Here is a 72,089-nt window from a genome sequence, read left to right on the forward strand (position 1 = left end):
CAGTTTAGTAGCTTAGCTTTTCAATTCTGTCCAGTTTTCATTTCTTGTTCTACTTTCCTTGTGTTTGATTCCATTTGACAATATATGGACTTCCATATGAGTCTTGGTTGGTGCTAAGTCTTGGTGAGTTCTTGAATTAGAACATTGATCCAATTCTAAATTAAGGTGCCATTTATGACCAGCTCAAGTTGCTCCTAAGAATGTCAAAGAATCATGTATTCTTGTAGTTACATTCACATCATTAAGTAATTATCATTATCCTTATGCTATCTTGATTTCTAAATTCTTAAACTATTTTGAAGTGAATCTTGAGGATGAAACATCTGAGTTTGTGAAATCAACACAAGAAGTGAACAATGGATCACTAAGCAAGATGGGTTTTACCAAGATCAATGGAAGATGGGTAAGTAAGGATGGTAAACATGGTGGTTCCTCAAGTGGCTTTCATGTTGAACATGGTGAAGAAGATCAAGAAGTTGCTGAAGGTGCTTATATGGATGTTCCAGATGAAGAACAACCTGCTACTGACTTGGGTGCTGGAACAAGTGTTGGACATCAAGGAAATAGGACTCCTTCAATGTCTTCCTTCGAAAGTTACTTGGTGAATAGGCTAAATGGCTTTGCTGAAAACCAAAGGAATCTTCAGGACCTTTGTGTTACAAATTTTTAGAACTTTGATAATAGATTTCAAATCATAGATACACGTTTTCAGACCCTTGATGAATAGATTGAAGTTGTTCAGAATCAGTTGTTTCAGTTGTAGTATGGGAAAGAAGATAAAAGAAAAACAATCGGTTGATATAACGAAACAACCAATTGTGAAGCTTGAAAGACAAGTCTTTGCTGTTCTTTCTATGTTTGTATTGCTTTATTTTGGACTATTTTGTTTTTATCTCTTCCTAAAGTCTATTTGTGAAGAAAAATAGGGGGAGAATATGGTTTTTGTGTTGTCCTACAAACTGTTATAACTCTGCTATATCTTTGTTTTAAGTTTCTGCTGCATTATTGGTTTGTATGGAGCTGTCTTTTAGTTAGTTTTGGTTGGTTTTCTGCTTTTTGATTTATGCAGAAAACTAGTTGATGTATGATCATAACCTGTTATGAGAGATGCTCAGGATTGCGTAGCTTTTTGTTTTGCAGGTGTTGTTTCAGATTCAATCAAGATCAACACAAGCAACCAGGGATTTGTCTTCATCAAATAGGGGGAGATTGTTGATCAAGAGCGATCAAGTGCTTTGAAGAATCCAAATCCAAGATGTTTGATGAAAGGCTGGTGTTGTTGTTGTTTTTGGGTGGGATCTGGGTAGAATAGAATGTGATCCACTCCTTTGTTGAATCTAAAACTGATGTGATTTAAAACCTTTTTGAAATGAAGTGTTTTTCCAACTAAGTGAAAAACAACCTGTTGTTTTGTCGAATCAACTGGTTGTTTTACTCTTAGGAGTTTTGAAAAGCTTGAAAACTATTTTAGTTTGGTTGACTTAACTGTCAAGCCAAACAATCGGTTGTTTCGTGGTTTCAACCGATTGTTTCTTTGAAAATCCTAACAGAATTCAGTTTTGAATGGTGAATATGCTTTAAATTTTTTTCAACTAAATACGGTCCTTCATTAATTGCTTTGACCAATCTTTGAAAAATATAAATGGTTTGTTTATGTTTTCAAACAAGCAAGAGAAAAGATTTTGAGTTTTTCAGTTTTGATAAGTGTGATTATAAGATTTGAACATTCACATCAAGCTTTGGGTTTTCAAAGAATGTGAAATAGGATTGCAATTGTATTGAATTCAGATTGTACTGTGAACAAGTGTATTCCTTCCTAAACCTACTGTATTTCTGGTGTTGTGTTGCCAAGGAGTGTTGTATGTTCTTGAGGTGGTCAAGATCAATACTCTTGGTGTGTTTTTCCAAATGTAGTGTGTCTCTTGAAGGGTTCAAGGTCACTACTTTGGTGGTTTGTGTTTTGTAATTGCCCAGTGGTATTTTGGGGACTGGATGTAGCTTTTGGTTTAAGAGTGAACCAATATAAACTGTTGGTGTATCTCTCTCTTACTCTGAACTCATTTAAATTATGTTTTAAGCTTTGCTGATATAAATAACCAATTGTTTTTCTGTTGCTTTGCTATTTTATTGCTTAAATTCTTGGCAAACTTGATTCATGTTCTGGATTCACACAAAATAATTTGTTAAACCTGAAAAAGTTTTCAAAAACCTCTCTCAAACAATTTACCCCCTCTCGTTTAAGGCCATATATTCTAACAAGATGGTGTTAATCTCACCATGAATGGGCACCTCGTGTCCCTGGTCTCCTCCTGGGGCTGCTAACGCCTGAGCCCCCTGCAACTCTTGGAGGTAGTCCTTCAAGAAGCCGCTCTTTACTAGTTCGTCCAACTGGCACCTAGTGACAAGCAGTTGCGTATGGCATGGCCATAGGCTTGGTGGAATTCGCACCAAGTGTTCTTGCTGGACCCCAACTTTTTGTCAGTCTTTGGGGGTGTCTTCAGCCTTGCCGCTATGTTAGGAATAGCGATCAGCTCCTTGAGCTCTACACGAAAATTGTGCTTGGGGGCGCGTCCCCCCTTGTGCATCCCCTGGTCTGGGATTTCCTGGTCTCGTAGGGCTGCTGCTTTCTCGAGGCCTTCTGCCTCATGCACCCTCATGGGTTGAGGTCTACCTGTTGCTCGAGGTCGGATGGGGCCAACGCTACTGCGTTTCTCTATGACCCGATCTTCCGCAACATGTGCGCCATAGCCCGACGCCTGATCTCGCAGAACGTCTTTAGGCAATACCTAATCAGTGAGTCACTGAAAGGCTCTAGCAGCACTCCTTTGGTGAAGGCATGCACCGTCATGGCTTCATCCTTGGTGTTTAGCCTCACCACTTGGAACCCAAACCTATTCAAGGACTCTCCCTGGTACTGCTTTATGTCAAAGACATCGTAAGAGATCAGAGGGGGAGCCCTGTTGACAAGGAACTATTCTCTGAACAGTGTTGAGAATTGGTCGAAGGTAGTAATGTGTCTATCGGGGAGACTGACGAACCATTCCAACGCCGCGCCTGCCAATGTGCTCATAAACAACTTGCAGTACACAACATCAAATCCTCCTGTAAGCATCATCTGGGTGTGGAACGCTGTGAGGTGAGCCTCTGGGTCCTCTACACCTGTGAAGGTGACTTTTGGGCCCATGGACGTGGCTGGTAACACAACATCCATGATCGCTTGAGAGAACAGCATGGGGCGTGCCCTAGGTGGTATGGGTGGGGCACGCTCATCCACTGCGCGCTCCCTCGCCTTGTCTCGTACTCCTCATATTGCTGGTAAGCTCTTAACACGATTGAGAGTGGGACCTTGTTTTATCGGGCCCCACGGTGGGCGCCAAATGTTCTCGCCGGTTGACTCGCTTGTCGGTTGACTCGAACGACAGTCTTTGGCCCGCCTGTCCTCGCTTGAGAATCAAACTTCCTTGGGTTGAAGAACCTCTCACCTGCAAAGACAAAGGACGCCTTGACGGTCGTTTGCACTCCGCGCTCAAGTTAGTACTGGGCAAAGAAACAATAAGTGTATAAAGTAGTTTCACTCTTAGAAACGGTGTACCTTGCTAGGGTTCTTAGCACCCTTTATATAGGTTGTAACTAGGGTTTACTTCTGTTTTGTTACCCATGTTTAAGGTTCCTTGGAGAATGTCCTTGCGCCACTATTACACAATCTTAGCATAATCTGGCACATAGGACTTCCCTTTAGTGGAGTGCAACGACTAACAGAATGGACGCCAAGGTACCAACTCATGCACCGATGTTGTGGGGTCATCTGTTCTATGGGTGCCCTAAGTATTCACGTGCCATGCATGCAGTCTCCCCCTGGAAACCCTAACCCTAATGGGCCTTAGCGCCTCCAAGGACTGTTTACTTGTGTCGCGCCCGAATGTGATATATACCCACATGCATGGATCCCTCGTGAATTAGGCTTTTCTTAGTATCTAAGTGTTGACTTCATGTCAACTCATACTGTTTGTAGGACCCAGCTTGCGTGACCCACCATTACTATCAGTCCACCAATGTTCGATGTCTGATATCTTTCTCTCAGACCGATGACCGAGGTCTGACCTGTACAAAAAAAATATAAAAAAACACTAAAGAAAATTTTTTGAAATAAAAAATTGCCTTAACCAAAGATAAAATAATATATATTTACATTCACAAAAAGATATTTAGGCTTTAAATATAATGTATATAAATTAATATAAACAAATTCAAATAACATTAAAAAAAATAAAATTTAAAACACATCGATTTGAAACTAATATCACTTAAGTATATATTTTGTTAGCGCCAACATTTTATATTTGTTAATTAATTGAACTTTTAAGACTTTTTATTAAAATTTTATCACTCAAATCATCAATCAAAAATATGAAAATAAGATTAAAAATACTTCTTTACCATCATCCCACGATAAACGTATAAAAGAAAAATCAAAGTTAAATATTTATCAAAAACACACAAGATTATTTTTTTTAACTTAAAAATAATGTTAACAATTTATTGAATTTTGATAAAGAATTAGTCTTAAATTTTTGGTAATTTATTGTTGTATAATGTTAGTTTATACCACGAATAAATATTTTTAATAGTTAAACATTATGAAATAAATGCTTCTATAAATAACGATTGGAGATACTTATTATTTATAATTACAAATATTGTATTGTCATGTAGGTAATAAATGGGGACTCAATTCCTCATCTAACACTATTTACACTTTATTCCCCCATCTATTACCTTTTAGTTTTTATTTTTCTATCAAGCACCATTTCAAAAGTAAAAAACAATTTAAAAAATTGATAATTTTAATTTTGAATAAATTAAAAGAATAAATATTTTTAATTTTTAAAATAGTTAGAAATATAATTAATGAATAAAAAATAATTTTTTACAAAATAAAAAAAAGTAATAAATTAAAAATGTTTAGTTTAATTTTTTTAAGAATGAAGAAAATAAAAAATTAAACCCTACAACAACATAAAAGTTGAATCTATAAAAAAAAAATTAGTATTTATTTATTATTATTGATGTAATCATGTTAATTTCAAGTAAAAAATACAAGATATAATTATAAAAAACTCTCAATTAGTATTAATTAGTAGTGGACACACATATAACATTGAAGTGTCTACCCTAAATGTAAAATAAATAAATAAATAATGCAAATGCTATACTTAATGCTTAAAAATAAGTAAATACTTTAATATTATCTGTGTGTCCACTACTAATTAATACTAATTGACTTTGGTTTTTTTATAATTATGTCCTATATTTTTTACTTTGAAATTAACATGATTACATCATCAATAATAATAAAAATAAATACTAATTTATGTTTATAAATTCAACTTTTATGTTGTTGTGGGGTTTAATTTTTTATTTTCTTCATTTTAAAAAAATTAAACTAAACATTTTTAATTTATTATTTTTTTATTTTGTTTTTGTAAAAACTCATTTCTTTATTCATTAATAACTATTTTAAACATTAAAAATATTTATTTTTTTAATGCATTCAAAATTAAAATTATTAATTTTTATTTTTACTTTTTGAAATGGTGCTAGATAAGAAAATAAAAATAAAATGGTGCTATATAGGAAAATAAAAACAAAAGAGTGTTAAATGGAGAAATAAAAGTATAAATAGTGTTATAAGAGGAATTGAGTCACAAATGGATTCATATTTGTCTAACCTATTTTTAAGAAAGAAAACTAATATAATTAAAGAGACGAAATCATTTGCATTCAAACAAAAATACTACAAAATAAATAAATAATATCTTAATTAAAATCCATAATAAATAAGTATTTATGAGTATCCAATATAGCACTCAATGAATTAACATTCTTAGGTTAATTTGACCTATAGAGTCAGATTAGATTAAAAAGAATTTAAAACTTTGTAACATTTGAAATCGAACTACTAAGAATTTAATGAGGCTTCTTCTTGGTGTGCAACTCAATAGTTTCTTGCAACACTCCACAAGTTTTATAATTCTAAGAAAAACTTCAAAATATTTGAAAGTTTGATTATAGAGTTGTGTTTTATTCCCAATATTTTAGATTGTGTAATATTACACAATCTGAAATATTGAAATATTTATATATTTTAAATTAGTTAATTCAAAATTTATTTTCGAATATAGTAAAATGTTTCATATTAACCAATTCATAATGCAAATTTATATTTTGAATTAGGTAATTCAAAACATGTTTTTCTTTAAATATATATTTTGGATTACGTAATCTGAAAATGTAGAATTTGGAAGTATTTTTTTGAAAAATTACATAATACAGAAATAACTTTTGAATTATATAATTAAGAATGTATTTTTTTTAAAGTGTGTTCCGGATTACATAATCCAAACACCTTTTTGGAATAAAAAATGTTTTCAGATTACATAATCTGAAATGTATTTTTTAAATAAAACACAAAAATATATTTTTTACATAAAATATAGAAGTACTTCAAGAATTTTTTTTTATCAGCAATAAGGATTGAATAATAGGAACACTTAAGGGTGGTTCAACCCTTATACATACCTATATAATATGAATCAAATATCCTCTCAAACCAACAAATTGAGAAAGACAAAAAAATTCTACCACTAAAAAACCCGTACAATACTCAAAACAAACCCGTACAAACTCAAAACAAACCCGTACAAACTCAAAACAAACCTAATACAAACTCACTGCAACCAAAACCAGGGGCAAAAAGAACAACAACCCTTATCCACCAACCCAACAGTCCACAAAAATCAACAACCATCGAAGTAGAGATATCTATAACCCTAAACTAGGTCATGCCAATTAAATCGATTTCAAACACGATAAAGGAGTAAGACACCAGTCAGAAAAGGAGAAGAAACAAGCAGAGGGTATTTTAGAAGTTACCCATGACCAAGTCTTCAAGTCTTCAATTGAGCCAAAGTGAAGATTTCAGAATGATCCATCACACCTCCTTTGAAAATAACTTGTTTATATGACACCAAATTTCTCTAACCATCGAGATCCACACACTTCCCAGTACAGAGTTAAACGGTTTTATAACGTTGCAAAATTGTAAGAAGTGAGCGAAAGGATCAATGGAAGCGGCCGATGACACTCCTAACCACGCAGAACATTGACCCCAAGCGATAGATGCAAAGACATCATGTGAATTTGAGTTCAACCTATGTTGAGTTGGGCTAAATCACTAATAACTTGTTATAAAAAAATAAAAAAAATGCATCAATGCAGTCCAACACAACTTAACACAGTGAAAAAAGATGGGTGTGAGATATCGGGCTCTTCTTGTCCCTCACTTCTTTTCTCTCTAATCACCATATACTTCTTTTTTATTTTCCATCGCCAACCACCACATTTGTCGATTCAAGTTCTATCATGAGCAAAGTCGCACACATCACCACCATTTAAAATTATTATTTAACCATATTAATATGATATTTAAAATGATCATTTATAGATATTTATTTTTATATATATTAACATATGTTACGATTATTTAATACATATTAATATGATGATTATTTTGTCATGTGAAGATTGGATTCAGTTTTTACATTACAAAACAAGTAGATCGAAGAGGAAAAAAAAAGCTAAAAAGCTAAAAAGTTACATTTTTTTTAAATAAAAGGAAACCAGCTTGTTTAATCCACCTACTCCGTGATAGACCAGGTCAGACTCATTTTTTTTAAAGTTAATTAATAAATAAATGAGGTTGAATTAATCCACGGAATAACTAACATGTGATAAATTCCACTGGAGGGACCACCCATTCTGACAACTAAAATATATGATTATATTTAAAATTTATAAGAAATACTTTATAGTTTTAAAAGTATTGGATTAAAAAAATCTTGAAAAACCTTAGCATTGATATAAATTCTTAAAGACATTATGGTTAAATAAATGATAAAAGTTTAAAAAAAAATCATAGTTAGAAAGAGATTGCAATGTGGTTAAATAGAAGTGGTGAAGGATTCCTCTCGTGAGTGACTGTAGAGTTCCTGTGAGTTGGAGAAGTAGCTCGAAATCTGGGTCTTTACTCTCTGGGTATTCATTTTCTTTTGCATGTGTTCGTTACTGTTTTATTCAATCAATCTATCTCTTTCTCTTTCCCATGTCAAAAGTAAAATGATCGGTCATTTTTCTTTTCCTTTTATGAACGTGCATTGGATGGTTTTATCGTGAATTTATTGTACCCCACTCGTTGTTGTTGCATTCTGAATATTCAATTATTGCTCTTGATTCGCTCCTATAAAGATTCATTTTCGTAACATATCTGACACCAAATCAACTCACAACAAGTACATTGAAATACCCCAACTTTATAAACACACCCTAATGTTCCTTTCTTGCTATGTTTCTTCTTTTGTGTTGTTACTACCATGATACAATATTCTGTTATTATACTAATAAGGGAAATACTTGCAATCTCCTTTCTTGGACATACTTTATTGTTGCCTGAAATTTATTGAAAATCATAAATTTTGGTGGTCCTGGATCACAGTTAACGAGTCTCTCCTAATTTTATAGTTTTCAATAAATTTTAACCTGTAATAAAGTGTGTATTTGAGAGTGCGTTGCTAACACTCTTTTGTTAACAAAATATGCTTCTTCTGCAACATTCTGAATCTCTTATAATTTTGTAGTGTTAGCAAGAGAGTGTTATTGATGTGAGAAAAGTATTTTACTGATTCTTTGTTACTTCATTTAAGGTTTGTAGGTATCAGTTGTTCCTTTGGTGCAATGGGAGTGTTTGAGAAGTTCATCCTCTCTGTGTGGTGTCATGGCAATCAGCATTGCTTGCAATTGGCCAAAGAGAATCTGAGCAGTGTTAGGGAGTCAGCATCTTTCTTTCTGGGTTTAATCAGTGTCATTGTTTGGGTTGTTGCTGAGATACCTCAAATAATCACAAACTATAGAACAAAGTCCACTGAGGGCCTCTCTCTCACTTTCTTGGTCACATGGATAATTGGGTAACTTGGCTTTCCATTAAAATTTCCTAAGGGCTACTCGCATTTTTGTTATTTAATTCAACCTATTCATGTTCTTGTTTTTTTGTTTGTTCTGCTGGTCTATTTGAATGTCTGGCATATTTTGGTCGTTACACAATTCATTCAACCTTGAGTTGAGTCTGTAATAAGAGATCTCATTAATAGGTTGATAAGTGTGATCTGTGCAACTAGCTTGTTCACTCCATGTTTGAATTCATTTAGGAATATGGATTGGAGGGAAGATTATGTTGTAAGAATCTTTCTGGTATCCCCTTAAAATTGAAGTGAAAATTTTACGACAAAATTTATACACTTTTTCAAATAAGCTCATTCTCTAAACCCTTTAAGTCTCACTTTTAAGGATATGCTTACTTGATCCTAAGAAGTAAAAACTAGGAAAGCATAGTTTCAGGTTCTAGATTAGTTTGAGTTTGAGTGCATGATTTTGTTGATTAGAAGAATCACAGCGTTGTTTTGAAGGGGAAGGGAAGAAAACATCATTAAATATGTTGATCGACACAACCTCAATATAAATTTCTATTTATTTTGAGGGGTGATTCATAACAGATTTGTACTAGTTATGAGTAGAAAAACGAGTCTACCTAGCCTGGGTAGCCAGGGTACACACATGCATGGGATGAGACTTGGGTACGCCCATACAAGTGAGATTCACTGCTTGTTGTGTCTATCTTGGCTACTTAGCATGTATACTTGATAGAAATTCTTGAACAAAATATCTCAACTATTTTGATACAACATATTTTCCTCTACAGAGATGTATTCAACCTCGTTGGATGCCTGCTGGAACCTGCAACTGTGAGTGTCTATTTTCTTGTTTCTTAAAAGCTTTATGTTGCTTGTACTTTTGTAGCCATCTTTAAAGTTTGCCACTACTTTCTCCCATTTGTAACATTCATGCCATTTTTTCATAAAGAATATTAGAAAATATATATTAAAAAATCACAATACTGTTGAAAAACAGAAGAAAAATGTAAGGGTTGGATAAGGCATTAGCCAACTAAATCATTTTGTGCTCAAATAATTAATTCGCAAAAGAGATTATTTTCACTTTGCTCACTCAGAAGCTTCTAGTTGTGAAGGTCCCTATGTTCTATGAGATGATAGTTTGAACAAATTCAGATTTAATTTTTTTTATCACAAGTTTATTTGTTCATTCTGTTCCTATAGTTACACAAATATTTCCTTTTTGTCCTTATACTTGAAAATATCCCCTTTTAGAATAGACACATCATTTTTAATCCTTTTTGGTCTTTGTTAGAAGGACTAAAATGGATAGAATGATATGCGTAGGGACCAAAAGAGATTGCCAATGGTATCTGTACGGACTAAAAATGTTTGTTTTTGAGCATAGAAACTAAAATGTGAAGTTTTTGTATTTATAGTATTGGGCATTTGAACCTTTTATCATATGACATTTAAATTTAATCCAATGGTATAAATGGGTTTGCTATCCGCATGTTCTGGTTTTAGAGAACAGTGTGTAATACTCCTAGTGTACGTTGGGAGCATCATGAGCATTTGTTTTCCTATTTTCTGTATATTTTTCGTGTTGAACTTGTTATGGATCATATGCCCATTGTTGATACTGAAATCAGTAAGGATACAAAGTAATTTCTTTATTTCTTATTTATGCAGCTTCTTACTCAATTATATATGGCAGTGGTGAGGACTCTAGCCAAAGATTTAGGGGTTTCATTACCTACGAAATCATCCTTTCATCTGACCTTTCTGGCCTCAGCCAGTTGATGTGACATTTTCCTGATGTATTAAAATGCAGCTCTATACCATTATAACTCTTGCTCTTGGTTTACAAACCATGTACTATGGACATTTATATCCTCAACTAAAATACAAGAGACAGCTAAAGGTGCAAGTCCCTATACTTCATTTCTTCCAATTATCATTGCCTTTTCAAAATCAGAATCCTTATATCTCACTCTTCATTCAACTAGAGTCTGATGCTTGAGGAAGGTGAATGTATGTAGAGAGAAAACAGCTGAATAATTCTATAAATATGTACTTTTTCATATGAAATAAAGCTAACCCTCAAATGATAGATGCTTGGAAAATTCTACTTCAGTGTGTATGCTGTATAGCACAGATTCCTGTTCAAATGGGAATGACAAAAGAAAGCTCAAGTTCAATATAAAACAAACCCAAGTTAAATGAACAGGAAGCAAGTGCATGGATCTTTGGGAGTCAGAGTAACTTACTGAGGAATGATAAGCTGTTGAGGAGTAACTTTATTAAATGTGCCTTGTCAACCCTGTTACTATAAGCTAAACCAACTAAACTGTGTGAAAAGATTATAATCATATAACTGTGTCTTTATCCCCAAGGAGAAAAAATTAACTAGCTATTTGTATCTGCAGATAATCCACATCACGTAGATTACAAGATAAAGTTTTATCATTTTCTTAGTACCATCTTAAAATTGAATTTTTTATTAGAAAGATGATCTAATACACTTGCCTAGAGTATTTTTGCATTTGCAGGATTTTTTTCTTGTCTCTTGGGACATATGCTCATAGTAGGTGATAAGGAAAAGACACAAAAGATGTTTATTTTTTCTAATAGTTTTTGAGAAACACTACACGAGTTTATTAAACTCTAGACAACATTTTTTGAGAAACTCTAGACTAGTTTAGATACTTTATCATTTTGGTTTTGTATTGTATTTTAGCATTCTAAACATGAGCAGGTTGAGACATTCGCAAAAACTGGACAAGGGGAAAAAGGCAGTGTTGCTGAACAGAGTATTGAATTTGAAAATTCAAATAGAAACTTCAGTCCGAGTTCTCCTATTCCTCTTCCAGCATGTCCTCGAAGAATTGCTACCGGAAGTGGATTATTCTACCAGTAATTAATCTTTCTCAAAAATCTATTAAAAAATGCACAATGCTCTATTTTCCTAGTCAGCTTCAATCTCCTTATGTGTTGAGTTTAAAGAACATATTGAATTCTCTTAATCTTGGGCTGTGTGACTGAAAAGTGCAAGACATTTTATCTAAGATTTCTTAGTTAGAAATTCAAATATCTGGTTCCAACAGGTTGTTAACCATTATGAACTCTTAATTTCTTTTGATTGAATGCTTTATTATCTTTTCTTTTAAAAATTTCCTGAACAAAATGCTGAAGATTCACTGATATTTGTCTTCTTTCCCTTTGGCTTGCTCTTTATGCATGGTTTCTTTTGTTTTAATGTAAAGTGAATAAGCACAGTATTGCTCAGAATGAGTTTTAGTTGGTTTTTCTTTCTCAAGCAAAGAAATTCATAATCTGTAATTTTTTTAGTGTACTCTTTTCCTTTTGAATTCATAGGTCAGCAAGATATTTGTCTAAGAGTCACACTCCAACAGCGGGATCCATCTTAGCACATAAAATGACATCTACTGCTGCTTTAGATTCTATACAAGAGAGCTTGCTTGGTTCAGCCATTGCAACACAATCTGCACCAGCTCCAAGGATGAAGAATACTCTTTGTATAGTAAGCATTCTAATTCTACTACTATTCTTTTTACATAACTACAAGGGTGCCATGATTGAAATCTAAACGCATCTAGTCTTTGTTCAGGTTTCAACCTTAACTTTTCTTGGTGCTATCAACCTGCTTCAACAATTGAATACAAATATTAACCTGATGGCCTCAAACCCGCGGCAACAATTTGTGATTCATGTTGGAAGAAAGCTTTTTCAGGTATTGCAAATCGCAACCATGGTTACTTTACTATATTAAAAATTAATCATCCTGTTTTGATATCCTTCTAACTGTTTGTAGTATAGTTTGTGTATGTCCTATAAGAGTATGAATAACCTGAACAACAAATAAAATTTAAATTTTTTATTTGTAATTTGAAACCTTTTGGTTATCGCTAGCCAATGTTAGGTGATTGCTGACATATTAGTTGGTAATGGTTGAGGGAGAATAACATTATTTCTCTGGATGACTAAAGATTCAGTTAAAGTAGTTCTTAAGGTATAATTGGTTTCAAATTTTTATGCATGTTAAAAGGAAAAACAAACAAAAAAAAGACGAAATTTACTTTTTCCTACTTGTCATCAATTCTTTGAGCAATTGCAGGTTGGTGATGACCAGTTGCTAAAAACTGATGTTTCTGGGGGCAGTAGCATTGGGACCTTCCTTGGTTGGGCAATGACATTTGTATATTTGGGTGGAAGGCTGCCTCAAATTTGTCTAAATGTGAGTTATATAATTGTATTCCTTAGCATAGGTTGGAATTCATCGGATAAAAATTGTGTTACCTGAGATTAGATTTTTTGTTTGTTTAACTGCTACGGGACAGTAGTCATCATCCTCTCACTTGTATAGGTTGCCTATGGACGGTAAACTTGCATAAGTATGTTATAGAGAATAATTGATGAATACAGAATATTCCACAAATGAATATTATATAGACAGGATGACATAAATTATTATTTTGGTATTTCCATGAGAAACTGCTATATAATATATAGGAAATTTCAAAATTATCTAATTTATTTTATCATACACTTAAAGAAGGATTGATTCGTCTTGTTAATCTGATTGTTTGTATTGATACATAAACTCATCAATTTTGCAGATCAGAAGGGGTCATGTTGAGGTTAGACACTAACTATTAAAGTTGTGATCCTTTATGCATTTTGTCTTGTTTATCATTTAGCACCTGAAAACTTTGGGAGGGAATATGGAAGATAAGTCTCCTCCCTTCACCAAATCACTTTTATGGGAGCAGTAAAACAAATTTGTTTCTAGTTGCATGAAACAGTGTCAGCCAGATTTTATGGTTGCTTCTTACTTTTGCAGGGACTCAATCCTTTGATGTTCATGTTTGCTGTACTTGGGAATTCCACTTATGTAGCCAGGTATCCGGCTAGTTTATATTATCTTCTCTACTTAAAGTATCAGCACCAAAGTGAATTTTGCCAACTGAAAATATTGAGGGTATGAAATTATCAAAATATATTTAATGAACATTTAGCTTTTCTTTTTTATGCCAGTATACTTGTGATCAGCTTGGATTGGTCAAAAATCAAACCAAATTTGCCATGGCTAGTAGATGCAGGAGGGTGTGTCCTTCTCGATTTCTTTGTATCCATTTTTTATTAATTTATCTTTTCCGAATTATTCTTGCTAGAGAGAAGAGGATTCCAGGTGGTGAAAGTTATATATGAAGGACATCAAAGATAACTTTAGAGCTTAGCTCATTAACTTTCAAGTTTTAGTATATTGATTATCCAAGATCGCTTACTGTAAGCATGCAAGAGTTAAGGACCATTTAAATTGGAATATATATACTTATTATACTCTAATATTTAGTTTTAAAAACAATCTAGAGTTAAAATATAAGGCCATATGTGTACACGAGATTCCTTTTGAGCCATGCAGAGGTTGCAGGCAGAAGAAATTTGTCTACCTTAATATCTGCTTTAGATTTTAATGCAGTTTATATATTTCCGCTGTTTGACCTCCCAAGCCATGTAAAATAATTGCAGAATTTTGTGTCCTGAGGAAGAAACAAGGATTTCCAGGTCTCTCTCTCTCTCCCTCTCTTATATGTATCTGAGCAAGCATGTATGTGTGCCATTTTGTAGCTGTTTGTGCAGACCATACATTTGGATTTCAAACATCTATCTATCTACCTTTTGAATCATCATTTATTTAGGAAGTGCAGTAGGATTCTTTCATAAATCTAACATAGATGTTCATTGCAGTCTAGCAATCTCCACCAAGTTGTCCTAGAAATATGAGCATAAAACTGAATTGGTGAATGGTGACTATTGTCAGCTGATTAATTGTACAATCATTGGCGTGGTGATCATAGAAGTAAAAGGAAGTGATTCTGTTTATTTGATCTGCCAGCAATTTTGTTTGAGGTTGATGCTTCCGATTTACATTCCTTTTCATCTTTGATGTTTTTGGTTCCTGAGAATTTCGGATTCTTAGAACGAGTTCAATTTTACTTTAGGCCTTTTATGAAGACATTTTGCACACACTTTGAGTTAGCTGTCAATCTTCAATTCAATCAGAACTTTATGTTTTGTTTACCGAGTCAATAAATAATCAATGAAATTATGAAACATGCTTTTTGATATCTAAATGTTTTTTATTATATTATCAGTATTCATGGTCAATCAGACTTGCTCTGAATCACTATTATATTCTGCTCCAGTCTTCTCAGGCTTTCAAATTAAACAGTTATTTGGTAGTTTTATTTTTTTTATCAGCAATGAATAAATAAAATTAAAGGGATACTTCAGGGGTATCCCAACCCATATACAGTGACCAGAAGTAGACTTCCTATTTCATTCACAAAAGAAACTCTCCTTTATGGTTGGATCATAACAACCTTAAAGTGAGAGAACCATACCCAAAAAATAACCAACAGGTTACCTCATAGCATCATTCAGCTTTACTGAAACACCCAGAACCGAGGTCAGCTACATTCACCTCGCCACACGACGAGTTACCCAAGCACGTTGCATAACTTCGGCGACCACCGACTACACACATATGGAGAACGGCACTTCCTCGATCGGCGATCATGTTGACCAACTTCGACGACCACCGACTACGCACACATGGAGATCGCCGTTTCATCGACCGGCGATCATGTTGATCTTTGCATAACTTCGACGACCACCGACTACGCTTGCATGGAGATCGCTGTTTCATCGACCGGCGATCATGTTGACCTTGTCTAACTTCGGCGACCACCGACTACACATATATGGAGAACGCCGCTTCATCGATCGGCGATCATGTTGACAACGCCGCTTCATCAACCGGCAATCATGTTGACCAACTTCGACGACCACCGACTACACACGCATGGAAATCGCCGTTTCATCGACCGGCGATCATGTTGACCTTTGCATAACTTCGACGACCACCGACTACGCATGCATGGAGATCGCCGTTTCATCGACCGCCGATCAAGTTGACCTTGTCTAACTCCACACATATGGAGAACGCCGCTTCATCGATCGGCGATCATGTTGACATGGAGAACACCGCTTCATCAACCGGCGATCATGTTGACCTTTGGATACCTTCGGCGACCACCGACTACGCACACATTGAGATCGCCGTTTTCACCGACCAGCGATCATGTTGACCTTTGCATAATTTCGGCGACCGACGATCATGTTTCATCCCCAGGTTGTAACAGCTTCTACTCAACTTGGATTCATAATAGCAAGCATGAAACAGGGACCATTTGTCCAGCAAAGCAGAAAAAGATTGGCCCCTCAAAAACAGAACCGATTCTCATGAAGAGCTGTACAAACAGCTTGCACAATCCATCCTTCCCAAACATCACCCAACATACCTATCCAAACATCACCGTGCACACAGCATCGAGGCCCACATATAACACCCAACATGACCAGCGAACCCCCATTCAATTGTGGTTTCTCCCTATCGCAAACCCACTTGGATACCCTGCTTCATTTAGTTTTGGCTTGAACAAACCTTCAACAACCACCTTTTCTGCCATAAATAATCAGCGTACACCCAGCATGCATTGTATGGGATTTAAAAGCCAATCAGAAAAAGCATATGAAAAAGACCCTTCCCTATGTTTCAACCAAAGCCAAGACATAAGTTGAGCTGCTTGAAAGGCTTCCTCATGGTCAGGGACCCCTTGTTTGAAGATCACATTGTTCCTATGCTCCCATATACATCGAAGATTGGCCACCCACACTCCCTTCCAGACCTGGTTCTGCTTCTCGTTCAAATTAAACAGATGAAAATTCAGAAAATGGTTGGATAAGTCCCTGTTGTGTGCACCCATAACACATATCCATGTATAGCAGAGCATCCAAACACGGTAAGCAAAGATACAATCCAAGAACAAATGCTGAGTAGTTTCTACTGACTGATTACATAAAACACACAAAGGAGAGTTCACCATAATCCCTCGTACCACAAGATTCTGGCGAGTTGGGATTCTGTCCAAGAGGATTCTCCAGGCTGTTACTAAAGCTTTTGGGAAAGCTTTGGTCTTCCATAACAGCCTAAAAACATCATAACTTGGTCCGATTCCTTGGTTAGCTAAAAGATCATATGCTGATCTTACCGAGAAAAAACCTTTGGGATCCCCATTCCAAGAGATAAAGTCCTTAGCCTCCTCATGCATAACAACCCTATGTAAAACTTCTAATAACTCATCCTCCAGAATGGATTCCCAATGGAATCTCTCCCTTCTCCAGTTTAAGTTCCATCGCCACCCAAAACTGTCCCAATAACCAGTCTCACCCACCTTCATCCCTTGATTAAGAGAGATAGAGAACAACCTAGGGTATAACTCCTTGAGACTTTTGTTATTAACCCATGGATCCTCCCAAAAGCGCACTAAGTCCCCAGATTTAACATTCCATGTAATAGCTTGTTGGAACCAGGACAGGTAGAAAAGAGGGATAGAGGTGAAGACTGATTTTATTAGGCATATTCTACCTGCCATGGATAGACACCTCCCTTTCCAAGTACTAAGTCTAGCACTGACTTTGTTGACAACCGGTTCCCAGAATTGTACCTTCCTTGGATTACCTCCTACTTCTAACCCCAAGTACTTGAAAGGTATCAATTAAGAGTCTTGGCGTAGGTCTCCAAGGTAAACCTGTCCACATTTATCCCAGCCAATTTGGATTTGTAGAAGTTGATTTTCAAACCAGAAACTAGTTCGAAGCATCTGAGAATCGTCTTTATAGTGAAAACATTAAGGAAAGAATCCTCACACAGGAAGAGAGTGTCATCTGCAAATTGAAGCATGCTGCATTCTATTTCCCTCCTCCCCACCTTCACACCTGTTAGCATGTTTTGCTTAGACGCTTGTCTCACTAAACCAGCTAAACCTTCAGCAACCACAAGAAACAGAAAAGGCGCCATAGGATCACCCTGCCTTAATCCTCTTGATGGTTTAAATTCCTCTGTAGGGCTTCCATTAACGAGCACTGAAATGGAAGACGATTCTAGGCATCCTTTAACCCACCTCACCCATTTGCTATGAAAGCCTAACCTCTGCAACATATCAAATAAGAAGTCCCACCTTACCGAATCGTAAGCTTTCTCGTAGTCCACCTTGAAGCAAAGAGCACTCCTTCTATTCCTCCTTACCTCCTCCACCACCTCATTGGCCACTAGCACGCTGTCTAACAAGCCTCTATTCCTCAAGAAAGCAGATTGGTTTTCGTCGATAATCAAATGAAGAACATCCTTCATACGACCAGCTAAAACCTTAGTCACGATCTTATAGAACATACCTACAAGGGATATAGGCCTGAATTGATCCAGAGACAGGGGGTCACACACTTTAGGTACCAAAGCAATGAAGGAAGCATTACAACCTTTTGGTATAACCCCAGTATCTTGGAACAAGTTTACAGCTTCCATATTTGGTAGTTTTATGATATTTTTAGTTTAAAAGGTTAAATTTTAAGTTGAGGGTCTTGTGAACAAGTACTCTAAAGTGTTGTTTAAGTGATATTAATTATTAGATCCACTTAATTAAATGCTTATAATTACTTCAACAAACGTGTTAAATGACTTACATTCTTGACACGACAAGTACTTTTTTTCTATAAAAATCTGTCATCTGTTTCCTTGATTAATGTACATTAGTCAACCCATGCCTTTGAACAAAATTTAGGTACCATATCATATAATTGAAATTGAAATTTTATCTTAATAATTCAGACAATAAAAGTCGTCATTAAAGGTAATGGAAGGTTATTGAGGTGAAATTTGAATTTTAAGTAAAAATAATAAAGTTACTTACCGAAATACACCTAAATCTTTCCTTTAGTCTTGAAATAAAACATGCAGATAGTGTATGAGTCTTGAGATTTGTAGGAAAAGAAAATTTTCTCAAAAAGGTTAGCTTATATATATATATATATATATATATATATATATATATATATATATTCTACTATGTACACGTTAAAAGAAACATTTTCTTTTAGTTTTATTAAAAGCATATTCCACAGTTTTCTCTTTTTAAAAGAGTGAAATCTAAAAATAAATTGAATTTAATATTTCCTAAATATTTTTATGCCATAATTACTTTTGAAAACTATGCCAGTATGGTGTACTGTAATTTAAATATTTTTAGGTACTTGCAAAGGGGGTATGATGAATTATAAGTAAACAAGTCTCCCCAAAATAATTATAAACTTCTTTCTTCTATCCTTTTCTGGGTTACATCAATACACAAATTTTGAAACCATGGCAAAGGTTTTTGCACACTGTGACTGCTTTTTTTTACTTTAGGGTGCTGTTCTATGATAACTGCACAAGACAACTCTTCCCTCCAACAGAAGGAAATAAATATTTTGCATGTTTGATCTAGGGCAATGTCTTGAAAAGATGTTCACTTGTATTCATAAGCCACTAGATGTTCCATGGTAGCCTTAAGCTTGGGAAGCTTTACCCTTTGGGCTTCAGTGGAGCCTTTAGACCCTTGAGGACAGAACACAATGTACACTGATGCATCACTGCAAAGTTCTAGATCATACACACGCTGCCCTGAAGCATATTCCCCAAGAAGTTGGTAAGATCTTTCTGATCGATCCATTGCAACACAAATATCCTCACTACCTGCTCAATTTCAAGGGAAAACACAAACTGTAATTTCTTCAAAACCAAACTGAAGGTATGTTTGGACAAGTTTCTTCACGACTTCTGTATATAAAATGAACTTTTTGTGAAAGTTAATTAGTTTGTATATAAGCTAATTTGTATCAGATTTCATCAAACATTTCTAAACTTCTATTTTCTAACTTATACATTAGCTAAATTTAGTTTATACAGGAATTTATTTAATTTGTTCCTATATTTTTCTTCAAGAAGTCCTTATGAACAAATTTGTCCAAAAAAGACCCTAATTACTACATGGATTTCCAAGGTTAGGAGCACTCACATGCAGCTAACTCTATCTGTGTCTGGTAGATAAAATCTAGAACAGCTGAAATATCTCTCTCAAACTTATGAAACGGCCCATTTGAGAATTCCATCTTTCTCAATTTGCATAGTCCTTCCCCCAACTCCATCATGGCTCCTCTGTGGTTCTATTAAACCAAAGAACTATTTTTCAAGACAATATATATAATTCATGATCAAGCAAAACTGTAATATCAATAAAAGATGTACTGCATAGGTCAAGTAGTTAACCACTCATCTAATTGAGGGTTTGGTCTTTACGAAGATCTTAATCATTACAGAATTTTTATTATCAGTTCAATTATAATGAAAATCCTTAATTATCAATTAATATAGCATATTAGTCATGAGATTCTGGTGTAATTTATTACATTATTAAGGACATAGATCCCTTCACATAAATCCACTTCTTTTGCCTTATGTCATCTATTTGTGGACAAAATATTGGATGTTGCTTTGCCTAAAGGATATAAACCTCTTTCTACATTGAGATTTGATGGGACTTTGGACTCATAAACATGTGAACTCATTACACACATGAATTTATACCCTTATGAAGACACAATGTTGTGTAGAATGATGCTAACAAATCTGAGAGGAGATGTCTTAGCTTGGTTTACCGAATTGCCAAACCAGTCTATTTACAGTTTTCTACCATGATCCAAAAGTTCATAATGAAGTGACTTCGATTGCCCTCTCAAGAATTCAACAAAAGGATGATAAATTGCTAAGGACTTTTTTACTTGTAGTGTATTTCACGTTATCAATAAAAAAATCTTGTAATGCTTGTGACAGCATCTTATCGGATACGTGGCATGTTATGTTTCTTAGGCGAAAGGGTGAAACTGTAAGGTGAGGGAGTGTCACTGTACTATATTTCAAGTAATTAAAGAATATTAAATAGAGGTAAAGAATGAAAAAAGTATCATAATAAATTTGATAAAACCTCATAAAATACATCACCATAATTTACTCTAATGATAATTCTATTTACATTTTCTTTACTATAAAGTTACAAATATCTCTATTGAACTTAATTTTGGTTATTTTGTGTATTTTTCATGGGCAAAAAGTAATGAAGGTAATTTAAAAATATATGTAAATGTGCAGAAACAATATATAAAATGATAAAGTTATGACTGTGTATGAAAACCTGGTTGAAGAGGTGGTAGAAACCCACAGCACATTGCAGTATTCCATGAATGAGTGTGCTGGTGGGCTCTTCTGCATTGTTCCAAAGGGATTCAAGATAGTCATGGCATTTGTAGTACTCTCCTCCGTTGAAGAGAGCCACCGCTTCATCAAAGGTGTGGTTCTCATCATTGTCATCATCATCTTCTTCTTCAATGAAATACCTGTAAGAAAAAGCCAAGAGCTTGGAGTTGCAGCTTCTATGGTTCAGGTGGTGCTTTGAATGAGTGAGTGGTTTGAAAGATGGTGCAAGAGTGATGGAGCTAAGATAAGATTGGGATGAGATATGGAGAAGAGTTATGAGAGAAGAAGAAGGAAGAAGAGCCATGGATGATGAATGGCAAGGAAAGGTTTCTCTGGTTTAGCCATATTTCCTTTCACCTTTTTGTGTGGTGATGGTGGAAGCTCATGTCGTGGCAACTAAGAATTCTTCCACTCTTTAACATTTATGAATATCATTATGTGTGGTACTGTACTTTCTATTTGCTTAGATTTTTTGTTTTGTTTTGGACGGTTGAAAACATTTTTTTTCCAACAATTATATTCGTTTTTTTTAATAAATTTAGTTTTCACAACAAGTTTTAGAAAGAAAAAAAACTACTAACTAAATTGATTAAATTGAATATTATATAAAAGATTAAAATAATTTTTATTATTAATAAAATTTATAAATTAGTTTTAAATTAATATTTAATTAACTAGGAAGATCTTAGTTATCCATTACTTAAGTAAATTTAATAATTAATTATTATTTTTTAAAAATTAATTTTTATTTAATAACTTTTTCATAATGTTATATTTACTTCTTTTTATGTGAAGAAGAGGGAAGAAAATGCTTATTTTTCGTTAGTAAAACAGATATAAAGTTTAGATGTTAAAAACAATAATAAATACATCATTTCACAAGTATTGTTAGTAAAACTCTTTTTTATTCTACAGTAAAGTGAGTGTAAAAAAATTTATAAAGAAAAATTAAAAAGTCTTATACTCCATAAATTTTATATTAATAGTTATTATTTAAAAAGCTTAAATAAGTAATTTTTTTATTTTTCTAAATTTAAAAATTATTACTTAATTCCTTGTATTATATAATACTTGTAACATCCCTAGATTTTCACACATCTAAAAACTAAAATCTGTATAAAATATTAAAAATAAAATATAAACATAATACAAATATGTCCACCACTCTTTCTTAAAATATTACAAACATAACTCTCTTTATAAAACTTCAATATCAACATAAAATTAAAACAAATATTCAAATTTCATCTAAAATAATTTTATCATCCAGCTTCTCACTAAGGAGGAACTCAAACACCTGTAACATCATCTGCTGCCGTGTAAATACACGATCATCACAGATAAGAAACAACACAAACAAATAACAGGGTAAGCTAGCTATATAAAACAAAATTCTATATAAAATTTCAATTTGAAATTAATAAACATAAATTATTAAGTTTCATACAATTTCTCAAATCAACACAAATTCTTAAATCATCAAGTGTCACACAAATTCTCAAATCATCAAGTGTCACACAAATTCTCAAATCATCAAGTGTCTATTAACATTCAATATTCATTTTTCACATGTCAGACTTCCACTGACTCATATCACAGACACTTGACTCTACTTCCAGAAGACTCGTGTATTGAAATTAGAATCCTGAGACCTGCACCTGTCATACTACTCGTTGTGAATCCACACAACCATGCGCATAAACATCTCAATATCTCATCATCTCGTATGCCAAGGTAAATTCATATGACCTGAAAGACCAGATTATATTTCAAACCCCAGACAAAGTCATATGAACCTCCATCGCCTCTCACCAACTGAATAACTTCATCTATGTGATTCCATTATATCAGTAGAGTCAGGATGTCTCATTACGGGCCTGCACTAGTACAAAAAGATAAATTAACGACGGTTAAAATCGACATTTAAAGACGGTTCCAGAACCGTCGTTATTACAGGCGTCGTTAAAAGGTATGAATTTTTAACGACGGTTCTGGGAACCGTCGTTAAAAGGTATGGACTTATAACGACGGTTGTGAAAACCGTCGTTAAAGGTGGTTTCTGTTTTCCAAAAAAAATTACGTGACTTTCAAAGACGGACCGTCGTTATAAGTGTGCCTGTTAAAGACGGTTCCAAGTGGAACCGTCGTTATATGTATTGTTTAAAAAAAAATAAAAAATTTTATTTTTTAAAAAATCTCAAATAACCTGCATAAAGTTTTCAATTCCAGAAAATAAAAACATTTCAAATCATAATTTAAATATAAAAATTACATACAACAAATTATAACATAATACAAAAAAGTTTGGTAATATATGAAAAAATTTGTCATTGTAATGATTTATCTATACTAGAGTGTTATACATGGTTACAAAATACTTTGACCATGTTGTTCTCACATACTCCAATGCTTCTAAATCTAGCGGGTGTTGGTCGTTGAACAACTGTGACATTTGAAATATTTTGAATTAGTGCATGATTAATAAATCTCAAAATTTAAAGTGTTTATTGTATTGAGGTATTACCTGATCCCAACCTTTCTTAATTTCAGCTTGCAAAATAGTCAACATCCACTGCATAACATAATAACCGCACTCATAATTTTGAGGTTGCTTGTTGGACTGCATGTGAAAATAAATGTATTAAATGAATGAGTGAAACACATTAAATTAAGTGAACAAATATACTTTAAATACCTTAAGGTACATCCAAGTGAGTTTTTGTGCGTTTGAAGTTCTCCTCCCACACAACATATTATATCCAGAGTAAGCACTAAAATAATAAGATTTCATGTTAGAATACATAACATTATATAATATATAAGTAATAATAAATGTTAAATGAAACTGTCGTACCTATCTATAATGTTTTTAAAATAGGCAGGAGGTTTTTTATGCAAGGAGCAAAACCATGCAGCGGTATGATCTTGAACAGATATGATCAATAGTTGCCAATGACGCTTGTATAACAAATCAGTTAATTAGTTTCTCTTATTTCAATAATTTATTAAAACTTATTTAATAAATAAGAACTTACTCATGGATGTACGGAGCAAAATAAATGTGTTTTCCACCATTCTTTAAGGCAGTGGTGATGTATGTTTGTGTTTCCGACTTCTTGTTTCCAATTGATTGAGTGATTTGAGGGTCTAAAAACCCATATATATTATGTTTCCCCTCATCAAAGCATAATCCAGAAAGATACCTAAATTTCAATAAGTTAGTACTAATATATTTAATAAATCAAAAGTATAAAGAATTTAAAATTTGAACTTACATCATCCATAATTGCAGAACTGTTATGTTAATCTCTTGATCTCCGGATGCAAGGTCCAACAAATCAGACATGTGAACGTACAACGGTAGATTACTATGCCTTCCAAAAACATTGGCATCCCATGGAACCTCTAAGACGGATGTATCTAAAGCTGTAGCAACTTCTACCAATGCCGCCAGAGGATCATCAATGGAGACTATTTTCTTCTTTCCCAGAGGCAGATTTGTCTTAGGTTCCTGCTACTCATCAAAACAAAAAAATACTTAAATTAGTTAGAATGTAATATATCTGATATATAATTCTATTAATATTAGTGCAAATATATACCATAGAGTCTATAGGTCTGACGAGATGTCTAGGCCAGGCAACGAAAGTATGTAATGCCGCTGCCACAATTGTCACCTCTGATGTCGGCACAGGAACTGCAAGATCACCATAAAGGACCTTCTCCACCGTGACCTTCATGAAATTAGAAGGAAGAGGCACATTGTGTAACATTGTGACCCCTTCATAACACTTACCCAAGGCAACGAATCGGGTGAAAGAATTACACTCAACATATAGTTCGCATTGGCTAGTTGAGCCAAAGTCATCCCCTGATAGATCAACTGCCGAACAACTCCCTTTAGTGCTGACTTTCTTAATAGGAGGCGGAGGTGGTTCATCATCTACCATAGTAGGTGGTTGCTGTGAGTGTCCTAAACCCTCCAACCGCTTTTTGAACTCCATTTCCATTCGCGCACTAAACTCCTCCATGAAGCTTTCTTTAAGCTCTTGAGTTACCTCAGCCTTTAACTGCTCACGTAGTTGTAGTAAATACTCTTGGCTAGGTTCATTGGAAAATTGTTCCTTGCTGTGTGATGGAGCTCCAAAGTATGACCGAATCCCAACCCCATATCCAGCTACACGAACACGTCCAAGGTGTTCAGGTCGTCCGAGAGCAACATTAAGAATATCATTGCGACCACATGGTTTAAAAGTCCCCTGTGTTGATTGCTCATTAAGAGAATCCTAAAACAAATGAAAAGAAATTGACAAACTTCAACACATTGAATTTAAAATAACACATAGAATTTAAAATAACACATTGAAAAGAAATTGTCAAACTTACAATGCGTTCAACTGTTTGTTCTGTAGACTTAGAACTCCATGTCCCTAATGTGTTTATACGGGCACCCTTCCACATCTCATGTCGGAGTGGTGGGGATGGAGGTCTTAAAGAATCTACACTATTCATTTCCTCAATGGAAGTAGAACGTGCTTTCATCTTTTCTTCAAGCATCTTCTGCTCTAGCAACTTATAACCACCACGAGACAATAAGTGTGGGGTATCATTATGTGCCTGATTGGCTTTTGCTTTGTTCCGAACCTCCTATCATAACACTCAAAATTTAGTAATACGTTAATATAAACTATATTCAAATATGAAAGTGATACTAACCTGCCATTTTTCAATTTGTCGAATATTGACAAACTGCTGCCAAGTTTCTTCATCAATGGATGCATATTTTGCACAAGGATTTTCTTCTTTCCTTTTCCCATATATATAATCTGTTGTCAATTTTGATTTGAACTGACGAAACTTGACACCCACATCTGAAAGAACCTTCGCTTTCAAGGTTTCCACATTCGGGATGTTGTAATGCGTCTACATTGTTTGAAAGAATTAGTTCATAAACAAAAACAAAGTATAAAAGAACTTTAGATTGAGCAAAGTAAAAACAGTTACATACCAGAATATCTTGCCAAATCATGTTTTTCTCGTGGTCAGTCACGTGATCCCAGGACTGAGTTAAGATAGAGATCCTTTCACGAGATAGTACTCCGAGATAACTCCTATATTTCTTTGCATGTTGCCCAGTGGGCACACCAGTGTGGATATCAATAGACAAAGGTATTTTGTCATCTTTAGTTATCTTCTTAAACATATTCTTCAATCTTGTAGGTCCTCTACCAGATTTTGAATGGGAAACTTTATCATCTGCCATGTTCCTGTTATCAAAAAAATATAATAAGCATCAAGAATATGAAATATAATGAAAATGAAATATATTGTAAAACTAAACATGAATGACATGTACATACAAATATATATTCCTTCATCATGATCATTTCGAGTTGCATGTACAACATCAGCAACATCCTCGTACTCTTTATTGATGGTCGTTCTTGTAAGTGATTCAATCTCACAAATGTCATTGTTTGTATCTTCTGGGTCATTATGTTGTTTTTTTCCATGTAGCACAACAGACCAGTGGTCAGACGTAGGATCTTGGATATAAAAAACTTGGGAAGCTTGATGTGCCATTATAAATGGTTCGTCATGATAACCTATCTTTCGAAAGTCAACCAAAGTCATTCCTGATTCATCAACTTTGACCCCAGTCTTATTGTCAACCCACTTGCATTTGAAAACAGGTACAGTAAACTTGGTATAATTAACTTCCCAAATCTCTATTATGACACCATAATAAGGCATTGATCCCACAACAGGATTTTGATCCTTTGCAGTTGAAAACTGCATAGACTCTGCCTCCAAGGTGACTCCGCTATTTTGCACTGTACTCCTATCATCTCGAGACTTTGTGTAAAACAAACAACCATTTACTTCATAGCCAAAACAACATAAACCATCAAATTTGAGACCGTTTGCAAGCCATGTTAATGTTTCAGATGCTGATGGATCATTCATTATTTGTTGCTTAAACCATGACATGAAAGTTTTGTTATGCTCAATTAACACCCATTTTTCTGATTGTCTTGGATTTTTATATTTGACAATGTCTTTGTGTGTATCTAAGTATGGTAACACCTCATCAGTGTTATTCAAGATATACAAGTGTGCTTGCAGAACCTCTTCTCTAGATTTGCTTATGACATGTACACCTCTTGAAGATTTACTTATGAATCTACGAGAGTGCCAACCTTTTTCAGGAACTCCTATACATTTGGCTTTTGACATGTACTCGGAACAAAACTCAATAGATTCTTCTGAAATGTATCTTTCAATAATGGAAGCTTCTGGACGACATTGATTCTTCACATATCCCTTCAAAATCTTCATGTATCGTTCAACTGGATACATCCATCGCATATAAACTGGCCCACACAATCTGATTACTCTTACAAGATGAACAACCAAGTGTACCATAATATCAAAAAAAGATGGAGGAAAAAACATCTCGAGTTGACACAAGATAACAATTATTTCTTCTTCAAGTTCATCTAACTTCTGAGAGTCAATCTCTTTACTACATATGGAATTGAAAAATGAACATAGTCGAGTGATTGTATGCCTAACATTTTTGGGCAAGATTCCACGAATAGCCACTGGTAATAATTGTTGCATTAGAACGTGACAATCATGTGACTTTAAGCCAATTAGTTTCAAATCATTCATAGATACAAGACTCTTCACATTTGAAGAGTAGCCTTGTGGTACCTTAACACCTTTAAGACATTCACAAAAACTTGTTTTCTCTTTCTTTGACAAAGTGTAACACGCTGCAGGCAAGTATGTACGTTTACCAACTTCTCTCGGTGCCAATTCCTCTCGTATATTCATTTCAATCAAATCCAGACGTGCATTCACACCATCCTTTGTTTTGCCTTTAATGTTCAGAAGTGTTCCTATTAGACTGTCACACACATTCTTCTCTACGTGCATTACATCTAGACAGTGTCTAACATCTAACTTACACCAATACGGAAGATCAAAAAAGATTGATCTCTTCTTCCATATTTCACTCCTAGTTTGCTTCTTCTTCATTTTTCCAAAAGTCACATTAACATTTTTGATTTTTTCATAAATTTCAACACCACTTAAGGGAGTGGGACAAATGTCATGTTCTTGGTATCCGTTAAAAGCTTTTTTCAATCGACGATACGGATGATATTTCTTTAGAAATCTACGATGCCCAAGATACACGGTTTTTCTTCCATGTTTCAACTGCTCATAAGATGTCTTGTCTTGACATATTGGACATGCTCTATGGCCTTTCACACTATAACCTGACAAGTTCCCATATGCAGGGAAGTCATTGATAGTACAAAACAACATCGCATGCAATCGGAAAGATTCATTTTTAAACGCGTCAAACACATCAACCTCTTCATTCCACAATAATTTCAAATCTTCAATCAATGGATTAAGATAAACATCTATGTCATTTCCAGGTTGTTTTGGACCAGAGATCATCATAGATAACATCATGTATTTGCGCTTCATACACAAAGCAGGAGGTAAGTTGTAAATCACTAACAAAACGGGCCATGAACTATGATTACTACTTAAATTTCCAAAGGGATTCATTCCATCAGTTGCCAATCCAAGTCTTAAGTTTCTTGATTCTTTTCCAAATTCAGGAAATTCTTTATCAATATTCTTCCACTGCAAAGAATCAGTAGGATGACGAAGTAATCCATCACATTTTCTATTATCTGCATGCCACCTAAGGTTTTTAGCATCATCTGCATTTGCAAACAAACGCTTAAGCCTTGGAATTATTGGAAGATACCAAACAACCTTAGCAGGAGGACCTTCCTTTGTCAATTCATCAATTTCATCATTCTGACCAACCTTAACCTTATAACGTGACAAACCACACCTGGGACATCTTCTTAAATCTTCATACTCATTTCTGTATAAAATACAATCGTTAGGACATGAATGTATTTTTCTATACTCCATACCCATTGGACAAAGTATTTTTTTCGCCTCATAATTTCGATTGGGCAAGGTATTTCCTTCTGGAAGCATGTCCTTAAGCAATTGAAGCAATTCTGTAAAACTTTTGTCGGTCCATCCATTCATTGCCTTCAAATTCATCAACCTTAACACTGCTGATAATCGTGTGAAGTTAGTTGAACCAGGATACAAAGGAGTCTCTGCATCATTAGACATATTTTCGAAAACTGCATTAGCAAATGATTCTGCTCCCACATCACGAATCATGTCTTCTAATCTATCATCCATTGAGAAATGAACTTCCTCCGAACCTCCGTGCACACTTGGCAAGTCTAGCAATTCACCATGCCACGTCCATGTTGTATAACTTTTCAAAAATCCATCACACAAAAGATGTTCTCTAATTTCGGAAACACTCAATATCCTTCCATTTAAACAATTCACACAAGGACACCTTATCCTTACTCCATTATTACAACTAACGGCATTATGTTCTGCGAATTGTATGAATTCTTCCACCCCTTTTTCGTAAGTATCACTTATTCGTGGTGTATTAATCCAACTTCGATCCATTGAACTGCTAACTAAGAACCAATGTGGACTCAGAACCAATGCGTTCAATATGTAATCATAAAAAAATAAATCAAAATTGCCGAAGGTCGGACACCTCCGGACTCAGAACCAGTGCGTTCAAGATATCAAAACAATATATAACCATTAAAAAATAAATCAAAATTGCCGAAGGTCAAATACCTCCGGACTCAGAACCAATGCACGCTAAATATCTCAAAACAATATATAATCATTGAAAGTTAAATCAAAACTGCCGAAGGTCGGACACCTTCGGACTCAAAATCAATCCGTTCAATATAGATAATCAATATCTAACTCAAAACAAACACTTTCAAATTATAGTTAATAATAAATAAAAATATACTAACCTCAAAAGTGGCGGAAGTGCAATCGGAGTGCAGGGTAGGCACAATGACGCGCCTTAAAGAGCACGACTCGGAAGGTACTAGTCTCTGGACGGCGGTGGGCGCGCGGGTTTAGGGCGGCAGTCAAACAGGTTTTAGGGCGACGGTCGCGAGGGATTAGGGCGGCGGTGGCGAGGGTGCTGCTGTCGCGCGCAGTCGGCGGTTGGTGTGGAATCGCAGTCGTCGGTGCTGCTAGGTTGCGCTGGTCGCGGCGGAGTCGCGTGGCGGGGCGGAGTCGCGTGGTGGGGCGGAGTCGCGTGTTAAGGGGCTAGGTCGCGAGGTGAGCGGCTAGGTCGCGAGGTGAGCGGCTAGGGCGCGAGGCCACGGCAGGGTCGCGAGGGCGCGCGCGCGGGGTCGGCAGCTAGGTCGTCGGCGACGAGGGCGTGCAGGGGTCGGCGGTCGGCGACGACGGTTGGCAGGGCCTGGGAGTATGAGAAAGAAGGGTTCTGGCGGCAATGGAGTTTTGAGTGTGAGAAAGAAGGTAATGTTAAGAGTGAATAGGAGTATGAGAAAGAATAGAAAGATGTTACCGTTGCTGTGGGTGGAGTGGGTTTTAACGACGGTTCTCTAAGAACCGTCTTGGAAAGTCGACTTTTAACGACGGTTCTTGGCGCGAACCGTCGTTGTATGTTTAGGGTCCGCTTTTAACGACGGGTCTGGGGCGAACCGTCGTTAAAAGTGCAAAAAAAATTTAAAAAAATTACGAGAATGCCACCGCTTCGTTTTTTACGACAGTTATTTTCAAACCGTCTTTGAAGGGTGTCGTCATTGAAGAATTTTGTACTAGTGCTGACAGATCAATACACCCTAACAACAATCTCAACACGGTATTTCCTTTCCTGAAAATACTATGTCTTGATCACACTTTCAGATCATTGCACACTTCATTTAACACATCAATACACCATTCAATCATAATATATAATTTAAACTTTCTAACAATCCAAATATATCCAAAAAGTTATTTAACAATAGTAATCTAAAATAAACTATGCTAAAATAATAAAATAGCAATATTCAAATATGTATACAAATTTTTGGATTGAACGAAAATATTTTAGGTTGATCGAAATCACACCAGAGAGCACCCAGAAATTTTGGTTTGAACGAAAATATTTTAGGTTGATCGAAATCACACCAGAGAGCACCCAGGAATTTTGGTTTGAACGAAAATATTTTAGGTTGATCGAAATCACACCAGATAGCACCCAAATTAACAAAGTCCCTGTTATAGCTAAAATTACTCTAATCAACATCAACAACCAATACTTAACAACATTATAATTGTATGACAACAACCATATATCCAATTTCACCTTCGAATCTTCTAGCCTAGTGTTCTATTGGAAATTAAGGCTAGCTTCCCTTACCTGGAAATTAGTAGATATTCGCTAAGAGCTCCAAAACCATCAAGAACCCAAAGGTAACTTAACCTGTAACACAGAGTCCTAATAAAAAATCTAACTATATCACTAAGACCCTGAGCTAACAGAGATTAACCCTGAAGCTAAAAGGGTCACATGCAAGCAAGGAAGAAAACAACCTAACAAGTTCCAAATTTGACTCAAAGAGAAGAGCAAAAATGAACTTACTCTATCAGAGATTCTGATCGGACAGTCTTGTAGTACTCACTGCCAGGAGTCTGATGGTGGACTCTGATCGTCGAACTGATGAACGAGGAAGTCAGAATCTTAGAGAGAAGGGAGAGGAAAGGAAAAGAACTTTCTAGAGAGATGATGGTTCTTTTTAAAATGAGACCTGAATAACAAAATTTCTATTTATATGCTCTTTTAAATTTAATAATAAAATATTCAGGTGTCATTTTAATTTTACCACTTCTACTCTAAGACTATTTTTCTCAATCCTTTCATTCTCCCCAACAAGAAAATTTTCGTCCTCGAAAATTGACTTGCGAGAAAAGAGATAGAGATAGGATTCTCTCATGGTTCCTTTTGTTTCCCTAGATGAATCACCAAACCTAACAACCCATACTACCTTCACCGTACTAATGATTTTGCCTCTAGGCTATGTACTCTGATGATCTTCAATCTTAACTGGTTTTACTTTAAAAGACATGTTATCCTTGATTTGCACATTATCTATTTCAATGCATGACTAGGTTCTTGGATATACTTTCTTAGCTGAGGCACATGAAAAACATTATGCATGTTTATAATCTGACAGTGTCCATCAAACTTCAGGAAATAACTTCTTCCTGATAGCTCGTCCTACACCCTTGGTAGGCTATATTCTCTGGAATACATAGTCTCCAACTGTAAACTCCAAAGGCTTCTTCCTCTGATCTGCATATGAGTCATGCATACTCTAAGAAGTTTCCATTATATCATACATATGCCTCACCTTCCCAATGATCTGTTGTATTAATTATAGCCCAACCAACTGTCTCACCATTCTGATACCAACATAAAAGAGTCTTACACTTCCTCTCATACAAAGCTTCATGTGGTGTCATCCCATTTCCACTCGTAAAAAATCCAACTGCTGCAACAACCACTAGGTCTCTAATGTTCTACCTTTTCCTTCTGACATGCCAAACTTGCCACAACATACCAAGCTATTTCTTTTCTCATGTCGAACAACCAAAAGAACTACTTTAGACCTTGGTACATCTTATTCATATCAGTATGTAGACTAAGATGACCCTTATGACCTTATTTTAGGATCATTCTCATCAACTCTTCATTTGCAAGTATACAAGTTCTTCCCTTGAATCTCAATGTCCATCTTCCCCCATCACCAAGTCTTTTAGCCTTATTTGTACCTTGCAAATCCACCGTACACTTCAGACTAGGATCCTCTAACTTCTTTTCCTTTATCATTCCATGAAAAATCATTAGTTATATTTAACTTACTACAATCAATATGATCAACATGAAATTGTACTTCCAAATTCAGATTTCTAAACTGCTCAAACAACTTCTGCTCTTCAATCATCATGACTGACACTTGTACTGACTTCTTGGTCAAAGCATCTGCAACTACATTAACCTTTCCTAGATGATACATCAACTGGAATTCATAATCTTTCAGAAATTCCACTCATCTTCTTTGCCTCATGTTCAATTTCCTTGGTCAAATAAGTATTTCTGACTTTTATGATCACTGAATACCTGAAACTGAGCTCCATACAATAATGTCTTCAAATTTTCAAAGCAACACCACCATTGCCAACTCTAAGTCATAAGTAGAATAATTTCTCTCATGAACTTTGAGTTGCATTGAAACATATGCAACTACTATCTTCTCATGCAGTAAGACAAAATTCAATCTTTGATGTGAAACATCATACTAAACCTCAAAAGGTTTTCCTGTATCAGGAATTACCAACATTGGAGCACTTGTCAACCTTTTCTTCAGCTTTATGAAACTCTACCCACCCTCTAATAGAAAACACCTAGACTCACAAAACTTCTTATCTTTGTGGCTGTCTTAGGGCGTCCCCCTTGAAACACTACCTCCACCTTGGCTGGATCCACTGAGACCTCTGAACTGATAACACATACTCTAAAAAGTTAACTTACTTCAGCCAAAACTCACACTTATAGGATTTATCATACCATTTCTTCTCTCCCAGAATTTCCAACATTGTCTTCAGATGCTCTGCATGTTCTTCTCCGGTCCTTGAATAAATAAACATGTCATCTATAAAGACCACAACAACTTATCTAAGAAAGAATAGAAATTTCTTATTCATGTAATCCCTGAACAGAGCTGGAGCGTTTGTTACTTCAAACAATATCATACATACTCATAAAGTCCATATTGAGACCTAAAAATTGTTTTCTGCACATCTTCAGCCTTTATCAAAATCTGCTACTATCTAAATCTCAAATCAAACTTTGAGAGCACCGAGGCTTCATGTAACTGATCCCTCAAACCATCAATTTTGAGTAGAGAAGACTTGTTCTTGATGGTGAACTTATTCAACTGCCTGTAGTCCATACACAACCGAGACTCTCCATATTTCCTTTAACCATGGAAACCCCATAGAGATATACTGGTCTGATGCACTGCTTCTTTAACAACTCTTCCACTTGTTTCTTCTATTTAATCAACTTAGCTGGAGGCATTTTGTAAAGTCCCATTGACATTGGTCTAACTCCAGATACCAGTTCAGTGGAACATTCCACCTCTCTCTTTGGAGATAATTTACGTATTCCTTCACTACAAGTATACTACTCATCTCATCTTCATTCTTAACTCCCATCTGAGTTAAGATTATAAAACAGCTTGATCCTTCCTTCAATTTAGACCACACTTTTTGAGTAGACATAAATTTTGACTCACTAGAAATTTGGAAACACTATCTTCTGCTGACCACAATATATGTAAATGTACTTGGCAGATAGCAAATCTATTTCTAGAATAACATCCAATTCGTCTCCTATATACTTGACATAAAGGAGTATGTCGATTCCAAATCACAAAATGCTTTTTAAAAGAATCATACCAACTACACAACATCCATCTTATGGGAAACTTTTTATCCTATCCAAGCAATTTCTCTATCTGCTGTCTTTCAACAATTTTCTTTGTCTAGCTGTAACCTAACACAATTAAGATATCCCATTTTTTATTTTTTTTCCAAAATCATTGATACCTCTCAATATGATGTAATCAACATGTAAACTTATTCTCCACAAATTCCAAATTTCCTTTTAAGCTCTATTGTTCAGCTAGAACCATCTTATGTTGTGTTATTGATACTAACATATTCCAAGCTCCAAATCAAAGAAGATTCTTACTTTCATCTTGAAACTTAACTCTAGTACTTCCTATTGAAACACATGCTTAATTAAATCTTTAAATCTTCAACATACTGCTCTTCATAACTTACATCTTTCTGAAACTAAACCATGGCACAACTAAATCTAACTTGCAACTTGCTCCACACTTGTTGAGCAACTATCCATTGTATTTCCTAGAGATTTTGAAACTATTCTCTTCTATTCCTACAACTATAAGAATGAAATCAATTAAAGAATCAATTCATTCTGAAGATAACATCTAGATCTTACAAAACAAGCATCTCAAAATCATCTAGAATTTGAGTTTATCAACCAAATCATAATACTTATAATAAAAAGTATTACGCCAAAATAATTATTGATGTAAAACTGTTAATCTAAAAGACAACTTTCAATTAAATACACAAACACTTAATAAAATGAATTAAATCACACAAGAATTTAATATAATCTCAACTTCAAACTTTTAGAATTAAGATAGAGAATCATCTCGATTCAGTTACGAGTGTTCACCCTCACTACTTTATCAAGATCATTTCATTCTTAATACTAAAACTTTCATTTATAACATACATTTATTATAACACAAACCAGATTTCAGAAACTTTTAAAAACAAACAATTTGAAAACCTTTTACTATATCTTTAATTAAGACTCCAACAATTATTTATAAGCAGAAGAAACACAATGAACTCATTACCCTCAGGTCATCCTAAGGATGAACTGCTCTGATACCAAATGTAACATCCCTAGATTTTCACACATCTAAAAACTAAAATCTGTATAAAATATTAAAAATAAAATATAAACATAATACAAATATGTCCACCACTCTTTCTTAAAATATTACAAACATAACTCTCTTTATAAAACTTCAATATCTACATAAAATTAAAACAAATATTCAAATTTCATCTAAAATAATTTCATCATCCAGCTTCTCACTAAGGAGGAGCTCAAACACCTGTAACATCATCTGCTCCCGTGTAAATACACGATCATCACAGATAAGAAACAACACAAACAAATAACAGGGTAAGCTAGCTATATAAAACAAAATTCTATATAAAATTTCAATTTGAAATTAATAAACATAAATTATTAAGTTTCATACAATTTCTCAAATCAACACAAATTCTTAAATCATCAAGTGTCACACAAATTCTCAAATCATCAAGTGTCACACAAATTCTCAAATCATCAAGTGTCTATTAACATTCAATATTCATTTTTCACATGTCAGACTTCCACTGACTCATATCACAGACACTTGACTCTACTTCCAGAAGACTCATGTATTGAAATTAGAATCCTGAGACCTGCACCTGTCATACTACTCGTTGTGAATCCACACAACCATGCGCATAAACATCTCAATATCTCATCATCTCGTATGCCAAGGTAAATTCATATGACCTGAAAGACCAGATTATATTTCAAACCCCAGACAAAGTCATATGAACCTCCATCGCCTCTCACCAACTGAATAACTTCATCTATGTGATTCCATTATATCAGTAGAGTCAGGATGTCTCATTACGGGCCTGACAGATCAATACACCCTAACAACAATCTCAACACGATATTTCCTTTCCTGAAAATACTATGTCTTGATCACACTTTCAGATCATTGCACACTTCATTTAACACATCAATACACCATTCAATCATAATATATAATTTAAACTTTCTAACAATCCAAATATATCCAAAAAGTTATTTAACAATAGTAATCTAAAATAAACTATGCTAAAATAATAAAATAGCAATATTCAAATATGTATACAAATTTTTGGATTGAACGAAAATATTTTAGGTTGATCGAAATCACACCAGAGAGCACCCAGGAATTTTGGTTTGAACGAAAATATTTTAGGTTGATCGAAATCACACCAGATAGCACCCAAATTAACAAAGTCCCTGTTATAGCTAAAATTATTCTAATCAACATCAACAACCAATACTCAACAACATTATAATTGTATAACAACAACCATATATCCAATTTCACCTTCAAATCTTCTAGCCTAGTGTTCTATTGGAAATTAAGGCTAGCTTCCCTTACCTGAAAATTAGTAGATATTCGCTAAGAGCTCCAAAACCATCAAGAACCCAAAGGTAACTTAACCTGTAACACAGAGTCCTAATAAAAAATCTAACTATATCACTAATAAAAAATCTAACTATATCACTAAGATCCTGAGCTATCAGAGATTAACCCTGAAGCTAAAAGGGTCACATGCAAGCAAGGAAGAAAACAACCTAACAAGTTCCAAATTTGACTCAAAGAGAAGAGCAAAAATGAACTTACTCTATCAGAGATTCTGATCGGACAGTCTTGTAGTACTCACTGACAGAGTCTGATGGTGGACTCTGATCGTCGAACTGATGAACGAGGAAGTCAAAATCTTAGAGAGAAGGGAGAGGAAAGGAAAAGAACTTTCTAGAGAGATGGTGGTTCTTTTTAAAATGAAACCTGAATAACAAAATTTCTATTTATATGCTCTTTTAAATTTAATAATAAAATATTCAGGTGTCATTTTAATTTTACAACTTCTACTCTAAGACTATTTTTCTCCATCCTTACAATACTAATTAATAACTTATATGTTAATAAAAAAAATATTTATTTCAATCACAAATACTAATATTGTAATATAAATTTGCAAAGATTAATAATTTTATTTATTTATATATCTTAAAAAATATTAGAAGCTAAAAACAGTCATTTAAAATTTTGAATAACAAAAATTAAAAAAACATTATAAGGACTAAAACTAAAATATATATATATATATATATATATATATATATATATTATAAATTAAAACAAGTAATTTCAAATTTTATAAGAATAAGAATAAAATAAAAATTTAATAGAAATCAAAATTAAAATTTTCTAATTTTATAATTGCTAAAAATCTATTTATGTCTATTTAAAATAAAAATATTAAAAAAAATTATCATGTTTTAAAAGAGAAGTAAACTTGTATAATGCCCGTTATTTTCTCTGAGATTTTGTAGGCTAAATTGTGTTTTCTTCATTTATAGTATTAGTGGTATGAAATAATCTTTTATATGAATTGAAAAGACTATCAAATTCTTATCATAAACGACCTTAATGAGATGTTTTTCCTATAAGATATAATTTTTTTCTAAAACACGTTTGAACTGATCGAGTTTAATAAAATTGGTTAGTTCTTGTAAAATAACAAATAATGGCCAAAATTGTAGTTAAGTGTATTTAATATTCAATTTATGTCTTGTTAAATATTCATGTGAAGAAAAAAAAAAATTCCTTAATATGTTTTATATTTGTAAGGCACACACCGCCTTTACTTACATTATGTTTGTTTGGTTGAAAAAAAAATTACAAGAAAAGAAGAAAATAGAAAATATATAGCAATACTTTTTATATATTTATTTATTTTATTGAGTATCTACCCATTTTTTTATTTTATTGGAAGAGAAATAATAACTATCTATTTCGCATAACTGGATCAAATAGAGGGTTCGGATCAAGTACTCAATACCTTAATCAATTGAGTAAAACATAATGAATCCAACTAAAAGAATTGAAAAATTGAATATATTTAGCGACTAGTTCAGTGTAGGAATCGCATACAATTTTTCAAAGCTACTTAGATTTATAATTCTTACTAATAGTTAAAATATCAATTTTTTTTATCAAATGATAAGATCAATCCTTAAGTAATAATGAACAACCTGACCTCAAAACACATATGTACAATGATAGATTTTGGAAGGTTAAACTAATATATACAAACCAAGTCTAGTTTTAATGCTTAATCTCCATATAAAGTCATTGCACTTCATTTTTCACACCCCAAGGTAGTATGAGTAAGTTTCTCTTCCTTCCAATGGCCCAGTGCACCACCTTCACGTTGCAAGTGAACAAATGATATGGATCAATTGTATCCTCTTTAATCACCGATAACAATGACCCCTGTCTTTGCTCTTAAAAGAAGAAACATCATAAATAATGGATCCGACGAATGGCTTGAGAGAGTTAAGGCTCCTGCACTCCTATTAAGATTCACCATTACATATGGAACATCTTATTCAATAACAACGATGAAACAATGGAAAATAAAAGTACAACTATGTCACAAGAGTGAAAACAACTTCCAAGTTCAACTAGTCAAAGAAATGGAGTTTTTTCGGCAACTACATTAGGCCGAGCTCCAAACCCTACGTGACCAATTGAATATATTGATTATTAGTTCGTGATTGGCAATAACCGCACAATATTAAGCACAATTGACAAAGTCATGATCCACGAGACGAGACATGGAGCTTGTCACTAAATCATAAATCATAGGGTTGCAATGCTGCTTATCCGTCCCGCATAAGCCTGTCCCGCACTTGGCTCGTCCTGTATAGAATTTGCGAGTTGATTTTTGTAGCCCACCTCACCTAAGGGTTGACTCGCGGGTCCGCGGGCCAGTCTGCATAAGAAATATTTTTTAAATAAAAAATTTGAATTTGTATTATTTAGATGCATTAGGTAAATGGTCTTATAATATTATTTTCATTAGACATGCGTAGTAAGATATTATTAAAATTTTCAAAATGTGAAATATGAGACTACATGAAGAAAATATGGAGATGGAGAAAAAAAAATTCTACATTTTAAAGTTATGCGGGCCAACCTGCCCCGCCTTGCACTTGGCCCGCACGGGCTGCGGGTTATACGGGGCGGTTCTAAGCGAATTAGCGGGTTGAAATAAGCAACCCGCCCCGCGTTTTTTTTCAGTAGGTCGCGGGTCGGCCCGTCACACTTTGCCACCCCTACTAAATCATGGATAACTCACATCCAAGATGATGCTAACACTAAAAAACGGCTGATCGAGCATACCAAACAACATACATAAGTGAGATAAAGAGTCATGACAACCAATAATTTCCTTTGTTGGAATGACTAGCTCTAAATGGAGGGATTGAATAGAGCTTAAACTCTTCTTACAGAGAACTAGACTAGACCATCCAACAAACAAGTAGAACAAACAAAACAACAAATTTTATATTGATTCACTCAAACTCACAAGTTATGTCCAGTTCTTCCTTAAGCAATCACTACAATAAAATTTGTTATTACCTACTGATAATTACATACGAATTTGGATCTGTAGGTAAAAATGAGTTACCTACAGATTTTGCCGTGTATAATAAGAAAATAGTCTGACGAGAAAAATTCGTAGAAAAATTCTGTATGCAATTTTGATAGATTGAGACGGAAAATTGTTCCTTACGAATATTATCTACAAATTATTATCTACGAGTATTACCTACAAATTTTTATATACGGATACTACATATAACAGGTAATTACATTATTATTATTATTATTATTATTATTATTAATATTATTAATAAAATTACTAATAGTAATAATAATATTATTATTAATTTGAATATTATTAATATTATTAAAATTGTTATTAGTATAATTATTAACAATATTAATATTATTATTAATATTATTAATAATATTATTAATATTGTTAACATTATTATTATTAATCTTATTATTATTATTATTATTATTAATATTATTACTAATATTAATATTATTTTAATAACAAAAATAATAATATTAATATTATTAGTATATTAATAATTTATTATTATTAATATTATTATTATTAGTATTATTGTTATTAACATTATTACAAATTTTATTAACATTATTGTGAAAAATATTAATAATATTAATATTATAATTTTTATTATTAATAATATTATAAATTTTATTATTAGTATTATTAATATTATTATTAACAATATTAATAAATTGTTAATATTATTAGTAATGTTAATGTTATTAATAAAATAATATTATTATTAGTATTAGTATTAGTAATATTATTAATATTATTAATTATTATTAGTCAAAGGTTAAATTAAGAATGATAGAACTTTCACTAGACGCTCTCCAACTCTCAAGTGTTTATGGTTTGTATTTACATTACTCATGCAAACAAACACTACCATATGTTTAACAAAACTCTAATATTTAAGAGGACTTTATAAAGGGATGTAATGAGGCTAAGGTAAAGGTAGGTGTACCGACCCGTCATCGGAGCGTTGACCAAAGTCAACACATGGTGGGACCCATCAGGGGCACAATGAGGTAAGAAAGGGGGTTGATCAGGCCTCGGGCGTTGATCGGCCTCGGACCAGGAAGTGCTCATATCTGAGTGGTGCCACTCCCCGATACCCACGGGTAGGAACGACCGTGGAGGGGGCGGCACAGTAGGAGGCGGCATGGTAGGGCGTGGAGGCCTCGGGCCTCGGTACCCTGAAGAGTAATAATAGACAAGAAAGGTGGTTTCCAAACCACACCCCCAGTCCCAGCAGGGAGAGACCCAACTCACGGCGTATCTGTGCATGAGGCGTGGGGACGCGGCAGTACGCGCCACCGTTAGAGAACCACCGGGACAGAGACGACCCATGGGAGGGCCACGTCCCAAGGGGTAATCTGCATGCATGGCACGTGAGGAAGACATAAACACTCCCAGGGCGAGTGACCAGGATCTTGGGCGCATGAGTTGGCACCCAAGCAGTCACCCCCCGCGTAGGATGTACTCCAAGAGGGGAGCTTTACACGCTGGGATTTCCCTAAGTTAGGGGCTACAGTGTCGTAAGGCTGCACCTACAGATAGGCCTAATGTCAGAAGGAAACACGTGGCAGAAGCACCAGAAAGGTATATAAGCTCTCGCTGCTAACAGATTAAGGTACGTTTTACACGTTTTCAGACTTTACACACGAGTAATTTGAGAAGGAGAGAGAATTCAGTTACGATTCAGTTACGCGCTTCCTTGAGCACAGTGTTCGTAGTGTTCTGTTACGGCGGTGAGACGGTGTTTTCTGCCATTACTGACTTGAGCGTCAGAGTGCAAACGACCACGAGGGCACCCATTTGTCTCTCTGTTTCAGGTATTCACGGCGACGAAGGGTAAAGATTGGAAAGAAGGCAAAGGAGTCCTTGAAACGCAACTCGTAGATATGCACGAAGGTGATCGAGTCAACCGGCAGGAACAGTAGGTAAAATGAGGTAAAAAGGCTTAAAAGCTATAGAAAAACAAAGGAGTAATGGAGGATAGGTCTACAAACAAGTGTAAGTATCATGACAATTCCACTTCTCTCTTTATTTTTATTTTCATAAAAAGTTTTCATGTTAGGCATAACTTCTCTCTTTATTTCAAGATATCATTTTTTATTGCTTTTTCATGCAATAGCAATCTAACTAGTGTATTAGATGGTTTGTTTCTTTTTTATTCCTTTTCTTTCTTTCTTTCTTTCTTTCTTTCTTTTTCTATATTTTTCGGTACTAAGGAGATAAACTATGAAAATGAGGTACACCCCACACTTATTCAAGAACCTATTCCCAAATTGATAAAACTCATTTATCTTCTAAGGTAAAGGCAAACATGGTTTGTTTGTTTTTTTTTATTTTTTTATTTCAGAGCTTATAATGAGGGTTAAAGGCTCAAAGGACTAACAACTAAATTATCGTGAAGGTAGGCTAATATGGCAAGTAGGTTAATCAAAGAACGCCTCAATCATATCAGTTAATGCATGTAAATCACAATTGCAAAACAAAGAATCAAACTAAGTTCTAGAGTATAAGCATACATGAGTGAAAACACGATAAAAAGAATATTAAACGATATATCAATTAAGTCTCAAAAACTCACCAGGAACAATCTATCTCAAAAGATTCAACCCAAATTTTTTCATAACAAACTTACTTTTCAATTTTTAAGGAAATCTAAACAACAAAGATCTAGAAACCAAGATTTGCAAGAATTATGAACATACCAACCATTAGACGGTCTTAGAAAGTTGATTTATTTTATTTAAACAAAAGCAAAAATAAAAAATAAAAAATTCTAAACTATAATTCACACTTAAATCATACATTGTCCTTAATATAAGAACAAAAAATTGAAATGACAATATAAGTAAAAAAAGAGGGAGAAACTGAGTCTACCTCATTAAACTTTATTAATGTTAGAAACAAACTACTGGGGTGGAACTCAAAGCTAAGTCCCTTGAATGACCAAAGAAGTTTTAACCACTACACCAGACAAGATCTTTTGTCATATTATGATTTTTATTATAATATTATTAATATTATTGATATTATTATAATATTATTGATATTATTGATATTATTGATATTATTAATATTATTAATTTATACTAGCGGGAACACAGGCACTGACGTGCTTGTGTATCTGCATTTTTTTTTATTTTTATCATTTATATATAATTATATTTAATATTAAAATTGAATAAACGATATTATAATTCACACACTTATACTATCAATATAAATTTACAGTTTATTTTAATAAAGGAAAAGACACATAAATTTTATCAAAACATAGCTAACAAATTAGTAATATATGATAACTTTACCGATTATTCAATTTAGTTTTATTTTAATTAAATATAAATTTTAATCAAATTAAATAAATTTTAAATTTACGATACAAATTTCCTTTGATCTTTGGAAATGAACCTTCACATATACTTAACACTTGTTAAGTTAATGTCTAGTGTGGATTTTCCTTAGATTTCTCACCTTAATTGCTTAAGAATTTCAATCCTAATTCTAAAAAGTGTCACCTAATGAATCAACATAAAATCAATTTACATCAGGCGGTGATGAAATGTGAAAATGAACAGTAATACACAATAGTTGGGTCAACAATGAGGGCATTTGCTTACGCAGTGGTGTATCACAACTTTGAACTTTTCGATTTTTTCCTCTCTCGTCTTCACTCACTTTGATTTTTGACTCACCGATAGGGTTTCAGTTCTTCCTTGTGTGCTTGAGAAATATACCTTTGTTTTGAAAGAAGAGGCACCAAAATTGAATTTCCGCGCACCTAGGGCTCTGCACAAAGAACAAAAATCAATGAGTGGAATAATCTGTCTACCAGAAAGATGATACGAATTGGGACGATCTTGTAGATGTAAGTTGTCTTTTCTCTATGCAAAACTTGGATTGGATAGAGATAGTTTGAATAATTTTTTGAATATCTCAAACAATATATCATTTTTGTACAACAATGTAGTGGTGGTGTTTCAATCCTTGGTTCCCATCTGATGACTCTGGTTTGTTTCAAGGTTTCTTACCGGAGGATTTTGGTGGGTTCGACCATCTGCAAAAAAAAAAAAAAACGCACCAGAATTGAATTTGTTGAATTTGCGCAAACATGGGGCTTTGTAGAAAGAGTGCACCTGGGGCTCTTACTTGGGCACTATATGAAGAATATCAAATAGCACTAGAAAACAGTTTTTAAGATGTTTTTATATTCTTTCTCCCTAACAGTCTTCTTATATATCACTCTTTTGCCTAAAAAAAAGTAATCGTCCATAAACCCACATTTCACCCATCTCTCTCCACTCTTCTCTAATAAACTTCTTATTTAATAAAAAGAATATCAGTTTAAAATAGAAAAGTAACCAATCTCTCCAGGCTCATCCGGTTAGTTAGGTGACAACAAAACAAAATTAACATAACAATCTTTCCACTCTCCTGTCAGTAGTTAAGTGAGAACAAATAAAATAAAATTAAAAAATTGTTTTATTAACTTCTAAAATTATAAAATATCCAAATAACCAAAATAAATTAATAAAAAAAATTAAGCAAGGATAAAATAAGAAAACAATTTAGAGTCGTTAAAGTTCAATCCTCTTTATATATATGTATAGATTATTCATAAGATAACTATTATTAATATTATTAAATATTGTTAATATTGTAAATATAATTAAATATTATAATATTATTAATATTATAAAAATTATTAATATTATTAATATTATAAATATTAATAATATTAATAATATTAATAATATTATTATTTTTATTAAATATTGTTAATATTATTAAGTATTCTTAATATTATTAAATATTATAAATATTATTAATATTATAAATATTATAAATATCATAAATATTATAAATATCATAAATATTATAAATACATAAATATTATAAATATCATAAATATTATAAATATCACAAATATTATAAATATCATAAATATTATAAATATCATAAATATCATAAATATCATAAATATCATAAATATTATAAATATCATAAATATCATAAATATTATAAATATAATAAATATTATAAATATCATAAATATTATAAATATCATAAATATTATAAATATCATAAATATTATAAATATTATATTATAGATATTATAGATATTATAGATATTATAAATATTAGAAATATTAGAAGTATTAGAAGTATTAGAAATATTAGAAATGTTAGAAATATTAGAAATATTAGAAATATTAGAAATATTAGAAATATTAGAAATATTAGAAATATTAGAAATATTATAAACATTAGAAATATTAGAAATATTATTATTATTATTAATATTATTATTACTAATATTACAATAATGATTATTAATATTATTATTAATATTCTTATTATTAATATTAATAAAAATATTATCATTAATATCAATATTATTATTATTACAATTATTAAAAATATTCTATATGTAATACTTTATATACGGATACAATCTGTATGTAATTATTCTCGTTTCATGGCACCAAAATTACATACTGAATAAATCTGTATGTAATTATTTTTGGCTTACATACAGAAAAATCCATATGTAAATATTCGTATGTAATCAATGTTGGCTTACATACGGAAAAATCTGTATGTAAATATCCATATGTAATCACTTTTGGCTTACATACGGAAAAATCCGTATGTAATGTCTCTTTACTTACTGAATTAAATTTGTATGTAAATATTCGTATGTATTGTTCACTTTACATACAGATTTAGATTTGTATGTAATAATCAATATGTAAATGGACAATTTCTTGTAGTGCATGTTCTAACTATGATAGAGGGTGTAGCCAGTGAAGATAATGGAATGAGTGATATGGGCTTCAACTTAAATAGTGAAGGTTGTATTCTTTGAAGCTATGGAAGAATAATATCATTTTTCTTCTTGACTAACATGTCTACTTGAAAAAGATATATGCTTTTCTTTCTCTTGTATTACCTCTAAAACCCTATCAAAGTCATCTATGCTTTTCTTTCTCTTGTATTACCTCTAAAACCCTATCAAAGTCATCTGCTAGTAGTGCCTAATCTATTTCAGTAGATTCTGAAGGTATAGCAACATAAACAACTTTTGTATCAAGATCTACAACACAAGGTTAGTGCACACTAGGAACTCATCAGCCTTTGTACATTTATTTGGATTGGAAAAGTTAAAATCTCTTGGAAACTCAAGCACATTTTCATCCTTAGTGTTTATTTGATGCATTGAATGATCTTCATGTGTCACAACATTTAATGCTCTCTTGATTAAGCAATGATTTATCTTCCCATCGGTAGAGGCTGGAAAACTATTTATGGTGCCATAGTCTCAGCTTCAACAGTCTCATTTATGCGATAAGTTATTTGATCAAGCTTTTTTTATTAATTGCAATATTGTTAGCCTCCCATGCAATATTGTTAGTGTTCCATTCTTGATGAGATTTTATGCTTCTCTGATTCATTTACCTCAATATCTCCTCTAAAGTTGGTTATTTAAAAGTAGGAGGAGTAATGTTAGGCTACACAAATTGTTGAAAGGGTGGATGACTTTGCTCATGTTCGTCAAAATAAAATTGTTGATAATATGGTTGTCGTTGAGGTTGCTCATGGGACTACTGACAATATGGATTATAATGCCAAGGATGCTGAAAATATGACTCACATTGCATCTCATAATTATAAGTTTGATCAGCTAATTTTCTTTCCATTTTAGAATTTAAAATAGGAGATATATCAGTAGATCGTCTATTATATGTTTCTTTCTTTTTATAATGTGATCACAATGAAAATTAAAAAATTATACAAATAGAATGAAAAAGTAGATATGGGTTGAACCAAGTTGCAGTAGACAAATATAATTGTTACCCCTAGTATGTGAAACATAAATTTTTCCTCAGTAGCTACACATGTGGCATGAAGGTTACTTAAGGATAAAGTACTAACAAAGATTAATTTGGTAAGCAGGGGTCTGGTTACCTGGTACACTATGTGAATTTTGTAATTAGAGAAAAAGATTTCACACTTTCTCCTACCATGCAAGGTATCTTATTTCATATGATGTATGCGTGATAGATGGGTTGAAATCTAACTTGTTCACCATAATGACCCGTAACAACGTTTTCTAAACTTTAATCTAATGGATCTGAATGTGAAACAAAATAATATTTGGAAGAGTGTCTGGATAGCTATTGTGAACATGATTTGGAACCACAAAAATAAGATTATTTTTAAGGAAAAGTAGATGGTCTAGAAGTTTTTAGTGTGACACAACTGAATAAAATTCCTAATGCTAAATTTTCATACTCGGATTGGGTATTGTGCCCAAATGAATGTCCGAGGAATCTTTGAGTAGGGTGTAGTATTTGAGGGTTTATTTGTCTCTACGAGTGTCTTTAACTAGGTTTTCAACCCGTGCTATGCACTGGAAAGGAATGCAAGATATTCATTATTTATGAAGTATTATTAATCTATTAATAAATAAATAAATTATAAAATAAATATTAATATATAAGAAATACAAATCAGTATATTTGAATAAATAAAAAAACTAATCATACAAAAAATAATATAAACAATGCATACACATAAATAATACACGTAAGTAAATAAATTGTTCAAGTATCAACAAATTGACACAAAGTTAGAGGAAAATAAGTAACAATAAATAATTATGTAAAAAAAAGGATTCATCATAAAAGACGAATAACTCGAATTTCATGATTTGATATGTTAACCTCTCCTTCAAAAACAATCTTATTGTCTCCTTTGAAATAATTTTACATCTTTAAATTATTCCATCCCGCTTCAAGTTTTGTTGATTTATTTGATGCCTTTTCTTCACTATTTTGTATAAAAATATAATTTATTAAACTATATATATATATAAATATAAATGTAAATAAGAAAATAAATAAATTAATTAAAAATAAAATATTAGTATATAAGAAATATACATTGGTATATAAGAATAAATAAATAAAATAAACATACTAAAGTTAATATAAACAATGCATAAAGAAAAATAATACACGTAAATAAATAAATTGTTCAAGTATTAACAAACTAACACATATTTTGAGGAAAGTAAGTAACAATAAACAATTATGTAAAAAAATGATTCCTCCTAAAAGGCGAATAACTCAAATTTATTAATTTCATAGGTTAACATCTGCTTCAAAAATAATCTTATCAATCTTATCGTCTTCTTTGAAGTCATTTAACATACATAAATTGTTCCATCCTGCTCCAAGTTTTTGTTGATTTATTTGACACGGTTTCTTCATTATTTTGTATAAAAATATAATTTATATAATTAAATATATATATATATATATATATAAATATAAATATAAATATAAATATAAATGTATATGTAAAATTTTCAAATTTTTTTTAGGATATATGAAATTTTCAAAATTTTATATTATTATTTAAGTAGGAAATAAAATAATTTAGGATTTATGTTTATTTAGGATTTTGAAAAACTTAGTTTGTTTTAATTTTATATTTTTATTTAAGATGACATTAAATAATTTAGGATATGTATTTATTTAAGATTTGAATAATTTAAAACTTTTATTAATATTGGATGGTAGTCCATTGTTTTGTCTCTAGGTCACAATATTGACAACTTTGGCACTTAGTTCTTCAAAGTGTTCCTCAAATGCAGCCTACACATAACAAAGAATTTTAAGTTAGCATAATCTGGAAAAAATATAATGGTAATTTAATCTGAATTTGACATAGTCTCACGCAATGAAGAAAGAATACTACACAGAAGAAACGAAGTAACAAGAATTGTGAATAAAATATGAAGTATAATAACTTAGGTATTTATGTATGAGTGTAAACTTTAAATCCTTACTATTCTTACCGGTTGACCTGCTCGCTGGTTGACCTTAATAACAAGCTCTAGCTCCGTCTGTCTCTTATGGAATCTGTGCTGCGTCTTGGTGTACTGGAACGTAGCTCCGTTGAAACAGAGGGGCCCCTACCTGTTGATTGCACTCCGACGATCAAGTCAGTACATGGCTTATAAGAAACAAGAAGTAATTAGTTTCAGTCTTAGAAACAACATACCTTAACATGGAATCTGAAGTCCCTTTTATAGTTTACCTCTTGTAACAACTTTCTATCACGAGAATATAATCTCAACTGAAAGCATATTCAACAGGAAAATATTCTACTCAAGGGCTTGTTAGAATATATGATTTTAAACGAGATGAGGGGTGAATTGTTTAAAGGGGGTTTTTGAAAACTTTTTCAGCTAGAGCAAAATCCCTTGTATGAAACTCAATCAGAAATTCAGTTAGCCAAGATATAAAACACAAAACAGCAAAGCACCAGAAAAACAATCGGTTGTTTCTTCAAAACAATATACCAACAAAGAAATAACAACTGAATTTAAATGAGTTTAAGGGAAGAAAGAGATACACAAACAGTTTATACTGGTTTACTCTTAAACCAAGAGCTACATCCAGTCCTCAAAAGCCACTAGGCAATCCACTAAACAATCAACACAGATTACACATTAAAAGGTTTTAAAAACACATTAGCTTTAGATTCAACAAAGAGTGGATTACACAAATAAACTACCCAGATCCTATCCTACACACAACAACAACTCCAGCCTTGCATCAAACACTTGGATTTGGATTTGGATTCTTCAAAGCCTTTGATCACTCTTGATCAACAATCTCCCCCTATTTGATGAAGACAAATCCCTATTGCTTGTGTTGGACTTTGTTTGAATCTGAAGCAGTTCCTGCAAAACAAAGCTTAAGCAATACACAACATCTATAGCAGCCGATTAGAATAGCACATTTAGCTTGTTTTCTGCATAACCAATACAACAGAGAAAACCAACCAAAAAGGCAAACCACTTCCAAACTATAAAACATCAGCAGCAGTAGTAGAATTAAAAACCACTAAAGCAGATAGAGTTTGCAGAGTTTTAGACAACACAACACAAAATTCTCCCCCTATTTGTCTTCACAAATAGACTTTAGGAAGAGATAAAACATAAATTTTCCAGATAAAACAAAATATAAAAAGAAAGAGCAGTAAAACTTCTACAGAGCAAAAACAATTGGTTGTTTCAAGCATTCAACCAGTTGTTTTTCTTCAGTCATCCTTGCCATATTGCAGCTCAAAGATCTGGTTCTGAACAACTTCAATATGTTCATCCAGGGTCTGAAAGAGAGTGTCCATGCTCTGGAATATGTTGTCAATGTTCTGGAAATTTGTAACACAAAGATCATGGAGATTTCTTTGATTTTCAGCAAAGCTATCAAGTCTATCCACCATGTATCTTTCAAAAGAAGACATTGAGGGAATCCCATCCCCTTGATGTCCAACACTTGTTCCAGCATCAAAGTCAGTTGCAGGTTGTTCTTCATCGTGAATATTCATATCAACAACTTGATCTTCTTCACCAAAATCAGCAGCTGCAACACTTGAGGAACCACCATGATCACCATCTTTGCTTACCCATCTTCCATTTATCTTGGTGAAACCCATTTTGCTTAGTGAACCATTATTCACTTCTTGTGTTGATTTTACCAACTCATAGGTTTCATCTTCAAGATTCACTTCAAAATAGAGTAGAAATTTAGAAATTAAAACAGCATAGGGATAATGGTAGTCACTTCACCTCATGGACTTTTGCATATGCTCTTTGATGATATGAATCCAATTGGTCTTGACTTTCTTCATGATGCAGTAGATATAGACAAGATCTTCTTCTGTTAAAACATAATGGTTGCTCCCCCTTGGAGTTAGAATCCAAGTGACTATGAGAGCGAACACCCTCTCATCTAATTTCAATCCTCCAACTGAACAAGTTCTTACTTGAGCTTGTGGATTCTTCAAACAACTTTTGTAGTATTGAATCTTGTTGAAATCTTCCACAAAACCAATGTTTCCTTTATTGGTTCTAAGACCAGCATACTTCAACCAGTTACAGCAGCCCATACATCATGGGTAATCTCCATGTCTACACCTTTAACATGTGAAACAAGATTGTTTCCTTCAAACTTTAAGTTTGTGTAGAACACCCGAATTAAATCTGGATAAATGTTCCCCTTCATCTCCAAGAATCTCTTCAGCAGCTGATCCTTGAGAAGCCTTCTCACATTGTCCAGCTTTTGGTATTTCAACCAATCAAAGGAGACAACTTTTGGATTGTTAATCACTTTTGTACTTGTCTCAAAGCGATACCTTTCAATTAAATCATTATCTCCTGAAAACCAGCCCTCAAGCCTTCCTCCTGACTTGACAACCATCATTTTGATCCTCTTGGATGTAGGTGGAGTGGAATCCATGACAGCAAAATGAGGCAAAGGCACACACACAAGGAGAGATGTTGCGAGAGATGAGCCAATTGGTTGGTTTTGTGAAGGAAAACAGCTGCAACAGATTTTATAGCAAAGCAGAAACCTTCTTTGATCCTTTGGTGATTGTGGGTTTCAGTCTTCAAGAAAGAAAACTGGTCCAAGCTCTGCATAGAAAACGTCAGCATAGAGCAGAAAAACACATGGTCAGCACATGTGACTTTTGACTAGACATAAAGGCTCTTGAATTTCCAAGATATGGAATATATTCCTTTATGACAACTTGTAACTTCCTCTAGAAGCAAATCAGGCTTTCAAGACTGCTTTATTGACTCAAGATCCCTTCATTATTGAGATCTGCAACAGACATAATGTATAGAGAAATTAAATCAATTCTTCACAGTGCTGTCAGAGGAGAAATAATCGGTTGATTCGAGGAAACAATCGGTTGTTTTTCTGCAGCAGTTTAACAAAATGTGATTTTCAAGCATAGATTGAGAAAGGTTCAAAATAGATGTAATTGCTCATTTGAAAAAGAAGAAAAAATTAATCATGAATCAGTAATTAAAAAGCAAAGATAAGGAATGTCTTATCCTTTTATGAAGTCCCTACAATGAGTCATTGTTTTTTTTTATCAAGAATGCTTCTTTTTGCTTTTGAAATAGCTTGGACTGGTACACACCCTCAATTTAGTTCTAGTCACAATCCTTTTCTTCCAAGAACTAGATCAGATAACTTAGAGCTTCATGTTTCTCTAGTATCCCTACATCAAAATGAATTCAAGCAACAATATTTGGTCCCCTTACAAATGTGGGTCCATTTGATTTATTTTTGTCATTTGAAACCTCACAACCTTTGGGAATCCATTTCATGAAACCTCTGGGAACATAATATTTCCTTATTTTACAGAATCTGACTGAATGGCCTCTTTTCATGCAATAAAAGCATGTAACAATCGGTTGTTTCGACTTAACAATCAATTATTTTCCTAGCAGTTTTGAAAAAGTCTTTGAAAACTTATCTTGCTTGTTCTGTGGATTAAAACCTAATCCAGCTCTTCCAAAAACACAATTTTGAGATGCCAATACATTCTCAAAGTTGGATTTACCCTTTGAAAGCTTATCCACAGTTCTAACAAGATAATTGTACCGACCCGTCCTCGGGCGTTGACCAAAGTCAACACATGGTGGGACTCATCAGGGTCAACACATGGATGAACAAGGGAGTTGACTGGCCTCGGGTGTTGACCGACCTCAGCCGTTGACCGGCCTCGGGGGTTAACTGGGTCCGGACCAAGAATGTGCCCGTACCTGAGTAGTGTCACCCCCCGATACCCACGGGTAGGAACGACCATGGAGGTGTTGAACCAAGTGATGTTCAATGTTTTGAAGAATCCAAATCCTTTGAAGGATGATGCCTCTGCTTTGCTTGATGCTGCTGTGCTGGTTTTCGCTTTGTTCTGGGGTAGTTCAATGTTGTAATCAACCCTTAGATTAAATCTCAAAGCAATTAGCATCTCATTTTTATCAAAGCAAAATCTTTTTCAAACTAAGTTGAAACAACCGATTGTTTTGTCGAAACAACCGATTTTTTACACTTAGGTGTTTTGAGAAAGTTTGAAAACTGTTTTTGAATGGTGTTTTTGTTAAGTAACAAAACAACCGATTGATTCGAGGAAACAATCGATTGTTTGTTTTAAAACCATAACAGAAAAACTGTTTTCTTTGACTGAGCTTTAAATGCTTTAACTGAATACGCTCCAGTCATTAAATGCTTTGACCAATCAACTTTAAATGCAATTAAGAGTTTGTTAAGATTTGATAACAAACTATATTCTTAGATATATTCTGAAAAACAGTTTTGATATATTAAGAATCTTGAAACATAGTTTTTGACAAGAAGAGTTTTTAAAAGAGTTCTAATATTGCAAAAGAGTTGAGAAATTGATCAAGGTGCTGAATAGGATTCTGCTTGTATTGATTTCAGATATTCATCTGTAACAAGGGTAATCTTTGTAAACTGCTGAACAATTCGTTTGTGTGTGTTGCTGAGATTGGCTGTGTGTTCTTGAGGTGTTCAAGATCAGCAATCTTAGTGTTGGCCAAGGAGAGTGTGTTTCTTGAGGTTTTCAAGGTCATTCTCTTGGTTGTGGTGTAAGTGATCAAGGTGTGATTGCTTAGTGGATATCCTCAGGGTTTCTGAGAAGACTGGATGTAGCTCTAATTTTGAGTGAACCAGTATAAACAACTGTGTACAATCTCTCTATCTCTATCTCTTTAAATTCAGTTTGTTTGTTGTTTGCTGGTATAAACAACCGATTGTTTCGAAGAAACAACCGATTGTTTTTCCTAGTATTACAGTTTTGCTTGCTGTTTTGGCTAACTGAATTGCTGAATCAATTGGTTTCTGAAATAAGTTCATTCTAGCTTTGAAAAGTTTGCGAAAACCTCTTTAAACAATTCACCCCCCCTCTAGTTTAAAGCCATCTTTTCTAACAATTGGTATCAGAGCTTGGTTCTTGTAAGTCATTCAAGTTGATCCTAAAAATCTTTCAAAATGGTTGATAGACTACCGTTTGGGGAAGGTGCCTCAATAAACAGACCACCCTTGTTTTGTGGTTTGAATTACCAATTTTGGAAAGTTAGAATGAAAATATTTATGGAATCTCTTGACAAAGGAATTTGGGATGCAATTGAAAATGGTCCTTTTATCCCAATATTTGAAAAAGATGGTTCTGTCATTGAGAAGCCATGGTCTCAATGGACTGATGCAGAAAGTAGAAAGGCCAAATTCGATTGCATTGCCAAAAAATATTATAACCTCTGCTTTAAATTCTGATGAGTTTTTCAGGGTCTCACAATGCAAATCATCAAAAGAAATGTGGGATACTTTGGAAGTCACTCATGAAGGAACAAATGAGGTGAAAAGAGCTAGAAAACATGCTCTCATCCAAGAGTATGAGATGTTTAGAATGCTGAAAGGTGAAACCATAGCTGAAGTGCAGAAAAGGTTTACACACATCATCAATCACCTTATGAGCCTTGACAAGACGTTTGATAAAAAGGAGCTGAACATCAAGATCTTAAAATGTCTTGATAGAGCATGACAACCAAAGGTTTTCTTACTCACTTTCATCACTTGAATCTTGTTTGCTTTTGTGCTTGGCATCTTTCAAGGCAATGCTTCTCACATGCTTATCTTCACTTTCTTGAACATTGAGTTTATTCATCTCTAACTCATGTTCTCTAAGCTTACCAAACAATGAAGCCATTGTCAAGGATGCCAAATCTTTTGATTCAAAAATTGTTGTTACCTTAGGTTGCCAAGATATATCAAGGCACTTGAGAATCTTTATGTTTAGTTCTTCTTTATCAAAGGTTTTTCCAAGGCTCATTAGATGGTTGATGATGTGAGTGAACCTCTTTTGCACTTCAGCAATAGATTCTCCCTTAAGCATTCTGAACATCTCATACTCTTGTATTCGAGTATGTTTTCTTGCTCTCTTCACATCATTTGTTCCTTCATGGGTGACTTCCAAAGTGTCCCACATTTCCTTGGCCGATGAACATTGTGATATCCTAAAAAATTCATCTGAATTCAAAGCAGATGTTATGATATTCTTGGCAATACAATCAAACTTGGCCTTTTTATTTTTAGCATCAGTCCATTGGGACTAAGGTTTTTCAATAAAAGATCCATCCTTTTCAAATTTAGGAATAAAATGGCCATTTTCAATTGCATCCCAAATTCCTTTATCAAGAGATTCAACAAAGATTTTCATTCTAACTTTCCAGAATTGATAATTCAAATCGCAGAACAGAGGTGGTATGTTAATTGAGGCACCCTCCCCAAAAGGTAGTTTTTCAGCCACTGAAAAAAGATTTTAGGATCAAACTTGAGTATTTTTCAAGTACCAAGCTCTTGATGCCAATTGTTAGAATATACGGCTTTAAACGAGAGGGCGGGGGGGGGGGGGGGGGGGGGGGGAGGGGTGAATTGTTTAAAGGGGGGTTTTTGAAAACTTTTTCGGCTAGAACAAAATCCTTTGTATGAAACTCAATCAGAAATTCAGTTAGCCAAGATATAAAGCACAAAACAGCAAAGTACCAGAAAAACAATCGGTTGTTTAGACCAGCAAAAAAATAACAACTGAATTTAAATGAGTTTTGAGGGAAGAAAGAGATACAAAATATTTTATACTGGTTCACTCTTAAACCAAGAGCTACATCTAGTCCCCAGAAGCCACTGAGCAATCCACTAAACAATCAACACAGATTACACACAAACCACCAAAGAAGTGACCTTGAATCCTTCAAGAAACACACTTCCTTTGGCACAACACACACCAAGAATGTTGATCTTGACAACCTCAAGAGCACACAACACTCCTTGGAAACAACACCAGAATTTACAAAGTATTCAGAACGAATTACACTTGTTTACAGAACAATCTGAAATCAATACAGATGTAATCCTATTCCACTCTCTCTTAAGAAAACCCAAAGCTTGATGTGAATGTTCAAAACTTGAAAGCAATCTTTCACAACTAAAAAACTCAAATCTGTTTTTATTGTTTGTTGTAAAATATAAACAAACTATTTATAGCTTTCAAAGATTGGTCAAAGCATTTAATAGAGGAGCGTATTCAGTTAGAAATCATTTAAAGCACACTCAACTAACAAAACATAATTCTGTTAGGATTTTCACACAAACAATCGATTGAAATCACGAAACAATCGATTGTTTTGGTTTGACAGCAAGTCAACCAACCAAAACAGTTTTCAGCCTTTTCAAAAACACCTAAGAGTAAAACAATCGGTTGTTTCGACAAAAAAACAGGTTGTTTTTCACTTAGTTTGAAAAACACTTTAAACTTAAAAGGTTTTAAAAACACATTAGCTTTAGATTCAACAAAGAGTGGATTACACAAATAAACTACCCAGATCCTATCCTAAACATAACAGCAACTCCAGCCTTGCATCAAACACTTGGATTTGGATTCTTCAAAGCCTTTGATCACTCTTGATCAACAGGGCACACCTTCATGGTGTTGCAACAGAACGAAATCTTTCCTTCAGGGAATGCATAAAAGAATAACAAAATAACCACCACAATACCAACTCTTGTACCAACATCAGGGGTCCAATCTATTTACGTATCCACCCTCAGCGTGGCGCTACACTTCTCTCTTGAATACATACTGTATCGACCAGTCCTCGGGCATCGTTGACCACTGGTGATATTGGGGCCATGTAAGTGTTGGAGATGGATGAAGCTCATCTCAACCTTGCATTGGTGTGTTTGATGTAGTCTTTAGCTAGGTTGCTATGTGTCTTAGATGATTCTGTATTTTAGGCTTGTGTGTTGTCAAGGTTGCCTTTTGCTGCATGACCCATCCTAGATGCCAAATCAAGGTAGTAAGATCAAGCTCATGATGTGGTTAAATGGTTTTGGAAAAGCTTTTTAAAGTTTTCTTAAATGGTTTGATTCAGTACAAAAATAAATCTGTTTTATTGAGAAGTAATCAGTTTATTTCTTCTCTGTTAAAGGCCTTTAGAAATTCTGTTAGGGCACCAAAAGTAAAGCTCAGTCTGTTATTTCAGTTATGCTGAGTTGGTTCTGCAAGAGGTTCTGCAAAGGTTTTTCAAAAGTAAAATACATGTGAGCTTGTTCTTGAAGAACTTTGTACTGGTTGAAGGTGTTGGTACTGTTGTGGAGCAAATAGAACAACTGGTTTATGTTCTTGCAACACAATTTCAGGTGTAATCTTTCCCTTATTCATTGTTGTAATAGGTATAAGTTTTAGTCACTCTAGATAGGGTTTCTTGGAGTGCAAGGTATGTTGGAATAGTGTTTTTCAGCCTTGGTTGTTGAAGTTCTTCAAGGGTTTAAGAACTGCTGTGTGTGCTCTAATTGATTGTATCTGTTTTAGTGGATTCCACCTTGGAGTAAGGTGAACTGGACGTAGCTCTTGATGAGTGAACCAGTATAAAAATTCTCTTGTGTTTCTCTTCTCATCCCTGCACTTAATTATGAGTTTTCACATAATCTGTCAAGAAAGGAATATGTTCTTTTGAATCTAAATCTGTTAATTTTGGACCTGATTTAATATGCCATTCTAGCTTGTTAATCAATTTTCTAAACATAGATCAAGCTGCTGTGTGAATCTGTAATATGGCAAAAGGGTGAACTGTTTTCCTTGACTGAACTGTGACATTTGTCCATTACTCTAGATGCCTTGTGTTAAGTAAAATTGATTAATTTTGTGCTACAAACTACAACTTTATAAGCTGTGAAAGTTAATCAATTTGTTTATGGTATTACTGCTGGTTGATCTAACCGTGTTGCTCATGTTCTGGTTGTGCTAAAGTCATCTGTAAAAAAAATCTGTTTTGTTTAAAATCAATCTGTTCTTTTCACCTCTGTTACACTGTAAATAAGCTTCTTTTGCGAAAATTTGATAAGCTCAATTCACCCCTCCCCTCTTGAACTTAGACACTGTTTAACTCTAACAGTAAGTGGGGTCCCATGAGCAGTGTGGGCCAGTATCTCGCGAAGCACGTGCGACAAAGAACCAAAGAGTGGTCAGACATCGGTCACCAAGATGTACCGATGTGTCGCTAGACAGGGTGGAGAGGTCGGACATCGGGACCCGAACAACACAGCTGGGCCACGAGAGGTGGATCCTAGACCACACACCAGTTATCAGAGTAAGAGAGAGATACACCAACAATTTATATTGGTTCACTCTTAAGTCAAGAGCTACATCCAATCCTCAAAAAACCACTAGGTAATCCACTAAACAATCAAACCAGATTACAACACACAAACCACCAAAGTAGTGACCTTGAACCCTTCAAGGAACACACTCCCTTTGGCAAAACACACCAAGAGTATTGATCTTGACCACCTCAAGAACACACAACACACCAGAAATACAGAAGGTTTAGAAGGGATTACACTTGTTCACAGTACAAACTGAAATCAATACAATTGCAATCCTATTCCACTCTCTTTGAAAAAACAAAGCTTGATGTGAATGTTCAAATCTTAGAAACAAAATCTCTCAAACTGAAAACTCAAAATTGTTTTTTCTTCTTGACATGAAAACATAAACAAATCATTTATACTTTCAACATATTGGTCAAAGCAATTAATGAAGGAGCGTATTCAGTTGAAAAACATTTAAAGCGGATTCAACAGTCAAAATAAATTTCTGTTAGGCTTTTCAAAGAAACAATCGGTTGAAACCACGAAACAACCAATTGTTTGGTTTGACAGTTAAGTCAACCAAACTAAAACAGTTTTCAACCTTTTCAAAACACCTAAGAGTAAAACAATCGGTTGATTCGACAAAACAACAAGTTGTTTTTCACTTAGTTGGAAAAACACTTGATTTCAAAAAGGTTTTAAATCACATCAGTTTTAGATTCAACAAATGAGTGGATCACATTCTATTCTACCCAGATCCCACCCAAGCGCAACAACAACACCAACCTTTCATCAAACACTTTGGATTTGGATTCTTCAAAGCACTTGATCACTCTTGATCAACACCAAACTCCTGTCATATTTCGAGGGGAACCTTATTTTGTCTGCCATTCCCGAAATAGCCAACAACTCCTTGTATGTCATCTTGAATTTTGGTTGGAAAGGAAGGCCATCTCTCGCTTTCGTCCGAGGTTGACTCTTCCTTGGTGTGTAAGGTGCTCGCCGTGTGTCCGACCTCTTCTCGGTTACTGCTTCATGTACCCTCAGGGGTTGTGATGGAAGAGGCCCAAGCTCAAGCCCAAGTACAAGCCCAACAAATAGAAGATCAGGGCCAACTACTAGATCTATGGCAAAGAAGATTCAAGAGGACTGTGATACAGGTATTGATGGCAGAGAAACCTCCCAATATATGTTCAAAGATGCCATAAATCTAGTGTAGAGTAGAATTTATTTTCTTGTCAAAATAGAATAGGAATTTTACTTGTATTTTTCTTTAATTGTAATTAGGGTTGGATTAGGCATCTAAAGACCAACCTAGGTTAAATTAGGGTTTCTAGAAAACTCTTAATTAATCTAGACTGGCCCATTAGATCTAAAATGAGCACATGTTACACACCATGTCACACCTTCCATGTGAGCTCATTTTAGGCGCCAAATTCAAACCCATTTCATTTGAAATTTCCCATAATTTCTACTTGTTCAAATCCAACCCTCTCATGCTATATAAAGAGGTGTTTGGTTCATGTAATTTCAAGATTAATGAATGAGTGAATTGCTGCCCAAATTGCAAGCCAATTTCACTCTTGTCTCTACCTCTTTAGGTTAGACACTTAGTCTTCAAATTTCCACTTGATCAAGTGATTATGCCTCACCTATCACTCTCCATTTTTAGCCTTCACCTTCAAGGAATCCACAAGCTCTACGTGAGCTCCTTGTCCATTTCAATCCATGAAGATTTCGCATCTCTCCACCAAGAAAATCCAATCGGAATGAAGGCACAACTCCATCATGTGGTATCTAGAGCCAAGGTTCTTTAAGAGCTAAGTGTGCCTTCTTCTTTTCATATTAAATTTTTGTGTTGATTATGGATTCCATGTTGTTCATCACTTCCATATTGTCTTGCTGTTTTTTAATTTTTCAAACTGATTTGGTGTTCTGTTTGGAAATTCCAATTGGTGCATCTTGTTCAATTGTTCTTGAGCAATCCGTGTGCAATTTTGTGTAGGATTCCATGTAGTTTTTGTGTTGTTGTTTTAATTTTGCTTTATTTGAGTCTTTCTTGATGCTTTAATCGGTTCATATTGTTTATGTCTGAGTCCTTTTGATTTTTGAATCCATATAAGTTTTGTCAAGCCATGTTTCTCCTAAAATGTCATCAATTCTTTGTAGTACTTTTATTGATAATTTTGGTTGTTTGATTTTAAAATTGAGTGCAGTTTTATAATTATGTTTTTGAGCCTTTGGTGCATTTTAATTTTCAGATTTGAGTTCATGTTTGTGTGCTAGATCTATACAAGTTCCTATACATCAGTTCTATTGTGTCTTTGAATTTTATTAGTACTGTTTTTAATTCCATATTAGGTTTCCTGAAATTGTGTTGGCTGAATTTGTTTGTGAAAATTAATTTCGTAAAAAAAAAATCTGAAACTCTGGATCTGAGTAGACTAAAGTGTTAGAAAAAAGTGAGAAAAAAAGTGAATCAAAATTCAAAATAAAAAAAAATGACAATTCAAATACAATCAGTGTGCAATTTCGACGCGAAAAAAAAAACGATGAAGTGACAGTAGATTTGAAAAATTTATCAAAATTAATTGGTGCATCATTTTGGTGTAATTCCAGCGCCAAATTTGAGCTAAGATCTTTAACTTTCCGTGGTTTAAATTTCAAATTCAAATTTGAATTATCCAGCTCAGCATAAAATGTTTAAGTCACGCATTTTACACCTCAAAATTTCAGTAGTACTGTTTTGGTTTTTTAAATCCAAATCTAGTGCCATTCTTTAGGTTCAATTTGTGTACCACCTTTTATTGAGTACCTTATTTTTGTTTGCTTGTCATTTTCATTCAATACTCTTTCAAGTTTTGTCATATATCAACTCTCTTTGCTGTAGTCCAATTTTAAATTGAACTTTTGTTGCTTTAAAATTTTGTTGACCTCTTTCTTGGAGCTAACATCTTTAGTGAGATTTGAATACTCCAATAGGTGCATATTTGAATACTCCAAGTTGAATATCCTTAAGAGGTATAGCAAGAGGACAATAGCCATTTTGTACAAAGTCTACACAAAGAGGGAGTGCAAATAGAAGGAGTGCCAAAAAGAAAGGAGTGCATAGAATAGGATTTACTAAAATTTGTTGATCCTATTTTCATTGTATTTTCTTTGAGTTGTAATTTTTGTTAAACCTTGAAAAATTAGTGGATTAATGGCGCAATTAGACGGTGAGTGTGTCTTTGAGGTTCTAAGTGCCAAGAAGCCTCACCTTTAGGATTCGCCTAATTTAAAGCTTTCTAGTTAGCAATTTTTCAATTGTGTGTTTTCTTGCTTTGCATTGTTTTCTTGCATAAAATTTGTGTTTTCTTTCTTGATTGTGCTCTAAGTGAATTATTTAGAGAAAGGTTTGTGAAAATCTTGGAGGATAGAATTTGGCTAGGAAAGGCTTGGTACTTAAGTGATCTAAGTGATCCACCTCCCTTTCCTGGGAATCTACCTACATTACTCCACCCATCTTAGTTGTGGTAACTTACTTTTAACACATAACTTTAAACATGTCTTCTCATTCTTCTAGTCCAAATGAAAGTGATAGAAAGTCTACAAAATCTCTTTTAAAAAAACTAGCCAGAGACTTTCAAGCATTATCATATCAACAACTGCAACATGAGGCCCAACTAAAAGAAAGGGATGTTCATTTTGCTAAAATAGAAGAAGAGTTGAGACTTGTTAAAGAAAAGGATGAATACGCCACAAAAATAAAAATATCTTCACATGCCTCCAGCTCTAGGTTGAGTGAATCATATGGAGAGGAAAGCCTTAAAATGAGTGAATATTATCAACCTCAACCTAGGACAGTTATAAGGGAAAGAAAAGAAAGCCCAAAGGAGGTTAGGGTAGAGCTACGTCATTTCTATGGAAAATAAAATGTAGAAACATATCTAGATTGGGAGATGAAGGTAGAACAATTGTTTTCTTGCAACCATGTGAGTGAAGAAAGAAAAGTACCCTTAGCCACCCTAAGTTTTCAAGGTAATGCTATGTATTGGTGGACTGCCCTTGAGAGAGAAAGGCGTCTTCATAAGGACCCTCCTATAGAGTATTGGAATGAGCTTAGGGGAGCCTTAAGACACCTCCATATTCCATCCTATTATAATAGGGAGTTAATGGATGTACCGTCCCGTAGCCGGAGGTGCACAGTTTTGGTGTTTCTTGCTGGCTGACTTGAGCGTCGGAGTGCAAACGGCCGCTAGGGCGCCCTTTTGTCCTCTTTTTGTAGGAATCCACAGGTAACCAGTGGGAAGGAGTCCCTAGCTGACGGTTGAGGTCGCGCACAAAGATGTCACAGGTCAACCGAACGGAACATTTGGCGCCCACCGTGGGGCCGATATAAAACATCAGTCCCATCACAAGTTCGAAGAGATCTACCAAGTTACAGTAACGTTTGAGGAAGTTGGAAGAGACCGTGACGATGGCCCCCACCAGACGAAGTACGGCACGCGCAGCCCGAGCAGAACTATCCATGCAACAAGTCCTGGAGATAATGCGGGGGCTGCAGGAGGATATGGCGGAGTCGAAGCTGGAACAGGAACGCATGCAGGCAGATCTCGAAGCCTCGCATGAGAGGAATGAAGAGCTCCGCCGCGTAAACGAGGAGTTGCGCCGGGGTCTGAGAAATAATCGGGGGCAACGTGAACATGACGAGATGGAGAACCACTCCCCGCCAAGGGAGTTTTCCACTCCCTTCTCGCAGGAGATTCTGGATGCAGTGATCCCGAACACGTTCGCGGGGCCCAAGGTGATCTTCACCGGGATGGAGGACCCTGAGACGCACCTCGCTGCATTTCAAACACAGATGGTCCTGGTAGGCGGTTCTGACGCTGCCAAGTGCAAGCTCTTTATGAGCACCCTGACCGGGATGGCTATGGACTGGTTCATCAGCCTCCCGGACGGTCATATCACATCTTTTCGACAACTGTCACGATTGTTCAGGGAGCAATACCTAGCAAACAAAGCCCCGCCGCCGGTCTCCTACGATTTGTTTAATGTGAAACAGTATCAAGGGGAGATCCTCAAGGAATACATCAACCGCTTCGGGGCCCAGGTGGTTAAGGTTGGTACGACAGAGGAACCTATGATTGTGTACGCGTTCGTGAAAGGCGTATGCCCCGGTCCTTTCGGTGAATCCATCATTCGCAACCGCCCTAGTACTTTTGCAGAACTACGGCGTCGGGCGGTAGAGCATATCGCTTCTGAGGGAGAGGTGTGCGTGAAGCGCATCAGCGTCGTACCCTCACGCCCGAGGGGACCGGCGCGAGCTCAACCCGCCAGGGTCAATGAGACCACGACGGGAAGGAAGAAGCCCGAGGGAGACGCCCCTACGAAGCCAGAAAGCCCCAGCCCCGGGGTCCAGCGGGAGGCGATCGCCCGGCCAGAGAAAGAACGAGGCCAACGAGATACAACTTTGTGGTGGATTTGAAGGACCTGATCGCCGTGCCTAATATAGCTGAGAGATTGAGGCGGCCGGCGAAGTCCGATAAGGTGTTAGGGCCTCGGAAAGACTCTTGGTGTGAGTTCCACGAGGCTTTCGGTCACCACATTGATAACTTCCTGTCGTTGGGTTACCAGCTGGATGAGTTGGTGAGAACTGGGTTTTTGAAGGATTATGTCGCGGAGCCCACAACGACCGCCACCTTGCCACCACCGGCGGAAGAGCCAGCACACGAGACGCCGGTTCTCGGCGAGGTCCATACCATAGCTGGAGGATTTTCCGGTGGAGGTCCCACCGCCTCCCAGCGGAAGAAATACGCGAGGGGGGTTAACTCAATCAAAGAAAGACTCTCGGGTGCGCCGTGGGAGTCGGATATCGTGGTGCCGCACGACAATGACCCCGTGGTCATCTTAGTCGTCACGGCGGGAAGAAAGGTGCACAGAGTACTTGTCGACCAGGGGAGTTCAGCAGATGTAATGTTCTGGTCGTCATTCAATAAGTTGCGATTATCCACCGACCTACTGAGGCCCTACACAGGGTGCCTGTATGGGTTTGCGGACAACCAGGTGGAAGTCCGAGGCTACCTGGAATTGAGGACTACGTTCACGAACTGAGAGGCCTCGCATACCGAAAGTATCCGGTACTTGGTCGTGAACGCCAGCTCCGCTTACAACATCTTGTTGGGCAAGCCGGCGTTGAACCGGTTGAACGCAGTGGCCTCCACACGCCATATGAAGATGAAGCTTCCAGACCTCAGTGGCAAGGTGATAGTCATCAAGTCAGATCAGGAGGAAGCAAGAAAATGCTATGAGAACTGCCTGAAGACGAAGAGAGGCGTGTTCATGGTGTACGAACGTCCGTCGCGTGCAGATACGATGATGATTGAGGCGACGCCCGCTGCGCCGACGCCTAGCGAGGCCGCACCCGCGAAGGCGACGCTAGAGACAGATGCACACATGGAGGAAGGCCCTGACGACGCAGCGCCCGTGGAGGAGGCGGCGCCCGTCGAGGAGGATAGCAGGGAACAACCGGCGGCCAACGCCGTAGAGAGGGAGATTGGCGACAAGACATTCAAGTTAGGAAGTTTGCTGAGCCCAGAAGAACAGGAACGGGTGGCAGAAGTGATTTCGCGCCACCTAGATGCCTTCGCATGGTCCGCCTCGGATATGCCCGGTATCGACCATGATTTCCTGTGTCACCACCTCAGCATGGACGCCACGGTCCGCCCCGTGCGCCAAAGAAGGAGAAAGTTTAATGAGGAGCGACAGCAGGTGGTGAAGGACGAAACGCAGAAGCTGTTGAGTGCTGGCCACATCAGGGAGATTCAATACCCTGAATGGCTGGCCAATGTCGTCTTGGTGAAAAAGGCGAATGGAAAGTGGAGGATGTGCGTGGACTTCACGGACTTGAATAAGGCGTGCCCAAAGGACTCGTACCCGCTGCCCAGCATCGACGCCTTGGTGGATAGCGCGTCCGGCAGCAAGGTGCTGAGTTTCTTGGACGCCTTCTCAGGGTACAACCAGATCAAGATGCACCCGAGGGATGAGAATAAAACTGCATTCATGACTGAGACTTGCAGTTACTGCTATAAGGTGATGCCTTTTGGGCTGAAAAACGCGGGCGCCACATGCCAAAGGTTAATGGACAAGGTCCTACCGCCCATGCTCGGAAGGAATGTGTACGCCTATGTAGACGACATGGTGGTGGCGTCGCAGGATAGGGCGCAGCACATGGCGGACCTGGAGGAGTTGTTCGTCACAATATCCAAGTACCGCCTCAAGTTAAACCCTGAGAAGTGTGTCTTCGGGGTAGAGGCCGGTAAGTTCTTGGGTTTTATGCTCACAGAGAGGGGGATAGAAGCGAACCCCGACAAATGCGCAGCGATTATCGCCATGCGAAGCCCGACGTCGGTGAAGGAAGTGCAGCAGCTGACAGGGCGGATGGCCGCACTCTCGAGATTTGTCTCTACCGGGGGAGAGAAGGGGCACCCATATTTCCAGTGCCTCAAGAGAAATAGTCGTTTCGCATGGACTGACGAATGCGAAGCGGCTTTCATTAAGTTGAAAGAATACCTGGCGACGCCACCAGTCCTCCGCAAACCGGTAACAGGCGTGCCCCTCCGGCTGTACTTTGCAGTAACGGAACGAGCTATCAGCTCAGTGCTAGTCCAGGAGCAGGACCAGATTCAAAAGTCCATCTATTTTGTAAGCAAGGCCTTACAAGACGCCGAAACCAGATACCAGGCGTTGGAGAAGGCAGCGCTGGCGGTGGTATTTTCAGCCAAGAGGCTCCGTCATTACTTCCACAGCTTTACGGTGGTAGTGATGACAAACCTCCCTATATAGAAGGTGCTGCAGAAGCCTGACGTGGCGGGGAGAATGGTACGCTGGGCGGTGGAGCTGTCAGAATTCGACATCCAATACGAGCCTCGAGGATCCATCAAAGGGCAAGTGTATGCAGATTTTGTAGCAGAACTCTCGCCCGGAGGAGAACAGGAGGTGGAGGTGGGCTCGCAGTGGTTGCTCTCGGTTGATGGCTCTTCCAACCAGCAAGGGAGTGGTGCGGGAATAGTCTTGGAGGGACCCAACGGCGTGCTGATTGAGCAGGCCCTACGCTTCGCCTTCAAGGCAAGTAACAATCAGGCAGAATATGAAGCCCTGATAGCAGGAATGCTCCTGGCCAAGGAGATGGGCGCGCAGAACCTCCTAGTGAAAAGCGATTCCCAACTTATTACGGGGCAAGTGTCAGGTGAGTTCCAGGCGAAGGACCCACAGATGGCGGCGTACTTAAGATATGTCCAACTATTGAAGGGAGCATTTAACGCTCTTGAGCTGATACATGTCCCAAGGGAGCAGAATGCCAGAGCCGACCTGCTTGCCAAGTTGGCCAGCTCAGGCAAGGAGGGTAGGCAGAGGACAGTGATCCAGGAGACGCTCAAAGCTCCGTGTAAGTTCGTGGAAGATAACAGGGTGAATGTCCTCCAGATCTGTACATCAAGAGAGAGTCCAAGGAATCATCGCTCTCTAATCCAAGATACGCTGAAGACGCCCCGCATCAGCACATACGCGGACACGCCTGAAGAAGAAAGGCAGATGCAGGTATGTGTCCTAGCCGAGGGAGACACCTGGATGACGCCATACAAAAGGTACCTGGCGGATGGGACTCTTCCAGTGGAGCCGGAAGAGGGTAAGAAGGTCAAAAGAAATGCCGCAAGATATACTCTGGTGGATGGGGTGTTGTTCAGACACGGGTTCACACACCCTATCCTAACGTGCGTAAGTGGCGACGAGTGTACCAGGATAATGGCGGAGCTCCACGAAGGCATTTGCGGGAGCCACGTAGGGGGAAGGTCTTTAGCCTCCAAGGTGATACGCGAAGGTTTCTTCTGGCCAACAGTAAAAGAGGATTGCGTGCGACACGCCCAGCGCTGCAGGCAATGCCAAAAGCACGCCGACTGGCACAAGGCGCCGCCAGAAGAATTGCGATCCATATACAGCCCGTGGCCTTTCCATACATGGGGAATCGACATCCTGGGCCCTTTCCCACTGGCAATCAGGCAGATGAAGTACTTGATCGTTGCCATCGAATACTTCACCAAAAGGATAGAGGCAGAGCCCGTGGCACAGATCACCGCGCACAAGGTCCAGCATTTTGTGTGGAAGAACATTGTGGGGCGCTTTGGCGCACCTAGGCGCTTGATATCCGATAACGGGACCTAGTTTGCCAGTCAGTAGTTGAGAAATCTGTGCGCTGAGATAGGTATCAAGCAAGTGTTCGCGTCAGTCGAACACCCCCAGACCAACGAGCAAGTGGAGTCAGCAAACAGAGTTCTGCTGAGGGGGCTAAAGAGAAGGTTAGAGAAGGCCAAAGGGGCGTGGGCGGAGGAAGTTCCAAGGATCATATGGGCATACCACACCACGCCCCAATCTTCTACCATGGAGACGCCTTTCAGTTTGGTGTACGGGTCGGACGCGATGATCCTGGTAGAAATACATGAAAGCTCACCACGTTTTCAAAACTTTGTGGCGGAGGAATCCAACGAAGAAAGGCGGGTAAACCTGGATCTACTAGACGAAGCCAGGGAAGAAGCCAGAATAAAAGCTGAAGCAGTGAAGAGAAGGGTAGAGCACCAATATAGCTCTAAGGTAAAGCCACGACAGTTTCAGATCGGCGACCTAATGATGAGGAAAGCCCACCCATACGAGCTGGAGAATAAGCTGTCTCCTAAGTGGACCGGACCCTTCAGAGTTACTGAGGCTAAGGGCAACGGTTCGTACAACCTAGAGACCTTGGATGGAGGTCCTATCCCGCGCAGTTGGAATGCAGCCAATCTGAAGTTTTATTTTAGTTGACTTATGTAAAGCAGCTATGTAACAGTCTTGATAAAGGGGACGCTCTTTTTCCCCTTCGGGGTTTTTTAATGAGGTCACCCAAATAAAAGAAAAAACAAGTTTGAGAAAAAGCCGTGCCTTGGTTTTCAGCTTTTATCTTTCTCCGTTTGAAGTAATGTGAGGCGTCGCCAAGAAAGAAGGCGTCGCCTAGGTGAAGGCGTCACCAAGAGAGAAGGCATCGCCTAGGAGAAGGCGTCACCAAGAGAGAAGGCGTCGCCTAGGAGAAGGCGTTACCAAGAGAGAAGGCGTCGCCTAGGAGAAGGCGTCGCCTAGATGAAGGCGTCGCCAAGAGAGAAGGCGTCGCCTAGGTGAAGGCGTCGCCAAGAGAGAAGGTGTCGCCTGAGCGCAGGCGCCGTTGAGGAACGCGACGAAGGAAAAGCGCACAATATGCGAAACGTATGCAAAGTAAAGCGGTGTTGCAAAAAATCAAGTATGGTATAGAAAAGTTGATGTTACAAGCAATGTTCGATACAATGGGAGTAGCGCGAATGGGGCAAATATTACAAATCATGCAAAAACACGAACGAGCCACTTCTCAGTGGCCATCGGAGTCAGCACTGGAGGAAGACGAAGCCCCGATCCCAGCCCGCAGAGCTCGGGTAAGTCGTGTCCTCCTCTCTTGGTTTATTTTCGAACCTGCACCAAGGGAGATGAATGTGTCAGAGGCACCATGAAGCAAAACATGCACAGATAGAAAGCAATAAAGGCGGAAGTTTCTAGGGCAGTGACTCATACATATATACTTTTCGAGAGTTCCAGCGTTGAACTCCAAGCTGATCAAGGTGGCGGAGTCAAAACTTCCCGCCTCAGCAAGAATCCGGCAAGCCACTTGGTCACTCGGAGCCAGCTTCTTGAAGGGTTTGGTTTTGAGGGCCCTCGCCTCTCTCACCCAGTACAGTGGAAAACCATCCAGAGCGGTGGGAATGAGGTCAGTGCAGCAGATCTTGAAGAACCGGCCTTTCCACCCGGTGAATGAGTTTTGGAAGGGGGTTAGGAGAACTCTCCCAGGAACGTTACTGAGAGTTACCCAGAGGTTGTGCCTTTGCCTCTTCACCTCAAAGAAGTGAAGAAAGAGGTCAACCGAGGGTGCACAACCCAGAAACCCGAAGAGGATGTCAAAGGCTTTGACGAAGGCCCAACTGTTGGGGTATAACTGGGCCGGAGCGGCATTGATCTCCGTCAGCAGTTCCTTCTCGAACTAGGAGAAGGGCAGGCGCACGCCGATGGTCTTGAAAACCACCTGGTAGAAGTAAAAGAAGGGGACCCCATCGTTGACCCGTTCATCTCCGCATACTGGCTCCCCTAGAGTGCAAGGGAGCACAGCAATGTCGTCGTCGTGCCTCCTCGCGAAGGCACGGTGATCATAGGAGCATAAATCCCCTTTGTGTTCCCTTATGGCCCTGGTGGAGAGTAAGCAGGAGCATTCGTCAAGGAGCTCCCTCGAAGCCCACGGATACAGGTCCTTGGGGTCGACCCTGGGGGGAGTAGCACGAGACGACATTCTTGAACAGATTCAGGGAGGTTTGAAGTTTCGGCAAAGGTAAAACGCCGGTGGGAACAGACACTGGAAGAACTCTTCGCGAGAGGAGAAAGGGTGCAGTTAGGTTACGAAAGGCGCAAAAATGATGAGTGCAGTTTCAAAGTCTTGAAGAATTAAATATAGCGGTTAGAGCGCCAAACGACGCACGTGGAGGTATTGCAGTTAGAGCGCTAAACGACGCGAATGGATGCACGGCACGATCGAGCCACGTGGCAGAAGATGGAAGGATGGCCCTGGCATCCCTGGTTAAACTCAGAACACGTCGTATCGACAGAATGCCCAGTGGTACGATGCGCCATTGAAAGTGGGTCAAGGGCACAGTAGGGGTCAGGATCAAGTCGAATGACTGAACGTCCCATCAGCCATACAAGAAGCGCCACGTGGATCAAGTCGAATGACTGAATGTCCCATCAGCCATACAAGAAGCGCCACGTGGATGGCACGGGCAAAACCTTGAGCTCTTCGCTGTCCTCAGGCGTCGACCAAGGCCAAGGTCAAAGTCAATGTCAAGGTAAAGATGACGCCCAAGGCGACACCAGCATGAGACGCCCGAGGCGTCGCCTGGAATGACGCAAAGGGCGACGCCAGCGTGAGACGTCGCAGGCGTCGCCAACCAAAATATCAGCAGGGCCGCCTCCCCGATACCCACAGGTAGGAAAGACTGTGGAGGGAGACGAAATCGAAGAGGGCAAAGTTAGTCACTGGCGTCGCCTCCCCGATACCCACGGGTAGGAAAAACTGTGGAGGGAGACGAGACTGCCAAACGCCAGCGAGTCACTGGTAGGGTGTTCCCTGATACCTATGGGAAGGAAAGACCATGGAGGGAATGATCCCCCCTGGAGCACTCGGCGTTTTAGACACTCGGGGACGATACGGCGCTGCTGTAGCAGGCCTCTCCTTAGGCGTGGGCGCCGAGCGTTAAGGATCAAGGAAAGGACCGTTTTGGTGTTAGAGACACCCCGTGGACGATACGGCTCCACTAGGTGAGCCTCTCCATGGGCGTGGGCATCGACGCGTGACCTTTCCCGGGCATACAAGGCCGCCAACGAAGTGAAAGAAACGGGTATAATACAGGCAAAACAACCAAAGCACGCGAAGGCAAAGAATGAGAATAAGATCACACAGGCAGAATTCTATGTTGCGAGGACACGAAAGTAATCATACAAAATCCCAGAGTTGTAGCAAGAGTGCAGACGATTCAAAGAATTACAAGTTTATCAAAGAAGGTTAAAACAAGTATGAAGGAATGGGCTGATGATCGAGGGTGGCGGCTCAATCGTCCATCTCCAGAGGCACGACCTTTCCATCAACAATGTGGTGAGTGGAATCGCAGTTGGAAATGTCGATCCCCGGGTTCATGCAGACTGCTTGGGCCAGAGCTTCCTGGAATCCCTCCTCGAAGGTGCCCGCCATGTCCTGGATGAGGGCCTTTTTGTCCTTCTCTAGCTCCTCAACGGTGGCGTCCCCAGAAGCTACCTGCTTCTCCAAAGCCTCCTTTTCCACACGAAGCCGACTGACCTCGACCTGTAGTTTGTCGTAGTCAGCCTGGAGAAGGCCCATAGCTTTGGCCTGGGTAGCCATTTCCCCCTCCATCCGCTCCATCTCGTCAGCCTGCTCACAGCAACGGTCCTTCAAGTCCTTTTGAACTTCCGCGTCAGCTTTGACTAAGTCTTGAAGGCCCGTTAACTGAACTTGGAGGGCGACTTCCCGAGTATAAAAGTCAGCCTGGAACCCCATCGCCTCTGCCAGTTGCTTTTCAGCCTTTTCCTTGGCCTCTTGAGCCTGCTTCAGAGTGCTTTGGTAGGCCTTGTTTTGGCATTCCAGGGTTTTCTTTTCCTCCTCCAGGGCAGTTACCCTTGTTTCCAAGGCCTGAAGGGTTTGAGTTTGCAGGACAGCATTTCTGGCCTGGGCGCACCATTCAAGGGCTACCGCCAAGAAGGCCCCCAAGTAGAAAGGCATGCCCTCCTTCCTGTCGGTGCCCTCTGGCATAGTTCCGCCACTGAAGCCCCTCATCAGATGCATGATTGGAGGGGGGATGGCGATGAGATCGGGGGCGGCAGCGACGGGAGCAGGGGAAGCAGAGACTTCTGCCGGTGGCGGAGGCGGGGCAGATTCGACGCCTTTGCCCCCTTCCCCTTGGACTGTTGTGGGGGGAAGTGAGGTCGCACTTGGAGGGTTATCCATGAAGGAGTTCCCTCCCTGGGGCGACGCCTCTGGCAGAAGGGGAACCCGCGCAGATTTCCTCCTCTTGAAGGGTGCCACACCTTCCGAGTCCTCATCATTCGATAAAATCTCCAAGACCCGTTTCCCTTTGTCAAGGGGGGTTGGAGCCGGCGACGAGGCCACGGCTAGAGGAACGACGGCGATGGGCAGAGGAGAGTCGGGAGTCTGAAGCGCCTCGGGGCTATGTGGGGATGACGGAGATGAGCCTAGGGGGGCTTCGGTGGTGATTGGTGGTGGCGGTGGCAGAGTTGGTGGGGGAATCGGATCAGCAGCAGGGACAGAGGAGGCGCCCGCCTTGGCAGCACGAGCCTCCTTCATCGCTTTCGCCAGCATCATCCTTTTGGAGGCGTCCATCA

The 72,089-nt window shown here is 36.6% G+C and overlaps 3 protein-coding genes across 4 annotated transcripts; 1 reads left to right on the forward strand and 2 right to left on the reverse strand.

Moving 5' to 3' along the window:
* Positions 1-7,959: 7,959 nt before the first annotated feature.
* LOC137813837 (PQ-loop repeat family protein / transmembrane family protein) lies at positions 7,960-15,166 on the forward strand. 2 transcript variants are annotated; one of them, XM_068616279.2, is made up of 14 exons: positions 7,960-8,094; positions 8,760-9,020; positions 9,812-9,854; positions 10,695-10,721; positions 10,837-10,926; positions 11,761-11,918; positions 12,381-12,546; positions 12,634-12,756; positions 13,141-13,260; positions 13,643-13,663; positions 13,867-13,925; positions 14,061-14,151; positions 14,494-14,591; positions 14,775-15,166. In XM_068616279.2, exons 2-13 carry the CDS (start codon positions 8,791-8,793, stop codon positions 14,542-14,544), a joined length of 1,179 nt encoding a protein of 392 aa, XP_068472380.1. In that variant the 5' UTR covers positions 7,960-8,094; positions 8,760-8,790; the 3' UTR covers positions 14,545-14,591; positions 14,775-15,166. The 2 variants fall into 2 exon arrangements, with proteins under 2 accessions (XP_068472380.1, XP_068472381.1); XM_068616280.2 differs by having other exon boundaries at positions 8,013-8,094; positions 8,768-9,020.
* A 4,026-nt stretch (positions 15,167-19,192) lies between these two features.
* On the reverse strand, positions 19,193-21,641 carry LOC137813838 (DUF309 domain protein). The gene is made up of 3 exons (XM_068616281.2): positions 21,155-21,641; positions 19,982-20,129; positions 19,193-19,659 (listed from the first exon to the last, which is right to left on the reverse strand). Exons 1-3 carry the CDS (start codon positions 21,518-21,520, stop codon positions 19,433-19,435), a joined length of 741 nt encoding a protein of 246 aa, XP_068472382.1. The 5' UTR covers positions 21,521-21,641; the 3' UTR covers positions 19,193-19,432.
* A 2,846-nt stretch (positions 21,642-24,487) lies between these two features.
* LOC137815821 (uncharacterized) lies at positions 24,488-29,751 on the reverse strand. Its single transcript, XM_090296148.1, has 5 exons — positions 26,584-29,751; positions 26,086-26,139; positions 25,662-25,863; positions 24,819-25,393; positions 24,488-24,730 (listed from the first exon to the last, which is right to left on the reverse strand). Exons 1-5 carry the CDS (start codon positions 29,749-29,751, stop codon positions 24,488-24,490), a joined length of 4,242 nt encoding a protein of 1,413 aa, XP_090152274.1.
* Positions 29,752-72,089: the final 42,338 nt, after the last annotated feature.

The sequence above is a fragment of the Phaseolus vulgaris genome, chromosome 1 (genome assembly GCF_051622355.1).
Source record: "Phaseolus vulgaris cultivar YP4 chromosome 1, ASM5162235v1, whole genome shotgun sequence".
NCBI lineage: Eukaryota > Viridiplantae > Streptophyta > Magnoliopsida > Fabales > Fabaceae > Phaseolus > Phaseolus vulgaris.

Coding starts and splice junctions, on each gene's coding strand:
- LOC137815821 (XM_090296148.1), bottom strand. CDS start 29,751: ATGGATCGAAGTTGGATTAATACACCACGAATAAGTGATACTTACGAA. Junction 25,864..26,085: donor AAGCGAAGGTTCTTTCAGAT/GTGGGTGTCAAG, acceptor GTGTTATGATAG/GAGGTTCGGAACAAAGCAAA. Junction 24,731..24,818: donor TCAGACCTATAGACTCTATG/GTATATATTTGC, acceptor TTTGATGAGTAG/CAGGAACCTAAGACAAATCT.
- LOC137813837 (XM_068616279.2), top strand. CDS start 8,791: ATGGGAGTGTTTGAGAAGTTCATCCTCTCTGTGTGGTGTCATGGCAAT. Junction 11,919..12,380: donor GGAAGTGGATTATTCTACCA/GTAATTAATCTT, acceptor TTGAATTCATAG/GTCAGCAAGATATTTGTCTA. Junction 13,664..13,866: donor TCAGAAGGGGTCATGTTGAG/GTTAGACACTAA, acceptor TTACTTTTGCAG/GGACTCAATCCTTTGATGTT.
- LOC137813838 (XM_068616281.2), bottom strand. CDS start 21,520: ATGGCTCTTCTTCCTTCTTCTTCTCTCATAACTCTTCTCCATATCTCA. Junction 20,130..21,154: donor TCTACCACCTCTTCAACCAG/GTTTTCATACAC, acceptor TTGGTTTAATAG/AACCACAGAGGAGCCATGAT. Junction 19,660..19,981: donor ACAGATAGAGTTAGCTGCAT/GTGAGTGCTCCT, acceptor GAAATTGAGCAG/GTAGTGAGGATATTTGTGTT.